Below are 72089 nucleotides of genomic sequence, written 5' to 3' on the forward strand. Positions count from 1 at the left end.
TCTCCATTTTCACAAATTCACTGAAAACGTTCAGTATTGATGGCTTCCAAACAAATACTAATGAACGTAGCATCTTCAAACTTGAAGCATATGCTTTATAGATTGCCTACTATCTAATACAGTGATATTTTTCAAACAATTACCACCATAACTAGGTCAGGCTGGGTACTTCTGGGACTTTGCATGTATAAGACACCATACACAAGACGGCATCATTCCTTCACTGAAGATGACTGCTTGGTAGTCGAAACGCTTTGTCAGCTTCTGGGCATATCCCTTTCCTTTTCCGAAGTGCGAGTCACAGGACTTACTTCGGAAGAGATTCCACGGTCTGAGTGAGCGAGTTTTCCAAGGGTTATGGCATTTACGCATACCCAAGCAAGTGAGTTATTGGTAGGCCACTGTTGCAGAGGGAAACCTCTCGCAAACCCTGGTTGTGTGAGTGCCTGTGACTAGCAAGGATCAAGACTACTTAGTAAATCCAAGCTAGAGAGTGCCTGATTTATTTGCATTAATTTTATTACCTGGGATTGGTGGGCCGCTGGCGCAGGGAGAAATCTCTTGTAAGCCTTGTCTGGGTGAGTGATTCATAAGGGCGAAGGTCAATGCTTTCTAGTATACCTTAGCCAGAGCGTTTCTGTTGAAGTTTGAGTGCTTGAGACTAGCAAGGATCAATACTATTAAGTACATCCAGGCTAGTGTGTGCCTGATTTATTTGCATTTATTTTATTACCTGTGATTGGTGGGCCACGGGTGCAGGGATAATTAATTCTCTCACAGAACCTGTCTGGATGATCGCTTGTTAAGTGCAAGGGTCAATGCCATCTAGTACACCTTAGCAAGCGTTTTTTGTTAACACATTTTGGTTTAATTGTTTTTCTATTCTAACCCCCCCTATATTATTTCATTTTATTTTTATTTAATTTGATTTATTTATTATTATTTTTTATTATTTTATCCTCTGTAATTTCTTTCACGATATCCTTTGCCCATTTGCTGGGGTTGATTCTTCCCATAATATACATACTCCGAATTTGGACTTAGGATTAGACATGATAAAAATTTCAATTATTTTCTCTTGAATGCCTCTTGTCATAAAAAATGTCAATAGTGATTGCTTTATTGCATAATTCCCTTTCCACGCTAATATTTCTAAAAATTGTTGATTTTTATGTCTACTTGAGTCGCTCAAAACCTCTTAGGAAAGCCAAGATATAGTGGCCGTCGTATCGGTAAAAGTTTGCTTTTAGCAAACTTCATCTCCCACTTGACTTCTGTGAAAGTTTCAACTTTATCCATCTGTGTTACTTTCATAGTTAATTTAAGCAACTTACTTTTGTTTATTTAGAAAGATGAAAGAATAAGTTTCGTGCAGTGATTTAGCACTTCTGTTTAAAAGGCTGATCACTGAAAAAGATCAATTCCGAGTTGGATGAAGTTCATGGTACATCTGCTATGGTGTTTCCGACTGCTTACAATTGGGTAAATGAATTTAAATGGGGGCGCACATCCACAAATGATAAAAGCTGGAATCCCTCTGAGAAGTTATTTCATCTGAAATTATTGACAAAATTCACCATATGCTGTTACGTGATCGAGTCAAAAAGTCTGAAGAGTTTTTCAGTGACGGAATGAAAAAACCTGCTACACATTAGGAGAAATGTGTTAGCCTTAACGATGGCAATGTTGAAAAATAATTATATGAATTTGAAACATAAGAATTGTACTTTTTGCCATATCTTGCAATTTGTTAGTGGTCAACAAGCAAGTGTGCATTATTTTTCAGCCTATCCTCATAAAATGGGGTGCAATTTTGAAGAGAGCGGTACAGGGGCTAAATTAGGAAGAATGAGGGAAGGGGAGAGGAAAGGATTAAGGATAATATGGAATGATACCACGTAGAAAGTATTTGAATTTGAAGAACAGCCCATTGAAGTTTTAGGGTTAGGCTGTCCACAGTTTGACTAAACTAAGAAATAAATCGATGATCGGTCTGTGTCTATCCATAATTAAAAAGAGTATACTGGTCTAAATACAACCTGGCTAAGAATGTAGATGTTACTGATTAGGGCCTAAGCTATTAGAAATCAGTTAGACCAGGATTTTTTCAGATTTCATGATTACAGGAATTATTTAGCTTATAAAAAATAGGATATCTAATTGCAAAGAGTTCTTCATACCTTGTGACATGTGAAGGTACTTCAAAAGATGCCCTTGTGAGTTCTCAGAAATCAATCATGTTATGCAGTAATTTATGAAGAAAAATTATGTAACAAATTTTTCTTATGTTTATGCAAGAAGGGAAGATTTAGTAGAGGTAATATTTCATGAAAAATATACAAATCTTTGTGAAGATTGAATTGAAATTTGAATGCAATTTTGCACAGGAATTTTCTTTGAACACATTTGATTGTATGAATATGGAGTTTGTAGTTAGGTCACCAAACAGTAGAGCAGTATTTACAGAGTGGTATAACTAATTAGATGAACAGAGCTTTAAATAGCTCTCTATGTTTTAAGTTTTTACAGTATAGATAGATAAATCCAATCAATTTGTATGCTTTAGATTGAACATAGTTATAATGTTGATTGAATGTTAACTGCGAGCCAAATATAGCTCTGAGATTTTTATACTTGTTGATTGGGTCATAGGATAATTACTCAGGCAATATTCATAATGCTGTGGGCTCCTTTTGCGGCTGAATGTTACAGAATAGCATTTTTTTAAATTGAAAGTTAGATAGTTATGCTCAAACCAGTTTTTAAGCCTATAACGACAGTTTTGCAGAGAAAGGTGATCATCAATTTTCAATCAAAAGTCATTGGCAAACAAAAGGAAAGGAATTGGGTCTTATGACATTACAATATCATTTATAAATAAGTTAAATAGCATTGGACCCAGATGGGATCCTTGTGGAACACCTGACAATGTATAGAAACATTTACTTTTAGATACATTAATTTTAACCACAACTTCTCTGTTGGTCACATAACTTTCCATCCAGTCAAGTAAGGTACCACTCATTCCCCATACGAGCAACATTCTAAGCAGAAGCTGATGACTAACAGTATCAAAGCCCTTATTAAAATCAGAATATATGACATCTGTTTGTAAGCTTGTTTACCTAACTCCTATAAGATACTTTTGAAAAACCAAAAGATTAATGAGAGTTGATCCTCCTTTATTGAAACCATGCTGCTCAAGGATAATGATACTATTAAAGGTAGGAGTTATCTTATATACAAACAATGATTCTAAGCTTTTTGCTATAACTCTGAGCTTGGCAATCGGATGACAGTTAATTAAGTTATTCCTGTTACCCTGCTTATGTATTAGTAACATATATGTGGATTTAATTGTGCTAGGAATAATACCAGCAGTGATGGATTTATTAAACAGTAAATACAAAGGATAAAGTAATGGCTCAAAACACATACTCAGAAGTAGGGCTGGGAGTTCATCAGACCCACAACCCTTTTAGAGATTGTTATATATGAGATAGAAATAGAGGTGTGATTATGAAAATAGAGCAGAGAAGTACTCTCATGTTTTACATACAAAGATGAGAAATGTATAGCAAAAAGGTTTGCTATGTCATCATATGAACAAGCTTAAAATAACATTACATTGGGTAGTCTGTCCATCTTCCTCACGCTGATCTTAAAAGATTTATACAGTCTCTTCTTACTTTTAACTATTCCACCTCTGGGCTATTTACTTTATCGTATAGTTCGCTGTAGTTAAATTTTTCCACAACTTACTTTTGATATCTTCAGCAGTGGTATCAATGTGGAAATTCCACGAATGCTTCAGTATTATCCATGAGATACCTCTGATTGAGGAATTATGACTGGCTGCTGCAACAATCGGAGGACATCTTCTTAACCTCCTGTTTTGAATAACCTTGAAGTTATCACTTCCATTGAGGTTAATCACTTCAGCTGAAGGTTTTCCTGCATCACAGTCTTTTACTACAGCGGCAGATTGTTTTTTTCAATCAATTTAGTAGCACTCAAACTCACCTTTTGCTTCACAGGTTGATTATTGGAAATGTTATGATAAACCGATCATCTTCATCACAACCATTTTTCCTTCTATATTCTCAGGATCCACGATGTGTTTTCCGTTGAACTAACTACTTTCTGGTCTTTTCATGTGTTAACGGAGCCATTTGTTGGATCTGTTTCATGCTTTGAATTGAAGGTCTGAATTATTGAATTCTGAGCCTTTATTAACTTCATACAGTTCTATAACCTAGCCTGCAATTAATTCGCCCAATTTAGGACTACTTCTTGTCCTTGTTCGAATGTTTTGATTAGTTGGGATGGCGAGTTCACACGGGATTTGCATCGGAAATATAGGTTCGCGCTAGAATTTACCGCGTTTATTACTGGTTTTGATAACCCTGGACAAGTATTGAGGAAAGCCGAGTGGCAACCTAAGTCACCTGTAATGAAAGCATGATTTTCCGTAATATTCTCGGAGCACATTGTGCATGTAAACTTAACATGAACCATCTTATATCGAACTTGAGCCCTCCGGGTAGTAGTCTAACTGAACTACTACATCCCCATTTACGAATGCACAATAAATACTTTTGAACGCCTGTATTCTATGGTCTCTAAATATTCCTCGAAATATTTAAACTTTTCGCAAGAATTTATCTCAAATGAAGCAGGGGTGTAGTTATTACATAATTCATGCATGGACCTGATGAAATATCATTCTATTTTCAGACTTAATGTTGGAACTGTAGTTGCAGACAGTTTGTTATTCCTGTGCCTTCAATTGTTGTATGATGACATAGTAGCAGCATGTTGGCATCTTATAACCACAGCAAAGATTTTGTCAAACGGGATTACAGGAAAACCGTTCGGCGTAACCCAAGTTTAATTTACCTGAATTAACTACATTGTTTTCTCCATTAAATCACAAGAAATGAAAATAATACGATATACTACATGGTGTTTGAGCAAGTTCATGACCATTATGTTTACTTGAATGAAAGACGAAGCCCACATATTTCGTAAAGATATTATCAACCTACCTAAGTGTCACGGGAATTTTCTTTCCGTGGGAAAGCTTCAACAATTGGGAACATTTTCATATGTAAGTAATAGATCGGAAAAAAGATGAAATATATTTTCAAAATAGAGATAATACATGGTTTTTAACTGAATATTATGGAGAACGTAAAGAATTCGATTACCAACATTCAGTCACGCGGGATTCAGATGTGTTCTGAGAGGTAACATTTTTTTATGTTCAAGATACTCTTACTCCTTTTTTGGTTCCTTGTTCCAGTTATTTATTCCAACAACTGAATATATGCTGGCATATTTTATAATTAGTCATTCATATGGCCTACGATTGCATTCAATAAAAATAAGGATAAAAGTAGACTTTTATTCCCAATAACATATTATATGAAGCCTTGAATTCAGACGTATAATTTACAACTCTTCGTAAACAATTTTAATGGGATATTTGTACGCATTCCACATAAAATTTAAAATTCAGCATAAGGGAGCCATTCTTCGACTCTTCACAGAGTTTCACTCGTGAACATTCATAATTTTAAACTCAGTGCAAGATTTAAACGATGATTGGCCCTGGTCACTGCTAGCGTAGAATGTGGTCATTGTTGATACTATTTACAGACCAATACCGTGAGTGTCACGTCAACCATTTTTCGTACGTCAGTTCGAAACAAACAAGTCATAATCGAAAATCGTCTGAAAGTTCTAGTAAGGAGGCAGTCGTTTAACTCTGGGAGTAGTTACGAATAATCGAAATATATCAATTTGGTTTTCACTTTGTCAACTTGAGAGCCTTAATTAGCTTTCCAGCTCTTTTTCAAGTCAGTTTGTTTACGTTGTTACTATTGGTAAGATTACAGTAACATTTCATCATTAATTGCGCATTGCGGTTACTTATAAAACGACTCCTAATGTTCCCTTTTTCAGTAGCAACTGCGTAGTCTTCATAGCAAGGACTTCGCTTAGTTCTTGCTCATCAACAGGAAGATGTATGCCGCTGTAAGAATTTGCCAAGTATCCGTTTTACCGGCATTAAGATCGTCTTCAGCTTTTAGAAATGGTGCGTCTAATAAAGGAAGATTAATCGTTCGAAGCTTTGCAAACGATGCTCGGGAAACCTTTACCTCTCGGGCTGCCCGACGGAGAACACTCCGCGAACAAGCAATGGCACCGGCCGGAGATACAGGTCTATCTTAATTTAGATATCGTCGCCATTATCTAATTGGTAATGTCCCATGTATTAACTAGCCATAAATGTGTCTTTCACAGCATTCAACATTGGTAAAGGAGCGCTTGTAGGAGGGTCAGCCCTCGGTCTGGGTGCTTTGTGCTTCTATGGACTTGGCCTATCCAACAAGGAAGGAGCAATAGATAGAGCAATGTAATTTCATCCTCATCTTGAATCTATATTATGTTAAAATTCAACGAATTATGCACATTCATGGATGTTATCTTACAGGTTATGGCCGGACTATGTCAAGCAGCGGATCAAAGATACTTACATGTACTTCGGTGGATCCATTGTTGTAACAGCTACTTCTGCAATGGCTGCGTTCAGATCCCCAACTTTAATTAATTTTATGTCTAGGAGTTCATTTTTGGTGAGATTTATTTTAGTTTTCCAATTTTATAGTCTTACATACTCTCACCCTGTGTATATTTATGAATCCGTTCTCAAGCATTTTGCCTTAAATTTCCAGTTGTTGCATGGCAGTTAAAACCTATTAAAGGTCGCCTCAGAAAATAGTTTTTGTTTTCAAAATTTTAGCGCATTTCTATGCGATATATAAAAGTAATTGAAACTAAGGGGTCATTCAGAACTGATGGCAGTTACGCAGCTACCCCCCTCAAGTGTTGATTAGTTAAATGCGAAGAATTAATGCGACATGGAATCCGAATATTTCTGTTAAATTTAACTGCTCAGGCCTTTCCTCTGGTGAAGAACAATAGCTTTTCTTCCTGCAATTTCATATGGCTACTTTAAAAGGGGAGTGTTAATGTATGTGCATAAACTTTTCTTTTCCTAATTATTGGCATTGTAATTTGTTTAAGGTGATAGGAAATTTCAAGGGTTATTTTATCCTGGGTAGTGTAAATTTAATGTCCTCCTAATGTGTTGTGGTGGCCAAAATGAACACATTTTCAGGTTAATAGAGGCCAACTGATTTTTTTCATACCCCTTTGTTTACCAAGAGTGTAAGTTTTAAATCACTCCTCTCGTTAGTGTATTCCAATGCTAAATGGTATCTTCATGATTTGTTTGTTTATTAAGGGCAATCTTAACCAAATACAAACCTTAGGAAATTTCAGTTCCTAATAAAAATAGGTCAAATTGCATGATAATCTTTTTTTTTTTTTGAGGTCCCAATAAAATTTATGAAATTGAAACCTCCTTTAGAGCTAATGAACAAAATAGTAAGGTATTATCTTACTGTGTATCAAATTTTTAAAGCCGTCAAATGACTGCCCCTGGTAATACTAGTATTTAATGGATGAATTTTCACCTATTAGGTTTGCATTTTATGGTAACACAGTGGAATGAAGCAAAATTTCACCAAATGCTGGTAATTTTTTGACTAAACAGTACTTGGCATTAAAATACATTTATTCTTTTCATTCCAGGCCATCGGAGCTTCAATTGCAGCCATGATAGGTTCAGGAATATTATGCCAAAGCATTCCATATCAGAAGGGCTTTGGTGCAAAGCAAATGGCTTGGTTACTTCATAGTGCTGTGGTAGGAGCTGTTGTAGCTCCCATCTGTTTCATTGGTGGGCCAGTTCTTCTTAGAGCAGCATGGTAAGTCATATCGTAAGATTGATTATTTTCTTATAAGTCAATAGGCTGTATGAGTAGGTATTGAAGATTCCAAAGTAAAAGTTGAAAGAACATGTAATTTGTTACAGAAATTATAAATGACCCTCTTTGCTGATTGCTTCTATTTATTGGGAATAAAATATTTTAAGGTCAATGTTCATACAATGGGTGTAAAAGATGATTATATAAAATTTTACCCTTAAGTGAAGGTGTTAGATTTCTAATATGTATTAATTCTCATTAATCACTGTCAAATGAATTGACTTGTAGGCAGATTCAAATGGCAAATATAGTGATAATTTTTACCTGTTTGTTCACCACGAGGATATGAGGGACCATTAAATTGTTGAAGGCAGCTGTTCTTGCAGAGGGTGTTGTAATTGTGGTAGGGCATAGTAGTTATTAGGGGAGCTAACTGATAGAGTAGAATTTTCAGGAAATGGGAGAAAAATGAAGGAAAGCTAGAGTTGGCTCTAGCTTACTCTTAACAAAAGGCATCAAAGGGGTCCACAAATGATTTCAATGGTCACCTTCAGACCTTATCCAAGCAGTAACAACAATCAACCCAATGGTTACAAAACCTTAAATATAATTGAATTGAATTAATGTAAAATAAATATGCAGCATCATCCCCTTTTTTGAGTTAACAGTAAAAAAGATCATATTGTACATTAACTTTACATTTAAAATAGATGCTGGTACAATATAACTATATTTTTCAGAGGTATCTCGATCCCTGCTTGAGGTGCTTTGTGGAGGGCACTTTGAGTGAGTACGCCGTCCGTCGGATGGGACGTTAAACTGCGGACCCCTTGGCGCATTTCGTTAAGAGTAGGCTAATGCTGACGCTGGGTTTCTCTCCACCCTTCAGCCTTTCCTGTCCATCCCCTATGGCACAAATGACCTCAGCTGTCGGTCGCCTCCCCTAAATACTACTACTACTACAATATAACTCTCATTCAAATAATCAATTTTGCTCGTTCACTGATTTGTTAAGGGAAATTTCTTTTGTGTTTCATTCATATTTCACTCATTTTGGCTTATTTAATAATGTAATATTCTAGGTCATATACATTTACATATTATTGCACTATTATTAGTAGTAATTATTTTTAAACCATACTGGTTGACCCATATTGAAATATATTTCTCTATTTTGGCATTCTTGTCCTGGCTCAATGTCATTATAATCTTGTTTTCTAACTCCACATTTCTATTCATCCATCTAATGTAACCTAATTCCAGCTTTTATATGATTAAAATGAAGAAGAATAGTGGGTATCAAGGACAATGAAAATAATTTGGTTTGTGGAATAATATTATCACTAGGGATGTCCCTCAATTCTAGTAGAACCTCATACAATACAGCCTTAATTCAGAATATAAAGTTTTTACATTTTGTAGTAAATAAAGAACAGCATTTTTAAATATTTATTTTAATAATACCGTCAACCATTTTTAGACCCTTATCAACCCTTTTCTTTGTGTCACTATCAAGTGGCTCCGTTAATCTTCCCTTTGCCTGTGAATATTTCTTCCCTCATTTTATGAATATCACTTCATATTTTTTTTCCATGCATACACGCTATTGCAATAATTTAAGAGTGTAAAAATCATTTGCCTTGACTGGGATTCGAACCCGGATCCCTCCATGTCCGGTCGAGTGCATTAGCCAGTTAAACTATCTTGGTGGCATATTGAACTCTGAAATTTTGGGGGCTTTAAAGGAATAAGATGTGACAAAATACCATATGTATAGTGTCACAGGCATTCATAGTCTTGCACGATGTGCCACAGTCCACGAGGTTAAAACAACCTAAATGTTTAAAGTTGGCTGTAACCTTGTGGACTGTGGCAGGTCGCAAACAACTACGAATGCCTGTGACGTCGTGTGTATGATATTTCGTCACTACATTTTGTCCCTTTAAAGCCCCCAAAATTTCAGAGTTTAAGAGGATGCCTCGATAGCTTAACTGGCTAAAGCATTCGGCCGGATATTGAGGGATCCCAGTCAAGGCAACTGATTTTTACACTTTGAAATTGTTGCATTTAAATGCATATTAGTGGATGACTCCATTTAAAGTTACTCTTCCAGCATCTCCCGCGGTTTCTTGGAATCATATGCACTAACAGGTATATACACACTAAAAATGTTTGCTGAAAAAGTGTGTGGAAAACGTACATATACCAAAAATATTAACATGATTTTAATGCATGGCTGATGTAGTAAGAAAGGACAAAGAACATTATTTGTGTGTATTCTATTTGCTAAGAAAACATTTTTCCATCAAATACAGAAAAGATACTTAATAAAAATGTAGGTTAAATTTAATGTTGAGTAATTGTATTACGGATTCATTCTTAAAGCATAAATGCAGAATGACATTTTTGTGACTTCAATAAATGTATAATACTGAAAGACAGAAAGCGTTGTATGGATAGCCAGAAGTATTTTGCCATAAAAGTTATGATTATTTCATAAATATCTTTTAGTACAGATGCTTAAATTATTGAGTTTTACCAATTGGTATAGCAATGATGCAAATGTTGAACACTCTCATCATCCAGTGTTTTGTGAAAGTAAAGAAATGGTTATTTGTTGCAGGTACACTGCTGGTGTAGTTGGTGGTTTGTCTGCTGTCGCTGCCTGTGCTCCAAGTGAACAGTTTTTACACATTGGTGGTCCCTTGGCCATTGGCTTTGGAGCTGTTTTTGCTGCATCTCTGGGTAAGTTTGCCCAGTTGGCTACGTTTTCAACAATTTCAATGAATTTGTGTTATATTTGTGGATCATGGAGGTTTTGAAATGGCAGAAAAATTGCCATCACATTCATATGGAGTTTGGATAATTAAAAAAAATAAAGTTAAATATAAGTTACTCAAGAAAATGTCGAGAGGTTTAATTAACCAGATTAGAGCAATCTGAATGGTTGGGCTCAAGTTTGCCAAAAAGTATTTTACCATCTCAGGTTTCATGCTTTTATGTTATAATTCTGTGGCAGCCTTGATGTCACTGTTTGGTATGATTTGGTGAAGTATCCACCGGGAGAAATAACTTTTCCTCTTGAAGATCCTGTTACATTGGGTATATAGCCAATAGGAGAAGTATTTTTAAAATCTTTTCCTTTGTTCGCCTAAAGCATTATAGAAATCTATTGACATGCAAGTGGTACACAAGAGAGGAAATGCACCAGTCATTAATTAGACATGGTGACGAGTAAAAAGAACAATCACCTTTTGTGAGATCACTATTTAAGTATATTCATGGTTCCTCAAATATATTTAATCTTTGTCCTGATTTTTCTGAGTTTCTGAAGGAATTAATTAATACCAGACATGCAGATATGCATCACTAACCCTACTTTTGCACTAAATTTATCTCTGTCTTTCATAAAATTTAATCTTTTGCTGGCATTCATTTACCACTATTATGATATGACCAAAAGAATTATAAATTGCTACCTATGATCATAATGTAATTAACATTTATTAAAAGCCATGGAGAATCCATCCCCCGATCAATCCACGGTTTACTGGTCAACTATGAAATTGACCCATTGATGGTTATGAAGGTTAATCAAACCTGTTTCCATTTGTAAATTAGCCATCTAGGCATCTTTTAAAAAAGTTTAGATGCAGCACAATTGGTCCTCATTTTCTGTAATAGTGGGCACTTCCCACTAATTATTGTCAATGTTGATCTTGCAGGAAGCATGTTCCTCCCCCCCACAACTGCACTTGGAGCTGGGCTGTACTCAATCAGTCTCTACGGTGGCCTCTTACTCTTCTCTGGGTTCTTGCTGTACGACACACAGAGAATCGTTAAGGCTGCAGAAAGGCATCCACCCTATGCCCCTGTTCCATATGACCCTGTTAATGCGTAAGTATATTTTCAACGCTTTGAAATGTCAGCTTAATTAATTGTGGGGAGTGATAGTAATTTTCAGTGATGGTTGTTCATCTGCTTCTATGTAGTTGGGATGTAAAACCTATCCTTCTGTTGTCAATAACTAATTATCGTATGAATCCTTTGATTTTTCAGGGCAATATCCATCTACCTTGACACAGTCAACATTTTCATCAGGATAGCAACCATTCTCTCAGGTGGTGGAAATCGACGAAAGTAAATTATTTGCTCAGTACCAAACAGCAATGAAACACCATTATATTACCATCAACTATTTATTTTGTGGATTTAAAGCCATGATAAAAATAGACAGTAACAAAACTTAAATGCAGTAGGATTTCCTTAAGAATGAATTCCTTACCCTACAACTAATAACACTTTTTAAAAAATTCTTCAAGTACAGCTCCATTGTGATGGAAAGTTAAATTTCCCTTCAGATTTTGCCAAGTTTTCATATTGTCCTAAATTTTCCCTAAAGCATAAGTGAAACAATCTATTATATTGGCCAAGATGTAAAGTGCAAATAGAAAATGTGTACTTTGTAAATGCTGTGAATAAATTAATTAATAAACAAAAACATTCACTGGAAATTTGAATGACATTTCACTTCACTTTGAAATGCACACGCTTTGAGCATGAAAGGTCATACAGGAGTCAAACAAAAAGAAATTCAAGTACATCTAAGAATCTACAGCAGCTAAACCCATTGTCGGGTATTTGCAGGAAGAATCAAATCACCATAATCTCAATATGTACAAGGACTTGTCATTTCAACAAGCAGGATGAACTCCGAATCAATATATATGATCAAAGTGCACTCCCATTCATTGCATTAAAAAATATTTACAAATAATTTTTATTCTATTTACACTTCAAAGTTTCAAAATATACACAAAGCAGAGAGAGAGAGATTGACAAGTTTAGGTGATACAGTTCCTACACATTGACCAAATAAAACCTGCTCTATAAAACATATTGTATATGCACTATACTTTGGTGTTCTCTTGTGGAAAGTATCAGCTTAAGTACAATGCCAAAGTTTACATCATGATGAAAACAACGTTCTATCACATGCACATGAATTAAAAACTCAACAACTTGGAGAATTAATCTAGATGCAATATTCGCACCCCTTGTTAAGTAAAATGCATTGCCACATAAAATCAATCACACACGCTCACCCCTCTCAAGTAAAATACAATCAACTCTTACCTGTATCAAGCAAAAGATAACTACTATGAACAGCCATATTATTGTCATTTAATGGCTAAATATTGTCCGCATATAACTATCACATGCAGGTTTCCCAAATAATTCTTATGGAGAAGATTACTGTTGTACACCACTTTAACTAGCCCATTTTGAGCACATGATTACTTGAAAACAAAATATTTCCCCACCAGATAAATCAAAATATTACATTCCAAACATTGATACCTGTTTCTGATAAGAACATGAAGCATTATTTGGAGAAACTGTTTTTACATAACATGTTGCTATAATATAGAAACTGTGTTAGTCACACAGATAAACATAATGATAGAGCATCCATAAAATAAATGAGTTCTACTCTGCACTAATAAGTTATCAAGTCTGAAGGTAGAAAGAAGAAAGTTTAAACTCTGCTTGCATAAGCACCATATTCTTTGGAATAACGATACCAATTTTTATATCAGTTTATTCATGAGAGATTGGTAAAAGTAAGATCACAAAAACGAGACCTCGGAATGATTAAAAAAAATCTTAACAAGGTTCCATTGGGAACTATCACCTATTAACACAAGGAAGACACTTTACCTCCTTACGTCGGCAGCTCGGAAGCACCTTCTGCAAAATGAGACGTGGGCGAGCAACCTTCTCCGCCCGATCGGACTCCGGAGCCGTCGCTGACGTCGCAAGGGGACGCCGCCGACGCAGCCGCCGAGTGATGGCGTAGATATGCAGCGAACATGTGCCTAGCACAGTTGAGTACCCTAGCAACGTCATGTCTCCTCACCATCTTGTCGAAGTGCATCGCGAGTTCATTGGCATCCATACCCGCGCGCATGACGTGGTCTCTTTGCTGCCTGAGCAGCGTCAGGCAGAGGAACATGAGGAATGGGTTCCCGCCGCCGAATTCGTGGGGCGGGGGCAGATCCATCACCCCGGGACCACGCGAATCCCCACCGTCCGCCACGCGGGCCTGCGGGCAGCCCCCTTCCGAATCCCCCAAGACCAGCAATCCAGTCATCTCGGTGACCTCCTCGCACGAGTTGGTCGTGAGGCAACCCTCTCCCGCCACCACCACCCCACTCGCACCGCCCCCCGCACTCGGACGCCTCTTCTCCGCAGAGTCCTCCGGCAAAATCTCACCGTCCGAACTGTCGCTCGAATCGGAGCTCGTCCTCCTTGCCCTCGGTCCGTTCCCATGGTCCCTCAGCAGTTTGATGGGCGTCACAGACTTGACGTGGACCCCTCCCCCACCCGGGCCCGCCCCGCTGCCGCCCTCTACCACCTCGATCACTTCCCCGTTGTAACTCCCCTGGTTACCGCTCTCCGAGTCGTCGCTACCGCCCGGCGTTCCCCCGTCCGACTCTAGGTCCGCCTGCTCGTCCGGCGTCGGGGGACACTGCAAGGGGTTCTCCCACACGAATATCTCCTCCCCGCTGCCTCCCCCGCCGCCGACCACTCGGTCGTACCTCTCTATGCGCTCTGCCCTCCGCAGCTGTTGCGTCTTGCAGGTTACCTCGGCGAAACAGTCCACGCCGTCGCCGTCCTCGCGCTTCCCGCCGCCGTTTCGGGTGTCGGCGGTCGCAGAGTCCCCGGCCGGGTCTCCCCGGGCTTCTCCCCGCGGCGAGGACCCCCCGTTCACCCCGGGGGACGGAGGATCGTCCCGGCTCGCCTCTTCGTCCTCGTCTTCCTCCTCGTCCTCGTCGTCCAGGGCTCTGACCTTCGCCTCGCCGAACACCTGACGGTCCAGGCTCTCCAGCTCCAGTCGGATCTCGCGCGTCATCGAGGTGGTCATGGGGAAGTATTCGGCGGAGTCGTCCTCGGTCGAACTTTCGTCCACCGAGGGCGAGCCCGCCTCCGGACTTCCGTTCTGCTGCTTCCCGTTCTGCTGCTTCGCGCCCTCCTCTGCCCCGTCCCCGCTGTGCCGCTTCTCGCACTCCCTCTTGCCCACTTCCTTCCGATTCCGCCCCAGAGAGAGGAACTCGTTCAGGTTCTTCACGACCTGATGCTGCCGGCGAATGGGCGCGGGTCGCACCCGGCCCTCGCGGCTGTTCTCTCCACCTCCCTGGATTTCTCCGCCCACCACTTCCATCTCGTCCGCCTCCGCCGGCGCGAGCGACTCATCTAGGCTGAAGAAGGGCCTCCGGGCCTGGTCCTCGGCCCTCTGCAGTCTCCGCCTCGCCCAGAGATTCTCGTCGAGGCTCTGGTTCTGTCGGTCGCTGAATCCCTTGCCAGAGGAGGTTCTCCTCCTCAGGGCGCATAGTCTTGTGTAAGGCGTCTCCCGGAGGGGGATCCTGACGCCGATGGGGGAGAGGGGAAGGGTTCCCAGGGCCGGTGGCAACTTCTCCTTGTCTTTGGGGGTGGGGCCCACCGCCGTTCCCTCCCCCTCGGTCCTCACCTCCCGGCATACCACCTTTGTCCCTGGCTCTTTGGAGGGCAAATCCACTTTGGATGAGGGTTTGCTATTATTGCTTATTGAGTCGAGGGGCATGTTGACACGCGCAGAATAAGGCACATCCTCGTAAAGCTGGAGGCCGGAGGGTTGTGGGGGATTGGGAGGGAGTGAGCTCCACAGGACTTCAAGCATCCTGAGGGCATCTTCGAAGGCAAACTCCCGTTTCATCTCCAGGAGGAGCCAACGATAGCAGAAGAGCAGGTCATCCGCCTGTTGCACAAAGAGAGGAATTGTAATGCACATCTAAGAAAAGTGGGTAATTTCCCCATTTTGGAGAAACTGCTCATAATAAGTTCTACCTCAGTAAACCCTTCATCTGGCAATGGCAGAGCAAGGTCACTGTTGAGATAAGTAAATGCCAAATTCACCTAGATATCATTTCCGGAGAGAAAATAAATGAAACCATTTATCACACCTCGTGACCATTTGATTGTACAATGAAAGATAATTCAAGAAAATATTTTATACATATTGTGTTGCATCTACTCAGGGGTTGATGGAATATTTTTAAAAAGTTTTGGTGGCCTAAGCACTAGTCGTTATTGAAAATCAAAGCTATAGATCTTGCAGTCATTCGCCTTGTTTTAATATGAGCACTGACAATGGTATTAACAAGGAATTTCCACTGCACTTCATAAACAACTGATGAACCATGTATTTGAAGTTTCGTCCTAAAAGAAAGTCTCACTCAAAAAGAGCGTAAATCAGATGTGAAACAAGCTACAAAGCAATTAAAATGAAAACAAACTAATAGAAATTCTTTGCATTTTCGTGAATCTTGCAAAATAAAGTCAAATACTACATGGCAGAGGTTCTCAGGGCACCTGCAGCTCCACCCAAGCTATATGATTTTTCGGGTACCATATCTTCCTGGGAAACCATAACAGGCACAGGGAAAGGAACTGAGCCCCCTACCCTGATGTGTGAATTTCACATGCCTTTGGGCTTAGTACTGGGTGAACTCTATCATCACCTACCAAACCGACTGCCGTTTGTAAGAATCAAAATTTTTCTGCTTACATGCGTGAAAAGTCATGTTACCTACTTGGGTAGCAGACATTTATTTGTTAGAATTAAAATTGATGATTTAGCTAATAAATATGAAAATTCCAATGAACAAGCTTCATAAGAATGAGCTGCCACTTTATCTACCACAATTTCATCCCCGATACTTGAATCATATTCAAATGTGATTAGTCAACTTCTTAAACACTTGGTGATTATTGCAGACCTTTACATCAATTTACTCAACTAGATTTCAACATTAACTATGTATGGAGCCTATCTGTGACTGAATATTTGCCGTACATTATTGTGAGGGGATTCTAGGGAAACACTAAGAGTCACAAAATGCTTCATAAGCACCCAAGATCTTAAGCTAAATCAAAAAAAGCTTGATTTGATAGTATGCATTGATATTTACATAATTAACCGCTTTGGCCCTAGCATACTCTAAACTAATGTAAGTTTAATGGATGAATAAAATGCATTACTTTGGTGGAACTTGCAAATAATCACATTAAAGGCATAAATATATGGAGACCACTTCATACAATCCTTCATTGTTTCTCTATCATTTGACTGGAAATCATTTCTTGTCATCAATAAATTATTTAACTCATTATGGTAATATTTATCATATGGTAATACCTATGTCCTCACTAACATCCATATTGATTATTTAATACATTAGGATACGGAATGCCAAAAATTAAATTCCCCAGTCATGATGAAGACCAACACTAGTATGACAAATTAACTAGCCTTGAACTTGAAGCAAAGTTGCAAATGAAGCTTAAATAACATGATGTCATGTTATAGTCAATACTTTACACAGAATTACACATACATTTGTTTTAAATCATTAATTTACTTCGTAAGGTACCAATTGTATGGCCAATATTGATTTTTTGTAGAACACTATAGTGATATTTGGTGAGCTACGTGACCATCAAGAGGAATGAAAGTGTGATAGCGGGCAAGACAACAGTAACAAGATACTGCCCATGGTCAAGTGAGTGTGTTCAAGTAGGCAGCAAGGGACTGGTTTCTTAGGCCTAGGATAGGCAAGACTAGGAGTGAGGGAGATGTGTTTTCTATCACATTACATTGTATGTATACTTTTGAACTCCAGAACTAATTCAAAAGAGATGATTCCCAGTTCTTTGTTAAAAACTTCACAGTCTCTAATTTGAATTGGTTCCAGAGTTTAAAAGTACACATCCAACGCAAAACATAAACGTATCTCCCTCACTTTCCCTCCCCACACCAAGTAACTCGTTCCCCCCTATCTACCCCAACTCCTCTCACTTGACCATGGGCAGTACTTTGCTACTGTTGTCTTGCCCGCTGTCAAACTTTCACTCATGTTGATTGTCAACTAACTGACCCAAAAATCAGAATAGAGTTCCATAAAAATCAATATTGGTTATAGGATTGGCACCTTACATACTATACTCAGCCAATAGTTCACACCCTCTTCATTTCATTAATTTTATGTATCCCAATTAAGCAATCATTTAATAGATTTCTTAATTATTTCTGATGAAAATTCAACTAATATTTGCACTACATTCTCATGTCCATACTTTAATACATAAATAATTTTATTGTAACATATTTCTTAGTACCTGTATGCCATTGTAAGATACATGAAAAATCCCTATGATTAAAAAATAGGTGTTGCTGATGGTAAAGTTCACTATTTAATTTGTGAAATTTATACGATGGCATTCAAACTGAGATCAAATCAGAAAACATTTGTAGCTCTCTTGAATGAAACGGGGCCTAAATGGGGAATAATAAATATGTGATTTCAAGGTAGTTACCTGCACAGCCTTAAGGTATGCATGAAATTCAGGATCGGTGTGAGCCAGGCCATCTCCCAAGTGCCGAAACTTGGCACCCATTGCCAGTCCATCCAGGGTGAAGTTGGGCCTTAAGCGCCGCATCAGAGCCACAAATGTGATGTAAGCGTGTGCCTCATCCCCCATAGTGACCAACAAGGGAGATGCTAGATCGCTCATCCCCTGGCAGTAACTCACACCCGGATGGTTCAGGGCATACCTGCAATAAATTTGTCAATTATCCTCATATCCTATTAAAAAGATTGCCTAGAGTACTACAGAATCCTCTAGTTTATTTGATAAATTGGCGAGTTTGAAACTGTCAGTCATTCTTTACAACTAATATGTGTTTTATTTTCTGCTGCCCATTTTACATGGGAACGGCCATCAACAATTTTATATTAATTAATTTTTTTATCCTAAAGCAGTCATAAAATTGTAGTGTTTTACCGACAACTCTGTATCCTCAATGATTAATAACATTATGAATTAAAAAACTGGATTCAAAGAATTTTAAGTGAAGTCTGCTTCATTTAAAAGACAAGTGAGTGAAAAGGGCAAAAATACTACAGCAAAATATAACCACAAAAACAGGCTTTAGGCACACAGTATTATGTTCATGACCCTCCATCAGAAATTAAATCCCATAGAATTGGAAAATTAGCAATATTGGTCAAATTCATGGCACTCAATGACAAATTTACATTCAGTTAGCTTAAGCAGATTACAATTAGTGGAGCAGCTACATATTTGGCTGAACATCCTATCTGTAACAATGTCATCCACTAAAATACATTACATTAGGAATCACTCTGCTCATTTAATCAATTAAAAAGGAATAATTACAATCAATAGATATTAATAATGAGATATATATATATATATATCAGAACAGCACCCAACCCTTCAAAATTAATTATCAACCACTACCTGCAATATAGCAAAATGGATAAAGGAAAAAATTACAGACACTTATTGCATTTCAAATGTTTGCACAGAATATTTAACTTTATAAACTCATCTTGACTTTTCTGGTAAATTTTCCATTGCATTCAATTTGAAATTCACCAAATTTTTCATTTGCATAATAATACACATAACACCTTTACCAAATTATTTTTCTTCCGGAATGCCCCAACTGAAATATGGGTGCATCTCATACATTAAAATGTAGGCACATCTTGCGGAGTTGAAAACACAACATGCTGTTCTCACTTAAATATACATGGAGTCCACTGAGAATTGCCCACAACAAAGTATCACATTAGAATTTACTTTCCATAAACTACCTTTTATAGCGAGTGTGCCGATCTATCAGCTCTTTAAAATTATATTCATTGCTGCTTTAAAGGAATATAATGTAAATTACTATCAAAATATTTTTTTATATTTCCTCCATATTGATATAATGTTAAGTCTATAATTAATGTAAAAAATATAACAATACTAAAATCAATTTATTCTAAATATAGGGTTTTTCTCAAAATTGTGCATGGCATTCTTTCCATACAATATGTTAATTGAGATAGCACTAATATATACAAGAATAAAAGATATCCTATAGGTGCTTTTGTTATTTCCCCAATTCTCCTTTACCCCCTCGTTAACCCCCACACCAAATTGAACAACAATCCATGCCAAAATATAACTGCTTGATAAGCAAAATTTTATGAGAAATGAGTAAATTCATGCAACAAAGGATTCACATACGTGGTGAGAACATTGAACAGGGAGGCGATATTTTGATTGTCGTCACTGCCGGCGTAGAACTTGTGGTGTCTATCTGTGCGAAGGACATCTTTCCTCACCATGCTGGTTACATAGGCCAATTCTTCTGACATCTAAGAAAAGAATTAGTAGGTGGAAATCATGCATTATACTTGGGTAAGGTGACATAAGGAATGAACCCTTCATATGGGCTGATTAACCACAGGGGAATAACTGTTAATGAGGTTGGATGCAGCACACAATGATCAAAGGTAACATTGCTCCCATAAATAATTCCAAACCCAAATAAATACCTCAACCAATACCTTATCAATATTGTCTTGAGTTTTCCTCTATTTAGAGTAGAAAAGTTTTGTACAACTTCAAAGAGTTGAGAAGGAAAAAATATTATAAAATTTCAAATATGCATTGCACAATGTTGGTTCACTACATCATACACTACATACTTTTCCTATTCAATTAAAAAAACTATCAAGCACAGTTTATAAACACATCCTAAGTTAAGAAGATCCCAGCACATTGTGTGTCCTGTCATTTTCATGGGATGTAATATTAATGAATGTATTTGGCTGGAAATAACACAAAATGGTTATTACACTTAAGATGAACTACATACAAAAAGCTTCAATCACAATATGACAGTTTACAAATGCAAAAGAATTAGCACACTAGGCACTGTAATACTCATTTTAACTCTTCATGGGCTGTTCACGGTAGTTGGTCATAGCCAAAAGCCAGCATAGTCATGGAAAAACCATTAGGATTATTCATGAATAACAACTATCAGCATGCTAAAACATCAGGTACAATGCTGAGTGTATTTTCACACAATGAGTGGCCTTCAGAAGCACTATCATGCAAATTACAAAATTGGCAGAGAAGGGAATGAAAATATTCAGGCCAGAAGGAAAAATTGAGATATGAAAATGTGATTGCAACACTTCACAACAACGCAATATCCTTTAAATACATTCATAATAAGTGGAAGATAAATATAATCACTGATTCAGAAAATGTACACATCAAGACTCAATATTGGTTAATGCCTCCTACATATTCCTATTTCAAAGTAATGCATTTATGGAAAGATCTGGTACTATTAAGTCTGAGGATTGCTCAAATACCTCTGGATTTTATGAGATAGAGAGGAAGATTAGAAGGGAAATGATAATGCAGGTAACATAAATAGTGCAAAAAATTAGAATAAGCATTATTTGGGTATTAGATGAGAAACAGAATTCAGTCACATGCTAGCAAACATTATTAAAATACCAGGGCATGTAAAAGTAATTCCAAATCTTAAAGGCAAAACAAAAAATTCTAATGACAGACAGCAATGTATTTCAGAACATGGTTATCCTATAACACCCACCTGTTTTGTTCGTTCAGTATTTAGTTGTAGGTCAAATTTATTTCAATTAAGCATATTATTGTAGAAAACCTGCTGAAATATGTTGGATAAGTGCATACGAGGTCTGTTCAAAGGTTATCGTGACTTTTGTGTTTTTTTCAAAAATTATTTATTTATTCATGAATATCTATTTTGTCCCCTTCCAAGTAATTCCCATTAGATATTATACACTTGTGCCAACGTTTTTTCTAATCCTCAAAGCACTTTAAAAAATCATTGTTAGTGATCTTGCTCAGCTTCTCCTTCGATGCAGCCTTTTTCTCTCCAATCGTAGCAGAGCATCATCCTTTCATGGGCCTCTTCAGTTTCAGGAACAAGAAAAAGTCACTGGGGGCCAGATCTGGGGAATAAGGTGTCTGCGGCATCATTGGTGTGTTGTTTTTGGCCAAAAATTTGCGCACAAGTAATGATGTGGGACCAGGGGCGTTGTCATGGTACAAAAGCCAATTTTTGTTTTTCCACAAATCCCGGCGTTTGTGGCGCATTGCTTCATGCAAATTGCGCATAACTTGCCAGTAATATTCCTTTTTTACCATTCTACCATGTGGCAAGAACTCATGATGCACCAAGCCCCTGCAATCGAAGAAAACTGCAAGCAAAACTTTCACATTTGACGGACACTTTTTTCGGTCTTGGCTCGTGCTGCAGCTTCCATTGGGATGATTGAGCTTTAGTTTCCACATCATAACCATAAACCATCACTGGTTATGTATTGGTCACCAGTTAAGACCCTCGGAAGCAAACCCTTTGGTTGTCGCAGACAGAGCCCAAAACCTCATTAGCAATGTTAATGCTTTTGTTTTTGGTCGAAATTGAGCAATTTTGGTACATTTTTCGCGGTGGCCCGAGTCATACCCAAATCATTGGTAAAAATCGAATGGCATGAGCCAATCAATATGTTTGGGTCCTCAGCAATTTCCCTAACAGTGATTTGACGATTCGCCTGTACTATTTTCTTCACTTCATCAATTTTTTTGCCAGTTGACGTGCTCGGTCATCCAGCTCTCTCTTCGTCTTTCACATCTTCTCGGCCCTTTGAGAACATTTTGTACCACCAAGTTGCTTTGGTCCAAGGTAGCTTCTCCATATGCCACGGTCAACATTCAGAATGTGTTCACGCACTTAATTTCGTTTTTCAGACAAAATTTGATACAGATTCTTTGATCCATTTTCTGCAACAGGTATAAATCAAAGACAAGCACAAACACATCCAGACAAAACAGCTGTCAACAATTAACTTAAAATTCAAAATGGCCGAACTTTTCAGCATAAGTGACAGACATATGTACCAACATAACGCCACAAAAAAATCGAAAATCAAATATACGGAACCCGCGAAAATTCAAAATTCCCCATACTTTTTGAACAGATCTCGTATAATACCTTCTGTAAGAATGATGCTTACACTTAAAAGAATGCGACAACATTCCCAGCATAACAATAACATGATGTTTTTCCAACAAATTATAAAGAATCAGAATAACACTATCTGATCACTCTAGGGGGGATAATTATTTTCATTTGTCCATTCTTTGCAGCCTAGTATGTGGTATGTATCATATCTAGCTTTAGTTATTGTCCATGTTACCATCAGGTCTTCTCACATGCATAGTGAAGTGTATCTCACTTAGATATCATAATGCATGTAACTATAATTATCATGATCTTCCTTATTTAACTTATTTTACAGAAATATATAGTAACTAAAAATTAAGAAAAACTTAATTGTTGACATTGCATGCTTGCTTTGTAATCACCTCCTGCCACATACCCTAGCAGTGGCTTACAGGGTATCACGTAGGATATAATAAAGATATTTGTGGCTATAAACAAAAGTGATGACAAAATATATCAATTTGTATAAAAATTAAAAATACTATAGTTTAAAGATTCTCAAAACTTTCTCTTTTGCTGGAGGCAAAACAGTTTGATTTCAGCCATACCTGTCCTTTCTTAATCATATCTTTCCAATAATCCCTCAGTTCTTCATATTCATAGCTCTTTTTCTTCATGTAATCCATTCTTTCTTTTCCTGTCATGCCATCAGGATATACATTGAGGATGTGCTTCCATACCACTTTCCTGGAAATAAAGCATCTTTCATAACATTTATCATGAAATTATGCATTGGTTAAGTGCCTCAAAGATAAATACATCGGTGAAAATGGTGGACACTTATTTCAATAGTATGATTTCATCAGTATAGGAGTACATCATTGAGACAGCAACAAGTTAAGCACTCTTGGCTCAGTAAAATGAATAATGCTTCATTAAGTATTGAAATGTGGCTTTGAAAGAAGATAATTATTTTTTACTTCCTAAAAATGAAAGTAAAATACATTAAGAAATTAGGATAACTGTGGCAGAAGAGAAATAGCATTACGATATCCAGCGATATTTCATTTTAATGTAACTAATACTAATTGATGGAAAACCTAGAGCACAACAACAACAAATAGTTTGATTTTATATTTACTACCACTGGCATAGTATATTTATATGATAATAAATCAGGAACCAATTTAGTCTACCGAGGTTTCCAGCAAAAGTACTTAAATTTTCCCATGCATATCTCGCATATTTCCCGTCAATTGAAAAAAAAATCCTGTAGTGTTCGCAACAAATTTATAATCGATATAAATTCATGTTTACTGTGGCTCTATATTCACAAAGTAATTGCTGTAATGTACACGTTTATAGGACCCTGGAATATTATTGCATAAATCATTTGAGTATGAACGGCCCTTTAAAAATATACCATCACATTGAACTGGCAAATATGAGAGAATATTTTCATAGAGAGAATGAAGAGCAACATTTTAACTGTAGGAGGAGCTTTGTGTTTGCCAAATTTCCTTAAAATATTCCACGATAACACCATGATTATGCCAGCACATATTTTTCACCTTTCTTATGCATAACTGGACAGCACTCATTCCACTAATACCACAAAAAATGAGAAACAACTATTTCATGAGGTGGACGGATAGTGAGTGTTAACTGATACAATGAAAGATCAAGCCTTCGCAAGCAGGTTGTAATGTTAACGCCAATTCAGCAGGAATGAGAATATGGCTGATTCAGTACACAGTTACAGAGCATAGACATCAACCTTACTTTAAATTCACGTTCATTCAACAATTATTGTACAAATACGAGGTGTGTTCAATACATGGTGGGAATTCCAGTTATTAGAAAGAATTTTATTCATTTGTCTATATCACAGCTATCCCCTTCGAAGCAGTCTCCCATTACATATTATAAACTAATGCCAGTGCTTTTTCTAATCCTTGAAACACCTCTGGAACTTGATCTTAGGTATAGATTTAAGATCTCTCAGGGCTGCGTTTTTAATCTCATCTATGCTCAAAAAACAATGGCCTTTTAAGGTTCTCTTTAATTTGGGGAACAGAAAAAACTACACGAGATGGGCAAAAACCAACTGTGTCTGGTGAACATGGAGTTGGAACATCATTACAGGGCTGTTTTGAGCCAAAAATTCATTAATAAGCAGTGAGCAGGTGCATTATCTCGTAATGGAAAAGTAATGAAATGTTTTGCCACAAATACAGGAGTTTCCTTTCATATTGCTTCACACAAACAGTGTTGAACTTGTAAGTAGTACTCTTTGTTGATTGTTTGACCTTGTGGCAAGAACTCATGGTGCACCATACAATATGCAAAATTACAAAATCCCCATTACTTTTTTAACACACTTAGTAAGCTTTTGACACATGGCTGATTATAATTCAAGAGAGAAGATGTCTTTAAAATTCTTGGTTTTTTTATAAATACTGGGAGAAATCTTGGTTTTTCCTGAATAAAATGAAATCGCCATAAAATTCCAAGATATTCCTGAAAACTATACACACTGTATATGCATACTTGGTACTGTTCACAAAAACCAGATATTCCAAAAACCCCTATGGTTATTATGGGTTTGACCTGGGATTTTCAACAGACATTTGCATGAGAGTACCTTAGCACAGAGATGGGCAAAGAGTATTTACTTCTGAATACTCATATAGGCTTGGGCATTTTATATGCTTGCCTGGATTTTAAGAGCACTAATATTTCCTCATCACCAAACCCCCTCCCACTGACTTGAAAGACGTCTCCAAACTGACTGATGTAAACCAGCGAGTGTACTTCAACAGATGCGACAGTCTTAGAGAGCACGAACCTCAGGCTTGGCTCCATCCCGCCAAGATGGACGACAGCTCGAAGTTCTCTCCCACGAGTAAGCTGTCCCAGAGGTCCAAGGAAATTCCTGAATTCTGCATCAGTGAGTGGTGGGCGTGGAGGCAGAGAAGTCTGCGAGCAGCAAGGTGTGGAGTACACAGGGTTGGGAGAGGGAGTCATTGCTGACTGGTTTGGTTCTTCCACAAGGTTCAAGGCTCTCTGCACCATGGTGAATGTTCTCTCAACCTGGAGCATTAGATACAGGCAGTTGAATGAGTAAGCATTCACAGACACAAGAATTTTCCACATTTAACAAAACAATAACAACTTAGCGCTTTCATTTGATTGCAGCATTACGACCTGCAGGGTAAAAAACATGAATTTTAAAGCAAGCAAGACAACTTTTGAGGCTTCTCATCACATATGAAATCTGCCATTACTGCAAAATTTAAACATGAGCACAGTTGATGAGTTATTAAATTCAAAAGACATAATGATGGTCTACATCATGGGATTTAAAAGATTGCAGAAAAAGTAAAAGGCATCAATTAAAATAGATATTGTAACTTCCTATCTTAGCATGGGCAATGGTCATTTCATGAAAAGGCATTGAAACAGAATTCAAAGCATTTTTCTATTCATGTTCAGCTATATTAACTAGAATATAATCTTAACATTTGTTAGTCACTGGCTGAGAGGGTGCTTTGGAATTTTGTGATATGCCCAAAAATTCATGTAAAGATAGTAATGACAGAAGTTTAAAAATCTGCTGCCGTTTCTGCCTTTGATAAAAGTTTAAAGCATATCCTTCACCTCTCCTCATAGTTTCCAACATACTTTCAGTCTATTAACAAGCACCACAACATGCATTAATCAAAGTAGTCATTGACAGTCAATTTGTGTGCTGAAATGATAATGCTTTTGATGTGTATCAGTTCAATACCAACATTCACATTATGCTGAGATCATCTTATATTATGCATAATGATATAGATAGGGCTTTCACATAGTTTCCACAATCCTTTTTCATAACTACAGTAACTGTTCACATAGCAATATTTAAAAAGCAACGGTGAGCACAGGCACTGCTGATGAAGGATGTTATGAATGAAAGTTGCTTTCATTACTGAATGTTACACATGAGCTTAACATCAGCATACATGTACAGACAGTTTTTGAAGGACAAGGGCTTTCAGTAAGATGAACACAAGATATACTAGACAGGAATGACTGGCTCAGAAAGAGAATGGAGAAAATAATGGCACTTAACGAAGCTGTGGCATATCCAGAGGCACATATTAGCACCATCACAACTAGAAGATAATTGGCTTGGACTGTGGCATTTCCATAGCAGCCCATACTCCAGTTAAAGGAAATCATTTTGCTGTTCTTATTGTTCACTTTATTTGTTACAGTTGATTATTCATGTCAGCATTGCTTAAATTTTTACTATCTGGCCAATCATAAATTTTGGCCCCAACTTTTAGTTATTTTCCCTACCCACTAATGGATTTTTATTCCTGTATTTACAATATACTTGATTTCATTTTCCATGCCATATTTACTGAAGTAACAATGGTACTAACAGCAAATAATATGCCAATCCATGCAATTGAAGAGACCAACTGCTACCCCAATCATCACTCATTTAACTCTTGCCTAAGGGATGAATGCTATTCAAAGCCAAGCACGTGAAACGGTCATGAAAGTTTTGGGATATTTGTTTAATGAAAACAAGAACGGACAGCCCCTATATTTCGACTCAAGATCACACGCTGCACAGGGTAGATTTTTTTTTCACGAGAGAGGCTATTGATATTATTTTGCCCAAAGGAAGCTTCAGAAAAGTTCCAAAAGACAAGAGAGATGTACTGATTGCAACCAAGTCTATTCAATTTGCATGGGACATCAAGAAAGTCCAAGAGGTTGGAATTAAACATCTGTAGTATACAACAAGAACATCTTTATGACCTACACCTGAGGGGAATGCTTCCTTTATTTGAATGAATCATTGTATTGACCAAGTGACCTGGACCATTATGATGACCTAGAAAAGGATTATGATGAGCTAAAAAAAAACTGAGATGCACACTACCAAGGATATTTAGCCTAACTGCATGTTGACATGATAATCATGAAAAGTCAATGTTTACTGTTAAGTAAAATATTTCATTTCAGTCTTTTAAATTCAGCAGCATTAAAACTGATTTACCAGTTATGCATGGTCAAAATTCATGCAATCCCTCATAGTCATTCATATCCATGTGTCAACCAATGATTCACCATAGATAGTTTGCTTCACTGCTGTCTGCATATGACTTTCCTGCGAGTAAATCAGGTGATTTTTCCTGAGTAAACAATGTCGAGTGAAGCTGAGTGGAGTAGAGTTTTAAATATCCTCAAGCCATGTGCTTAAGTGATGAATGAAAATGAAACAAACAGTAAAATATACACGAGGCAAAAAATATTTAACACAAAAAATTCAATTGCGGAAAAATTCAAAGATGGAAAAAGCCAAAAGTTTTCATCCACTAAATGAAAAAAATTGAAGAAAAGCAGGAATTGATAATAATAAAAATTGAACAGAAAATCAATAAAAATAAAGTAGAATGACAACAAACAAAATGTAGCCCTTAAGAAGGATTCAAAGCATTGATAATATGGCTGACGGAGTGAAATATTATTGACCGGCCATACAGACCTAAATTACATATTCAAATTTGATGGTACCAATACAAATAGTATTAAGTACCTGGGGTAGTCAATTATGATTATTATATGATTTTACAGCATTACAAAATGACACTCTCATGAATTTCAGTGATGATAAGTTCTTGGAAATGTGATTGCCATTTTTAGGTATATTGCATCACATGTTAACTTGGTCCTTCCCGCAAATATGCCATGATACCAAATATTATAATGAAAATTAATAAATGCTGTCTTACATCATAACATTAAAGCAATTTAAAAAAATAAAAATTGGTTCAATATCTTCAATGAATATTTTTAATCTTTGCCCTGAAATTTCATCATGGAAAGACATAAAGAGGTATTGTAACAAAGGAATCATATGGCCTATATTGAGCAAGGCTTCTGATAAGTAAACAAAGATGATATGAATGTAGATAAAAGAGAGTAGAAAGGAATTTTTAATCAGTGATGAATCTGAAGATCTTCCAAAGTATTTTGCAGAAGACATAGATGATTCCAATAATTTAGGGTCAATTTTAAAATGACCCTTCATACCATTTCAGGAGTCAGGAAAAGTTCAATGAATTATCTTGATTTTTAAAGCAAAAAGTCACATATCATATCCATTGCAGATTGCTCAGGAAATTACAACTTATGTAACAGTTGAATTACATCAGGATTGTGACACAGAATCTCATGTGAGTCAAGGAAAGTTTATGATATAATGGAATATAATACGAGGTGTGTTCAAAAAGTAAGGTAACTTTTCATATTTTGCAGGCAACATACATTCGATTTTTCATTTTTTTGTTTTGTTGGTACACATGCCCCAAACATTTATTTACAGTTTTAAAAATATAGCATATTTAGTTTGTTATTGACAGGTACAAATGTTAGATATGTTTCGGTGTGGCCAGCAATTTTCTGCTACATAAAAAAATGGATCAAAGAATTTGCATAAAATTTTGTGCAAAAAATTGAATTAAGTGCTCCAAACACTTGAAATGTTGACAACGGTACACAATGAGTCTGCCCTGAGCAAAAATTAATATTAATGAGTGGTACAAGCTCTTACAAGATGGGCGAGCAGACACCTATTACGAACCTCACTCTGGATGCCCCAGCACATTAACAACAGATGAAAACGTTGAAGCAGTGAAGAATATTGTTTTGAAAAATCATCAAATCACTATTAGAGAAGTTGCTGAGGATGTTAGCATATCGATTCGCTTGTGCCCATGCAATGTTTTTGGATTTTTTGGGTATGAGACGTGGGTCAGTGAAGTTCGTTCCGAAACTGCTTAATTTTGACCAGAAAAACCATTGCATGAGCTTTGCTCAGGAGCTGTTGAATGACGTCAATCATGATCCTGATTTGCTCAAAAGGATCATAACCGGTGATGAATCAAGTGTATATAGTTGTGACATAGATACCAAAGCCCAATCGTCCCAATGGAAGAACCCAAGAGAACCAAGACCGTAAAAGCACACAGAGTTCGATCACGTGCCAAGGTTTTGCTCACTGTTCTCTTCGATTACTGCGGCATAGTGCATCAGGAGTTCTTACCACAAGGTTATACAGTCAATAAGGAGTATTACCTTGAAGTTATTTGCCATTTGCCAGAAGCAATACGAAAAAAATGTGCAAAATTGTGGAAAAACAATTCATAACTTTTGCATCATGATAATGGACCTGCTCACTCATCGTTGCTTGTGAGAGAATTTTTGGCCAAAAACAACTCCACAATAATGCCTAAGCCACCATATTTACCAGATTTGGCCCCCTGCAACTTTTTCCTGTTCCCAAAACTGAAGAGACCTATGAAAGGATGGACATTTGTAGTGATTGAGGAGATAAAGACTGCATTGCTAGAAGAGGTCAAGGCTATGCCAAGAAGTGCTTATCAGAATTGCTTCAAGGATTGGATAAGGGGTTGGTGCAAGTGCATTATATCTGGGTGGGGATGACTTTGAAGGGGACAACTTGAATATTGAAGAATAAATAAATATTGTTTTCATAAAACTATAAAGTCCCCTTAATTATTGAACACCCCTCGTATAATATGACTTATCAAGGGAGCCTAGTGAATAGAGCATTGGGCCTGGCTAAAACTCAGGTTTGTCATGTCCAAATATTGGACAACACATCAGGTTACGAAATCCATTGTCTCCAAGGTTTCAAGCTAGTTTAGATTAAAGGGTCAGTTACATGGTACCAAGCAGAACGAGGGATGAGAGTCTCAGAAATAAAGAGGAACTGAAATCAAATTTTCTCAGGAAAAGACTGAAACTACAACAAAGGTCACATTTTAGATTGGCGTCACCTTCATAACAATTTCATTCCCACTTTTCCTATACCATTCCAAATTTCACTCAGCCAACTTACAACACTTTACCGAGGAAGAGGGATAGCCTTATAAACGGAGGTCATCAGTGCGGACAAGTCAGGAGCCACATGGTTTACGCCATAATAATAACAGTATTTTATCTTTACCTATTTTATCAGCAGAATTTCAGTCACAACTTTACAAAATGGTACATATTTATTACTTAGCAAAATATATGCAGTTCATTTCAATTCCTTTGTGGAGAAAGACTAAGATTAATAAAGAACTCGATTAAATGTTTTCACACCAAAAATATATCACTTGGAGGTTATTAAAAACACTAATAATTGCGTGTGGGGGGATCACTGGGGACCATTACACATTATTTCACCACGGAGATATTCATTAAAGATTGAAATTGAATCAACAGTATATGTTATCTCAACCTCGCAGGTGGAGAAGCATATTCTTGCTTATGGCATCCCATATTGAAAAATAAAACTAGAATTTTTTTAAAAATATTGCCCCTCAACTAATTTTCTTCTGGTATAACAAGGTTTGAGAACAAGCCAAGTTGTACTTTTCAGCAAAATAATGACTCAAATCCTTGGCTTTGTTTAGATATAGTGGTGATTTTACGAATACTCCTGCACAAGCCTGTTTTCATCACTATATAGTACATTAAAACTTGCTCTGATAGACAACTGACGTCTCTTTTGATGAGTCTCTTCTCAAGACCTTGGAATTATAATGCTCTCTGAACATTGTCGGATGCCAATCTCAAATGCTCTCTAAGTTCTTGAAGCTGCTACAGTTTGCACAGATTCCTTCTACATCCTTGCATCGGTGGTCATGGAAGTAAGAGCGGCTTCCCATGCATAATTTTTCCACTATCAGGGATATGTCCTCGTTGCAATTCCTTCAGCAATATGTGATGCATTTGCAAAGCACTTACTTTATTCCAAATAATCTCATGCCATGCCAGCAACATTTAACTTATGAAAAAAGATTATTTATTTGCAAGAACCATATCTTCCTTGCTTTTGAGGTAGCATTAACTGCATTTTAGGAGCCATTTTTCACCGAATTACTTCACACATTACATATAAGGAGTGAATTAAATGCAGGGCAAACAATGTGAGTTCAAACGATGCAGTGATAGGTTTAACAAGGGCACAGTGTGGTGTAAATATACTTTTACTTCAATCACTTAGCTTCGGCAAAACCCTCAGCAACTGACAAATCATGGTTTGCTCATAGGAATTTTCTCAGTCAGTATATTTGTAAGATATTATAATCTCCAACCAACTCTGTCTGTATAGTGAGACTGCCATCGATGAAGAAGGTTACGAAATATGATGTCACTCTAAAGTATACGAAAATGGAGCAAATTATAAAATTACCAATATTGACAATAAAATGAATAAAAATATTGCTATGTACTAACACAATTTATAGTTACATATATATTCTGTGTTTTAACTATACTGAAATCGCAACTCATATTATTCCATCAACTCCGGAAAGAAATGGAGTAAATGGTTATAATTAAATTAAAAATTATTGATTGAAAAGATTTATTTGAGAATAACTACATAATTTCAGAGATTTGCAGAAAACCGTGTGAGCAGGGAGTGTAATTCACTCATCTGGAGTTTAAATGCGAAAGAAATGTCCAACCCATCACAAATGAATCCTGATCCAATAAAGAACAGAAACCTCTTGAGTACTAGTAGTATTTAGGGAAGGCGATCGACAGCTAAGGTCATTTGCGCCATTAGGGATGGACAGGAAAGGATGAAGGTTGAAGTGAAACCCGGCATTGGCATTATCCTACTCCTAAGGAAACACACCCAAGAGGTTCACAGCTTCATTTCCCACCTGACGTATGGCCTACTCACTCAAAGTGCCCTCCACAAAGCACCTCAAGTAGGGATCGGGATACCAGGGAAAAATATCTGCCGCCTCCGTGCCGTCTGGGTGGAAAGCCATTATGTTAGCCACCTAACCATCCCAATCCCCACAGAAACCTCTAAATATCCAGAACTAAGACAATTTTCAACTCTATCCGGTCCCCTACCTAAATTCATCATCAGTATCCACTCCACTATACCTATTCCTTGTTATGATGAGCCCAATGTTTCATTATAAACAATTAGCAGCTCACCTGGTTCAGTATTAATCCTGGTAATCTGTTCTGAGGTTTTGTTTCTGTTGCAACAACCGGCATCCTTGGGATATGGTGATGATGGTGGTGGTGGATTTCATGAGAGACAGGTGTACTCATTTCCCAGTCATCAAGGGCAAGACCTTCTTCAAACTTTTTCATGTCAACTCGTAAACAAAGGCATGGTTCTGATGCACTGCAATATCGCAAAAAATATTGATACAAATTTTAATACATGAAAGCATTAGGCACATGAAATTGACAGATAAAATCATAACAATAATTGACTGACTAAATGAAACACCATCAGGTGAAGTCATATACATGCATTGCAAATAAAACTGATGTAATTATTATATGGAGAACTTGCAATAGACTGCATGGCATTTCTGACATTGAACTGTGAATAATTGCATGTTAATCACACAAAAAAACTGTCTTAACCCATAAAATAAACATATGTGCCAATAAAATTCACAATGACATCTCAAACAACAGTCGAATTATCCAGCAAATTAAAACATGCAACAGGCTTTCTTCCACCATACCTAATAAGAGAATAATGTCAAAGCCGCCAATATACATACTGCTACCTCTAACAAGAGAAATAAAATTTATCTTCCTCCAAAAAGTTTCAGCATATTCTCACAATATATACACATGCCTAACTATCATAAAATCAGTTGGCACACCAACGCCACATTATGGAATATACGACTGCAATATTTCTGGGAGTGTTGTAGTCATTTAGGGGCAGAATGGTCAGGCAACAAAACAGAAGCTTCACCGCAATAGATTTCAACATATGAAATTCAGAAACATTAAAAAAAAACTGCTATTTCGGAACGCCAACAACATAAAGAACGATTTTTCTTAGCAGAGTAAAAATTATATGAAATGGGAAAACATACATTGATTATACATTCATATAAATGGTAATAGAACCACTTGCTATATTAGCTGAAAGGTATCCAGCCAAAGTTACCGACCTTGATTAAATATATACTTCAGTTATGTAAAATAGTAATTACATATACTAAGAAACTTAGGCAGCACACATTTGCTTAAGTGTTCAAAACAGAATTCACAGGAGAATAAATGATTCATACGATGCAAAAAACATGGCAACATGATAATTTTACAGTCAACTAGATTGATTACGTAAGAGAACACATACATACCTAAGGAAAGCTGCATCTAGGTCCCAATCTGATAAAAGTGAGAGGTATGTTTCTTGTCCATAATCGTCTACCACGCGATAACTAACAGTGAATTCTCTGAGAAAGAATGATGGGATATAACATTATATTACGGTACGATTAATATATAATGGCATTCTCTAGGCCACTGACAGAGTGCTTACCCTTTAATATCAAATGCTTTAGCCAGTATACTGAGTAGTACCTCAAACGAAGTTATTTGAGGATCGACGCTAAATTTTCTGTCTTCAGGCTGAAGATGTCCTTCACACTTCTGAAATTCAGAATAATGATCGTTAAAAACAATCAGAGACTTTTATCTGTCAATAATGTCACAGTATGTTCATCATCTACCTTGACTTTAACTCGCACAGCCTCTCTACCGTAACCTAACATTGCTGCCATAACAATATAAAAAATACAACTAAATTAACAAATTCATGGATATTTCCAAAGGTGTGTCTCAAAATTTACGCATCCCCCTCATTATTTTCATGTCAGGGCCTCTTACTTAGAGCCTCTTTGCAGAAAGGTATGAGATATCGCCGAGGTTGACATGATGCAGACATACCAACCTCTAAATGTAACAGAACTAAATTAGGGCACTTGAATTAGCCATCTTTAATGGGTATTTTTCTTGCTAACAAAGTTCTATTTTCCCAATTTCATCAGTAATAAACCAATTGTTTAGCAATTTTAATTTGTGTCACAACACTGGTATGTGTAGAGTATTTACATGTTGGTAATAAATGCAATCACAGCTGTTACTTTTGCAAAGACGAAAGCAACTTTTCCTTGATACATATACACTGTCATTTTTCTCGTCGTGTAATACCTTACGTCTTTAACTATGCCACTCAGAACCTCAATGCGTAATGAATTAATCTCTTTATTTAATTAATTTTAGTGTTGCACATACTTTATAGTACAAAACAAATGCAACGTGTATAAGCGCAATGACTTCAGTTTGAATCAGTTCGAAAAAGGTGCATTCTATGTTATAATTCAATTTTCCGCTTATAACTATAAATTTAGAGCTTTATCACCGCTCAGCTAAGTTTTTCAATAAATCTGACATAATCAAAAGGGTTTACATCTGAATAGTGTAATAATAATTTATATTAAAACCTTGAAATATAGAAATACGCTCAATCCTTTACGCATACTACTCCCACACGTATGTAATTTCATGTTAGGTGGTACCACTGACATACCCTTTCCCATATGGATAATCTGCGTCATCTTAAAGGATCTCACCCATTGCGGGCATGATAACCACCTACCGGCGCGCATTGTGTATTCACGCAGCAGGGTAGGCGCGTGATCCGGCTTTGGGAGTTGAGCGCTTGATTCCATCGGAACATCACGCACCGAGATGACCAGGCACCTCCTCCTTTTTTTCTACCTTACTGTCCACATAGCAGCCTATAAAAATACTTCTTTCAATGAATTCTACGTTGACAGCATTTCAGAAACTATTACAGATTACAAGGCCCTATTTAATTTTGTCCAAGGAGCTCTAAAATGTTGCCCAATTATAAATCAAACGTACCCTTACTCATACAATCCCATAGAAAGGGCCTGCTTAAATTCGAGCGAGGGCATCGATTCGGAATGGAAAGTTCTGCTTTTTAATCAGTCATCAATGACGTGTGACAGGGATAAAGTTTTGGTGGACATTGAAATACTTGTGTCGTTCGCGTTGGAAGACGGAGAATCGGGGACGACAGAAGAAATCGACACGTCCACGAGTGAATCTTCGATCGACTGTGATAACATTGGGTGCGATGGATTCAACAGCAGCAACCAAACCCTGGGAAGAACAGATACTTATGGTCTCTCCCTGGAGGATTCTCACGATCTCTCCGCCGGCTCGCGGACAAAGGCGGAGAGGACGAAGAGGATCGAATCCGCGAGGGCGCGAAGCGTGATATCGTCGCGAGGGACGCCTTCCGAACTGCCCGTCTCATTTCTCCCTGGCGGGAGGCTGAGGATAGGCGACGAGATTCACGACCCTGACGGGTTCTGCATCGACGCCCGTCGCCAGTCAGAGGATGGCACCCTCTACTTGACGGCACGTGTGTGCGAGGAAGCGCATCGGTGGTGCGTCGGAGGCCGGGCCTGCGTCCGGAATTGTTGCCCGGACGGCGAGAGCATGGTGGCGAAGTCGATAGTCCTACAGAACGACGAGAAGGGAAGGATGTGTCACCCTTATTTCCTGGGGTTCTCTGTTTCGAAGGTAGGTCAATCAACATGGCTACATCTCCGGAGGATTGAATGACTACATACATGTGATGAATTTCACATTTTCAGATCTCAAGTGACGGAAAGAATCCGTATTCGAGAATTAAAAACACCCTCCCACTTTGCCCCTGAGTGAGAAGTGCAAATATCATATATCCTGTTTTCTGGCATTATCAGGTGGCATTTCTGGCATTACCCTCTAACGAATTAATTAATACCAGTGTGAAAATAAAAACATTTTTGAGATTGACTATGTTCACTGAAATTCACTAACACTCAAATACTTCTTCTCATTGCTGCCACACTTTTAATGTTTAAATCCTCGTTGTAATAATTCTCTGAAGGATTCTTGCGCAAAATAACGGAATAAAAATCGTTTTATTTTTTTACTTTCACGCACATTTGAATTACAGCAACGCCCACGTTGATTCCCACAGTTGCGAATTTACATTTAGGTGGATGAAAAGAATGCGTCCTGATTTATTTAAATAAGTGAATAAATTGATAAAGTATCTGGTAGCCGGAGAACACTTCCGCCTGTAAGAAAATATTTCTCGCTCCTGCCTTATTTACTATCGTAATTTATCTCATTCAAATTATCGTCAACATTTACCAGCTATAAATAAAAAAAACAATATTTTTGCAGTTCATAAGCTCTAATAGCTATTTATATTCACGCTACACATGCTTGATTCTATATTTTATGGATTCATTAGAGATTTCACAGAGGAATCGTGAACTATGCCCTAATTAATTTACATAAGCAAATAAAATACCGTAAGATATCCAGAGAGGGTATTAAATGTCTTCAAATTATTCCATTGAATATAAATGTCTTTTCTTAGCACCCACCATATGGTTATGTTGCTTTGTCCCGCGCAAATTACTCAAAGGTATCTATCGAGTTAAGAAATTAAAAAAATATTTTTGAGACTCATTTGTAAGTTCATTAATAGTCGCGTGATAGTGACCAAGGTAACTCTACATTGAATTAAATGAAACTGACAACGGAGCGAGCAATCAACGGGTGTAAATCCTGCTTAGAAGGTCATGCGATCCATCTCGCCGTGTAGTTTTTTCACGACAGGGAACGCATACTGAATTTTCCGACGCAAACGATGATGAAAATGCTATGATATTAGTCAAATGTCATGGTCTAGACAGCCGTCGCCAACATACAGAGGTCACAAACATTGTCAGAAAAGAACACTATCCAGATAAATGAGTACGTACGTATAAATTAAGGCAAACTGGGATTCAAGCTTTATTCGAGACAGAATTGTTTGACATTAGGTCAATTCATATGATCTCGAGTGAAAAATTTAACTGGTGGGCTGTGTTTTTGCTTCTGATGTTCCCGTTGCGCCCGGGATATTTTAAAATCTATTTATTTATGCACTTATTACCGTCGTACCACCCTGCGTATTTATCTTAAATTCTTTGGTAAAATATCTGTTCTTCGAGTATACAATGAAAAACCTCTGATGATCGAGAAACAACTTCGAAATTCCTTATGCCTGGAAGTCTCTCCTCTCCACAAACTGTCAGATCGCTAAGATCTCTCCTTATTGCCTTCGACCGTTCGTTCAAGATTGGACCTTAACGGGAGTTTTCTTTATAACCTCTTTACCAATAATATCTCTTACTCATCGTATTAAGAATTATCTTAAGTTCACACAAAAAGGAAAATAAAACAAAATACAAATTACTTCAATGATCAGAAAAGAATTCCAATAAAAACAACATGAGGGATATTATTATTACGAGAGCTTTTCAATTCAGACTGATTATACATATTACATTCACCTTATGTATTGTGCAAAAATGTATTGCAATGAATAATATGCGGTTTAATGTTGTATGGTCAAATCACACTTAATATATTCGGGGTAGTAGTAGTAGTTTTAAGGGGAGGCGACCGACAGCTAAGGTCATTTGCGCCATAGGGGATGGACAGGAAAGGATGAAGGGTGGAGAGAAACCCGGCGTCGGCATTAGCCTACTCTTTACGAAAGGCGCCAAGGGGTCCGCAGTTTAACGTCCCATCCGACGGACGGCGTACTCACTCAAAGTGCCCTCCACAAAGCACCTCAAGTACGGATCGAGATACCACTGAAAAATATTCAACACCGCCGGGATTTGAACCCGCACCCTCAGGGTGGGAAGCCAGTACGTTAGCCACCGCACCATCTCGATCCCCATATATTTGGGGTACAAGTTTAATTGATTTGACTAATGTACGTATTACGTCCGTAGCAGTCGCTGAAAGTTCAGTTCACTTTTGACTGCTTCTAATGATGAAAAATGCTTTCCTCAAAGATCTTTCTTCACATTGGGGAGCATAATACAGTTATATAGTGATGCTTCTGGAATTTAGGGAGGAGTACGTTGATTTTCACGAGATAATTTCCATTTCAAAGAACCCACTGCGCACAAACAAGTCTCACGAGTATTTTTCTGTTACTAATGTATGGAAATTTTCAAAATATCCGATAGTTCTCATAATATTATTGATATCTTCTTTCTCAATGGCAACAATGGCGTTAATTTTTACTTCCGTAAGGGACTGGAGCTCCAGAGCTACCCTCCAGATAAATTTATTGTCTCCCCTCCTTAAAACTTTAAAAACCATCTTCTAGCTGTGCTACAGAGAATAAGAAAACTGCTAATAACCTTCCTGTAGCATTACCTTGGGTTTGGCTGACGATTTGTTCTGGCGAAAGCAAAGTTTCATTGCAGCGTCGCGTGTTACCTCAATCTTTACCTCCGAAGGGGAAATGAAAATGGTTCAACTTGCAACGGCTAAAGCTGAAGCAATACTGTAATCAAAACAATGAATCTTGTGACACATGCAAATTTATCATAAATTGAAAGAAATAGCATGTATTTTAAACTTAATTCTGCATTAAGAATGATTTTTTAGATTAAATTATTGGAATTAAACTTCATGATGACTCTTTGTTGGACAAACTTCGCAATAAAACCTTTTCTCTCAGTAAATGAATAAATGCGGAAGAGGCAGATGTGCTTATGTAAACACATTGCTATGGATTCCTCAAGATGAATAAAACAAGCTCAGTAAAGTTCACAAAACAATTTTATTTCCCTATACAGGAAATTCAACTTCCAAAATTCATTTTCAAGGTCAATTTTGACTTTTTTAACCGGAACACTCTCAAGTTGCGACCGAGGTCGCGAAATAAAAAAATTGTGAACTTAGGTTTATTTTACTGATAAAATGAAGCATCACAGTGACGCCTGAAAGCATCTGATTCCTCAACCTTTAATTCAATAAACATTTAAAAATAAAATTATAATCTGTTATGCACATAATGCATTCAATGCAGAAAATTTTCTGGGTGGTCAGTGAAATTCAACCAAAAAATTACCCAACTTTCCAGGTTTGGCAAAATATATTTCTAGACTTCGAGAGTTGTCCCGAGATACCCACAAATGCTCTTTGCTTTCACTGAATCTACTTTCCATCACACATCATAATAGAAGCACCTGAGTTAAAGGCGTTTAGATGTTTTTTAAGTAGTGCTGCCTTACTTCTCCACGCTTTTGTCGACCGTTATTCTGAAGTGTTTCAGTAAAAAAGATAACACCCTTGGAACAAGGAATTCTCAGAAGAAAGTACACCCCTTTTGAGGATTATATTCCTTTACTCACTGTTTAAACAAATATTTGAACGTCATTGAAAATTAATTTAGCATCGCAACGTAGAGAAAAATAATACATAATATTTTCATTAAATAACGCTTTACTTTGTCCAGTTCAAAGTGTTTGCTGGGCAATTCTACCTCAAAATAGTCTCATTTGAAAGTGTTCTTTATTCGGATAAAATAAACTTGAAATGTATCTACAAATAATTTTTTTTATTCCTTGAAAAAAATCCTGAAATCCTCGGATATTTCCCTCATCTTCCGCGGTATTTCGAACGACTAATTAGTGGTATGACCTGCGTGATGCGGGTCATACCGCTAAATACTTGTCCGAAGCAGATTCATCCGATGGTGACGATGTAGACGGTGCTAGTAGAGGAATGCGGTCGGTTTGGAAATGACCAACAAAGGCATCTCTGGCTCCTGTTGGCCTCTGCTTTCGTATTATACCCTTTTTTCACACCGCCTTCAATTGTGGCAGGCTGCCAGTTTGTCCCTGGTGAAGGAGAACCTTCTTCTCCGACCGTTCTCTTTTGCCTTAGGGCTACGTGTAGTTTTGATTCAGGGAGGTATTTTCTACTCCGCGGTAAATTTGGAGCAGTAGGCAGGCAGATGTGTAGACGCCCTCCTTTGGGGAAAATCTTGCTGATAACTTCACAGCACGCAATGAACCATCTGTCAACGGCATTCATCTACCCTATTCACCGAATTCACTTGTAAAATGAAGGAATACCACGATACAATAAACAAAATTAGGTCCCTTCCAATAAAAATTTTAAAAACTATTACTACCAGCATTCCGGCTCCCAGGACTATCGCCATGTTTAATGTTATCATACCTTGATCAAAAAAAAGATGTTTTTTAGTATTGAGAGAAAAATAGTTAATTTGATCTGTCTTTTGGCGTCTTCAAAAAATGAAATAATCGTTGAACGCGATTCAGTCGCTCTTTTTTAAACTTTTATTGATTATAAAAGCAGATCTCTGCAGTTTTTGCTGCCTATTCACTTCTAGTTTTCGTCTATCTTGGCAGTCTTCAACATTCAAATCACTTGCTGCTCTTGTCCGTCCATTCCCTTGCGCTCTAAGTCTCTCTCTTCTAATCTCTTCTCCAGAATGGCCAAGACTCCTCCCTCGCCTTCTCCTCCAAAATGGCACACAGGCACTTTATTCCGTCTACGTCCCTCCAACTCAACCTAGTGACCCGGCCGAACCACTGCCAAATGCCTCCTCTGAACGCCGCCCAGAATATCTCCGTCCATCTCCATTCTTCCACTCTCTCCCCTATTTCCCAATCTAGTCTTTTGTGCACTGTGCCGAAAAAAATCATTTCCATTTCCTTAAAGTGATTTTTTCGTCTTTTGTTTATGTGCGTGCCATACCCCTCTTTGTGTTATCGACTTTTAATCTTTCCTCTTCTTTTTGTCGCTCTTCCGTGTCTTGAAACCGAAAGAAATACTCTGACGATGTTCTTGGCTTTATTTATTCTTGCAGTAACTTCATTACAGTTTTCACCCTTGTTACAAACCACACACCTGAATGACATGTCTCCTCTACTAAAGATATCTTCTCCTGCTATCTAGCCGGAGATAAACACGACTTCAACCACGAGGTATATAAAATTGCACATATTCTACATCCACACAATACCATCAAGGGTATGTGGCGGAGGGTGTTAGGGCACCAGCCATACAAGTATAAATATTAGTTCACACATGCATTTGAATAAGTATTATCTATTATGCAAAAACAATCGTCTACATATATTTCCATATACATCGTGCAATAATTTGTGTGTACAAGTATTACCCCAATCAATGGATTTTAGACTTTCAGTTTATATATTCGGGGTTTTGAGTTTGATTGCGTTATGCCTATGTATTGTGCGAGGGAAGGAGTATTTGGAACCTGTACAAGAAGGCGTCTATCTATCTCTCTTAACTTCTCCGGCTGGCCGATTCTGCAAATATTATCAGGTATCACAATTAGTTTAGGTGTAAGTTCCCTTAGTAAAAGTAAGTACTTATTTAAATTGTATTATTCTGCGGCTATCACAATATGGTCATATATAGAGTGCCAAGTAAATATTTTTCCATCATTAAATGGAAATCCCATGTTTCTACATTTCCTCCGTCATATCTCCAGCTCCGCTACAAATGATTACATAAAAAGTGTCTCAGATTATTCACATCCTTGCCGTAGCCTTTTCATAGATATGAAACGTGCATGTTAGTCTGCTCCCTCCTCTAGGACTTGCCACATAAGTGTATACATTCCTTACTACATTAAATAAAGCCGAGTTAGTATCCATTATTTCCAACTGATCAAAAATGTAATCCAAAGAATTATTATCAGGTGCATTGCATAAACCAATCAGGGTAACATGTAACTCTAATGAAAGCTTGTACACGCTTTTCTAGTAGAATCTCCAAAGTAAAAACATTATCTACCGTGGGCTTTTCTGCTCTAAATCCCGCTTCATCTTATTTTTCTGTTAATTATTTCTCTCAAAACGATTGCCAGAGTACAGCCTTCCAATGAAAGGCATGGCGGCAAATCCCTAGTTATTCCTTGGATAATCTTTGGGCATTTTTTTAATAAATAGGCATAATGCAGCAATGTCTCCATCCTCTTGGATGGAGATCTGATTTTTTTCGAAATTCCTATTCATGCACCCCCCAAACAAACTTTTCAGCATCTATGACAGCTTAGAGCGTCCATTTTTCACCAATGGGTACACTGAACCATCTGATGACTCCCTTACTCGCATTCTTAATCTCATTCCTTACATCCTGTACCTACATACGGAGTCACTGCACATCGATGGTCTCCTTATCCCAGCCACTATCAAATTCCTTCCTCCTGCAACAGTTTTCCATAGCATTCCTTCCGCTTATGTTCCACAACTATTTACTCTCAGCACTTTCCGCTAGGTGCTCTTGTAACTGACAGCAGGGTATTTCAAACTTTTAGGTTTCATGATAATCGGATCGTTCCCCCAATACCCTCACATCTACTCTACGAATTTTCCTCCTTTCTCTTCTCTTTTGGACTCTTTATTCAGGCCATATTCCCTAATCGATGTCACATAATCTATATTTTCACAGTTCCATGATGACCTATTGTAATCATAACTCAGGGAACAATAATCTATGATCTTTAAACAAATTGAATAATATATTATCAGATCTAATGAACGATCAAGTTTAACTTCGGTTTTGGTTTAGTTGAATCAGTTAATAAGTTAAGGTAGTTTTACTACGCTGAGTAGCTCTATAAAAGTAAGAAATGATAATAATCTTTAAGTGATCTTTCTCACAACCAAATTTATGATAAATTCATTTGAAATAAAATATTCCTTAAAATCTGCAAACAAAAGTAAACTGATCGATCAGTCACCTTTGCTTCGTTATTTTAATGTCCATTTTTCCTAGATTTAATTAGTGTTATAGAATTCTGGCTTAATAATCATGTTCTTTGGAAATAACACAGCCAATTATAATTTCTGGGACAATAAATTTAAAACAAACGGCCACTTTTTAATCAGCAAAGCCCGGTGTTCAAGGTTTGAATAGAAATATTGTAATAACATGAAACAAAACAGTAATATTGTAATCAAATAAAACGTTTGTAGATCTCAAAATAAAAATATAGTTTAATACTTTGTGGAACAAGTAATCCTCTCATATTAGGAATATGCCGTACGTATTTGGGATCCTTGGAAGAAAATTTGGCAAAAAGAGTTAGATAAAGTCCAGAGAAAATCTGCCAAATTCTTTAAAAATTGCTATAATAAGAACACAAGTGTGACATGTCTTTGAGGGGATTTTGGCTGGGAGCTACCTGAAACACGAAGAGAACAAGTGAGGCTTAGACTTTTAGAAAAGTTCAGAACAAACGAGTTTAACGATGACACTGAAGGAATTATTATGGCCCCACGCTACTTAGATGGATCAGATCACAAAGATAAAATAAGGGAGATAGATTCCAGTACAGATAGTTAAAAATACTCATTCTTTCCCCAGACAATCAGAAATCAAAAGAGTAAGAAACCGAAGTCACATTAGAAATATTAAAAACATTGAATTCACAAGTCGGAGCAATATTAAACACTGCAAAGATGCTAGGTATATTTGTAGGTGCATGTGTATGTTAGTTTGTAGTTTGAGTGTTTGCATATGTGTGGGGTGTAAGTGTTCTTGCATGAATGTACATCATGTTTTGTTCGAGGATAGTATAAATTTGTGTCTTTTGCATGCGGTTTTTGTTCTTTCTTGATTGCGGGTGGTGTTTTAACACCACACGCCACACACCCTTGCGGCAGCTTGCGGGGTATTGAGTAGATGTGGATTAGTATTACCAGCAGAAGGCAATAACTATCCCTAACGTATGCTTGAAAATACGATACGAACTAAGGAATTCCTCTTCATCACAAACACAATCCGATTACCTCTATCCCGAACCCTTGGCAAATACAACAATGCCTCACTATCGTCAATGAAATAAAAATTTGTCCACGTAATTCATTTATTCAGGAATATACGCCATTTTCAACATCTTTTTAGCATGTTTCGCTTATCTAGAAAACGAAGAGGTATCACTGACATATAGAGAATGAGTTTTTCAAAACACCAACCCGTCTCATTAAGACGTATCAGAGGAGGTCAACATCAATTTCTTGGGAAGAATTTTATGAAATACGGCCCACGCACTTTTCCTTCCTGGCATCATTCTTAGCATTCAGATATTTTAAAAATGTCAGTTTTTTCCCTGTATTGTGGCAGCGATCCCATTAAACCACCACTCAGGCTTCTCACTTACTTCATGTACTCCCAAAGCCTCAACAACTGCCTCACCAAGTCATTCTAGTCTTGACATGGTCGTACTTCTATTCCCTTATCTCCCAAGTCATTTCCAAAATCTCTTACAGGCTTCTTAGATATAACTGCCTTGCACTTCCGTCATAAAATCCTTCCAGATTATCGCTTACGATTTCCGGTGTAACCTCCTGCTTCATCCGCCTTCTGTTGATGTTAGGCGCCGCCGGTGAGAGCAAAAAAGCTTCGAGGACCCGCCTCTTCACCCTCTTCCATCCTGCTAAATGACGACAGCCCTCTCATATCCTGCACTGCTCTGTAGGGTCTGGTCAGGGACTCAAGGTAGTAGGCTTTACTGATAGAATTGACTAAATGCATATGTAGGTGGCCATGACCCATTCGACAGTATCAGCAAACATAACTGGCATTTATTGGCGGAACCTGTCTGACATCAGTTCCCCCGCCAGAGCCTTTTGAACCTCCTTAAACTTCAAGAAGCAAAATAGAAATCCATGGAGGGGAATTTAATGCTGGGAGAAGGAACCTGCTATGTCTCGAGTCCTTCCCCCCTACGAACGCGGTGACCCGTGACCGCATTTTTCAACCCTTTGGGGAAAATTTGCATACATGCACCTAAAGAGAGTTGCACGAAGGTGATCAGATCGAACGCAGCGTCGAGTATCCAGAGACGCACATTACAGTGTATCACGCAACCACGCAGAGACGAGGTTACGTACTTAAATGAGTATTCATGTCACATGCATTCGGTATACAGGTTGTTTCCGTTCTACAATAGTATATAATAAGAATACGACGACAGATCAGTACTACATGTATCCTAACTGAATATGTACGAGTGCGTACTGGTTACTAACGCAACGTCCGAAGTAGGCATATTGTAACCAAATAAAAACGTTTAAAAATCTCAAAATTAAGAAGAAATGTTTCATTGAATAACAACTAGCTTCAATGAAATAATTGCACGTCTCGTAGAAATGCTTAGAAAATATTTTTTTTTTCTTACCTCCTCTACCTCTCTGCCGATTGTGTAGGTAGCAAATCAGCAGAGGTTACGTGACTTTTCTTAATGATTTAAAAATTAAAAGGCGCCTGTAAGAAATTCATTTCTTTATTTTGCAAAATTTCGTATTCAATTAGTAAAGATAGGGTTAGCAACATTTTTGTTAGTATATATAAACAATTCAATAATTCAGACGCATAAGTCTGTAAACAGCACCGCGTCAAAATGATTTGACACAATGAAATGATCATGCTCCGGTTCGCAGATGACATCGCAGTACTTGAGCAAGGCGAAAGAACCTAAAAGTAATTCTGAATTTTACAGATGAAGTGCTTAGGGGTGATATTTTTACCATCAAAAAGAAGAAAACTAAAATCCTTGTATGTATCTGTGTGTGTGAAAGAGAGAAGCTGAAGGCAGATATCAGAATCTAGGAGAGAAACTGGCAGCTGGAAGAGCAATGGGAGAGGAATCCTTCACCTACTTGGGCAGCAGTATAACTTGAGATGGAAAAAGTTCGATTGACATCAAGTGAATAATAGCTAATAGTATGCCGTACATGAAGAAGAGGTAACTGCTGTGTCCAAAGGACCTGAGGTTGCATACAAGGAAGCAGCTCGTCCACACGTTCGTACTCTACGTATCAGAAATATGAAACATTGGAAAAGAAGACCAGCCAAAAAGATATGCCGCTGAAAGTTGGTGTTGGAAGATAATTCCGAAGATTAAACGGGCAGGAAAAGTGAGAAACAAGGAAGCATACTACCTTGATCAAAAAGTTCCCGGAATAACCACCGTGTGGCGCTCCCATCGTTCCGATTTGAGTTCTGTTTTTTTGTTAAATTGGTACATCTGTTGCTGATATTCCCTTTAAATCTTAGTGTCATAACTTGACATTTGCAAAAGTTACGTAGCCAAGAGTACATCTATCTCTGTGTGTGTTGGCGATTTTTTACAATTTCTGAAATAGATTTAAATTTGCAACAACGAACTTGTATTAAATTTTGCGTAAAAAACGGATTTAGTGGCGCACGGACGTTGGAAATGTTGGAAAAGTGTTTCGGCAACGATTCTCTAAAAAAACGGTCGTTTACCAGTGGCACGAGCGGTTCAGAAGTGGTCGTGAGTCAATCGAAGATGATGAACGCAGTGGCAGACCATCGACATCGAAAGTTGATAAAGTAAAAGAAATGTTGGTCAATAACCGCAAATTAACCATCAGAGAAATAGCGGAGGACTTGAACATTGCCTATGGATCCGCCCAAGACATTGTGGTTAATGATTTGGGTTTCCGTAGTGTAGCAGCAAAGTTGGTGCCAAAAGACCTCAATTTCATGCAAAAAAGAGACCGTGTTGACGTCGCAAAAGACATGATTTGCGAGGCTGAATCCGACCCCACATTCATCAAAAGGATCATTACTGGAGACGAGACGTGGGTTTATGAGTACGACACGCAATCCAGACATCAGGCAAGTGAATGGCGTTCACCAAATGAGCCGAGACCAAAAAAACCACGTCGTTTTCAGTCAAAAAAGAAGGCAATGCTGACGGTTTTCATGGATTACAACGGTGTAGTGCATCATGAATTTTTGCCAGAAGGCCAGACAGTAAACAAAGAGTATTATTTGGGCGTTATGAGACGTTTGCGTGAAGCAATTCGCCGAAAGAGACCAGAAATGTGGGCAGAAAACTCGTGGATTTTGCACCATGATAACGCACCGTCGCACAGTGCTATCATTATTCGTAATTTTTTGACGAAAAATGCAACAAATACCATCCAACAGCCACCGAATTCACCTGATTTGGCTCCCTGTGACTTCTTTCTGTTCAATCGAGTTAAAAAAACCATTACGGGGAACGCGTTTTAGCAGCCGAGAGGAAGTAATGGAAAAATCGCAGGAAGCACTGATGGACATACCGAAAACCGAATATAAAAAATGTTTCGAGGATTGGATCAAGCGCTGGCATAAGTGTGTTGCAGTCGATGGGGATTACTTTGAAGGGGACAATATAGATTTAGATGAATAAACTTGTATTTTTAATTTTCTGAATAAATTCCGGGAGATTTTTGATCAAGGTAGTATAGAAGGTTAGAAGAGGAAAAGACCAAATGGCAAAAACTCTACTGTAAAGAAAAACAAGATGAATTGAACAAGCCTTGAGATACAACGGATTATTTAGAAACATTTAAAGATTAGAAGGTAAAATGCAGCGAGGAAGACCACGAGGCTATCACAATTTAGCAGATTAAAGACTTAAAACAGAGAAGATAACAGGGGGTGAGTGAATCAATTTTGAATAGAAAAAATTGGTGGACTGCTCTAAACCAATCTTAGAATTGCAATTCTGATGTTGGTAAGTATATTAAGGAGCGTGCTTAGCATATCAAGGATTGTTTAGATAGTCAAGTTAGTTAAGGCAGCTAGAACTCAGTTGACGGTCGAAATAATTGCAATATCCCACTACGATACCAATCAGTCAAAGAACGCCATATAAATATGCCCGGAGAGGTATTTCATTTCCAATACTCACTCTTTTTTAGAAATTATACGGATATGATTAAGATACAGACTGGGTATATTGAGAGATATCATCAAGATCTGTTTCCTTCATACCTATGTTGATAAAGTCCTTCAATAGACGGAGGAGGGAGCTTAAAATTAACGATCGCACGACACCAAAGTAAAATTGCGATGCCACTCGTTTGAAACACAACTCAAAAATACTCATATTTCACCAACCAGGGAAGAACCCTCCATTATGCGCGATATTTGAGCCAGGCCGGTGAAGAAGGCTATAAGGAAGGTTTAAGTAAGAAGTGCTCTGAATAAAAATTTCATTCAATCAACTTGAAACACAAATGTCGTCACAAGGAAATGTGGAAATTTGATCTTAACTGTTTATTTGTGTAACGAGTTTAGCTAGTCAGCTAACTAAATCTCATCAGTCGGTTTCTGTCGTTTTAAATATCAGTTAAACTACAACTCCTTTATATTAATATAAAGGCTATGTTAAACAACCCTAATTAATTTTACTTCATTTGCAAATGTTTCAATGACATATATAAATAATAATTCAAGATATCTGCTGACAAATATCAAAACTATTTATAATTAATGGCACTACTGAACACATTGAGCACATTGGAATTGGTTGGATATTTAAAACTGTACGATTTATGCGATCGTATAATCCTTGCTAAATCTTCGTAGGCACCAGTTACACCGCAATTACTTCGTGCCTTGCATATTTTCTGCATTTTGGTGCAAATTAAAACTAGGATACATCAGTTAATGCTTTGTGGATTTTGAGAAGGCGACTGTCAGAGTAAACTGGACACAATCATAGAAAACTTTGCAGTAGATGCCTGTAGGAGTAGACTGGAGTGATAGACGACTAAACCAACACCTGTACAGGTCTCAGACTGCAAAGGTGGGGATAGCAATTGTAGATTTGGGGTGGGAAGTTCCAGGCAGGGGAGTAAGGCAGAGATATCCTTCATCACCTGCTCTTTTGCGGAGGAGATGGCATAGTAGGCATGGGAGGGGCTGGAGTCAGGAGTTTGAAAGTTAATGGGGGACACTTAAAATCAGTTAGATCGGTGGAAAATCAAACATTAGTTAGCCAGTCGGTCAAAGGGCTACAACCATTACAGATTGCATTCCCGAATCAGTGTAACAGGTATCGAATAAGAATTAATCACAATAAAATGAAGGCATTGAAATTATCAAGAAGCAGGAAGTCTAAGGTAATGAATTAATCAAATTTGGGGGACACAAACTTAAATGAAAGACAAGTAAGATACCTATTTTCAAGCTAGCACAAGTTCACCTACGTATTTGGGAACTGATTTTGAGGAGATTGGGTAGAAGGGTGAGGAAGAGAAGAATCGCGTTAGTTAAGGAAGCATTTGTAAAGAGGCGAGAGTTGATGATAAAGCGCCCTAAGTAAATATGTAAATAAAGGGATTGCGAAAACTTTAATATAGAACGTGATGTCATAATGCACAAAAACTTGGTCGTTGAGACAGAAAGATAAGCGTGGCCTTTTGGAGGCCTTAAAGATGGGGTTGTGGAGAAGAATGTAGAAAATACTCGTAAAATTAACCAAAAAGGAAAGAAAAAGTCCTAATTATGTCGGTGAAGAGAGACGACTTTTGAGAGAAATTTGAAGAAGGAAGAACAAGTTAATGTAGGAGATACTGAGAGGAAACGGAATGATATAGGGAATGCGAAGGGGAAGAATGTTTGTGAGGTGAAGGGAGGAAAAGAATATCACTTTTGATGTAATTTAGGGAGGGAGGAGGTAGAGGCTATGGAGAACTAAAAATGTGGTATTTTAATTCGTATTTTAGGGTCTAAGGATATGTTTTGTCATACCAGTCAGAGCCTAGGAATATGGGAGTGTGTAGTGCCTGGATTCATCAAAAACCTGTCCTAAGCCAGATGACTACTGCTAATAATAATAACCATCATCGGGCAATGAGTCTCGCTGCTGTGTACATTCCTTAAGGAGGAAATAATAGCTCCGAAAAACCTTGAGAACATTTTTTTTTCCATATTTCCAAGCAGTCAAAAATATTGTCTCAGGCGGAGCTTGGTGTTTACGTACATTTTGATAAATTGAAATCAGCAGGTAAATATTCATAACTATCAATTGAAATATGGTCGGCGGTTTAAAGTGAGTGGAAAAACAAAAGACTAATAAATTAGGCTTTGACTTTTTTTGATAAATTCCCAAAAAATCTCACCCTTCTCTCTGAATTTTTTCAATTCGAAAGTTCGACTTCAATCCACTTACGACTTAGCCACAGGGGGCACTGACGTAAAAATGTAATGTAAACTGTAGGTTTTGGTTTTAATGTTTTGTTTACGCAGCTCTAATAGTGAAAAATACTACCGTAGAATAAGATAGGTGGCAGATATTTCATGATTATAAACAAAATACGCGCCTCTGTGGTAGTCAAGTAGATCTTCGCTTCCCTGTTTGAAAATAATAAACAAACACAATCGAATAGGTTTTCTTTAAATGCGGAGTAGGCAATCGATGACCGGCATTATCTTGGCACCGGTTCACCATTCAGCCAATCTGTAAGCTTAAGTCCGAAAAGAGAAAGGAAAAAAGTGACCACGTGACGGGGACTAAATCTGGGTAGAGGGTGGGTGTTGTATTTATTTATTAAGGGGCGAGATCGAGAATTTATAGTCCCTTCTTCCACCTAACCTTTACATATTACATTAAAGACGATTGCCAACACCCAAGCTCTAGTTGAAGGAAAACCCACCTAGGCGGGAATCCAACCCACGACCTCTGAATTGGCAGGCGAGGACGTTACCCCGCCGTCACCGAGGTCGACTGGGTGTCGAGGAGGAGGAAGGAGTTACGATAAAAGGAGGGAGTCAGTTGCCATTTTAGGAAACCTATTTCCGATACCTTTCCCCAAAATTAGGGATCGGAAGAAAATGTAATAAAAAAGGGATGGCAGAGAAGAAAACACGTGTCGGCTCCCGTTGGATACGGCCGCTTGACATGCGAGTCCCGTCCACCAGCTCATTTCTCTATAGCGAAAATTAATCACTCTTTTAATTTGCCTAAGTGCTTCACTGGATCTTCCCCGCTCACCCTCCCCCCTCCATTGGGCCAAGGTGACGTGGGGCGCGAAATGGCGAGGAGGCGAAATCGGAGGCGGACGTCGTTTCGTCTTCCAGTGGGCCGAAATGACGAAATAAAATAAAGAGTTCCGAGATCGTTTTTTTAGTCCACGCATCGCCTAAAAATGAAGGGATTTTCAATTCAGAAAAAAAACCTGTTTCCGATCTTCCTAGGATTTCGATCTTTCCTAGGAAAGAGGATTTTCATAATCTTCCTAATTGTTTATTCCGAACCTTACGAAGACATTGAATCATTATGCATGCAGGGGTCCAAAAATATGGGATGAAAACACTCTTGTATTTAATTTTCACTGAGAGTAGAGCAAATTTGTCAGAGATTTTTCACATACCTGGTCTTATTACTTGATAGCCGCTACGTATGAGTCGACTAGCAAAATTTGTCACCAATATTTCTCGATGTATGTAAGTTGTTTACATTTATCTAAATTAAAATGCCTGTTTCTACATAGAGTAAAGCCAAATTTTAACATTTGATAATAACAAATATATTACTGTCAAGTGTCTATTCGATCATTTTATGACTACGGTAAAAATGAAGACACCTAAAATCCATGCGCGGAATTACTCACGAACTTCAGCAAGAAATGGATGCTGGCATATTTTCGCAATTATTAACTGTAAGGAAATATAATTTTTCGGCCATCCTAGAGTTTTTTCCCGAAATTAGCTTCGCTATAGCATCGCGCTACGTGCCATCGTCGGGGTAGGTCTTGGCGAGCTTGATGGAATTTCTTCTGGACACAGAAATGGAATATGATCTGCTATTTACTAAGAAAAGAGTGAAACCACTCATGATTGTAAGTTTTATATCTGTTTACAAAAGAGGAGATTTTTCATCCTCTCCAATCGTGAATATGTTTGACTCGTTAGCCAAAATATAATTTATCATTTTAAGATTAATGAAACTGAACACAGATCTCCATAAAATATTTCGTTGTGGATTTATTTAGGTGCTCAATATTAAGGGGGGATGAGTGGTTAGAGGTCGGTTACTGGACTAAGGGAATAGGGTTCGAATCCTGGCGATTCCTCTATACTCCTAAGCTCCTCATAAGCTCCGTTATTTTAAGAGAACAAGATCCTTCTTAGAAATTATAGGTAATCCAAGGAAAGGAATTGCCCGCTTAATTTTTTAATTGAGGGCATCCGTAGCTTGATGTAAGGCGAACTCTGCCATCACCATTCAAATTTAATCATCGGGTTGATTGCTGTGATGACAAAAATGTAATGGCTATTGAACCACTAAAATTAGTTATTTAGAAGATTTTACAAAAAATTAAGCAACGACCTTCGGTAACACCTTCTAGACTAATGAAATGTTTAAACTAATTTTTATTTCACCACTCCCAGATAGTTATTTCTAAAACCGATGGCTATCTCAGATACATTTCGTAAACATATCTCAAGTTTACCTCAAAATTAAGCTGCAAACCTTGTAGATCAAAATGCATGAGTTCCGTGGTGAAAGAAGGAAAATTATTCTCAACAGTAGGTCAGATGAGTTTTGACGGCGCTTTGAGTATAATATCCGGGTGATTTGGTTCAATTTGATTGCGTATTTGCAAATTGTTACCCATTATACCTTCGCGTAGATACATATCCTGTAAAATTCATTTAATCATGGTGATTTCGTTGTTTCCCTTCGAGTCCATAATTGGCGAAGGGTAACAATTTATGCAGAGGTCTTTGGACTAAATTAACTCATATGATAGCCCAAAAAAACAATTATGCCCATTTTCACTCGCGAATTTAAAAACTTTTTCAAAATTTCCGAATGGATATAAATTAGCTTGTTGTCTTTTCGTTATTGACGTATTGGGCACGTATAGCCACGCTGCTCTCAGTAAAGGTAATATAAAATATTTATTAGTTAATAAAGAACACTAACAAAATAAATAAACTTCCGGAACATTAGAAAATTGGTGTTTTTCATAGATTTTCCATTTCAGATCTTTAAAAAGCGGTATTTCATCAATTGAATTCATTGAATGCGGGGCGTCTGCCCACACTTGTTGCATACCACTAATTATCACGCTCTAATTGAGCCTTATCCATCTTAAATATTGTCTCAATCACAAGTCATCTTGTTTAGACAGGTACATGATCTGGAAAAAAAGTTATGTTTGACCTAAAGCATCAATAGCAGTTGTTCTATGGAATCAGTTAAATTCGTGTGTGCCTTCTACCGCCGATATTCCAGATTCTCCAGGTACCCGGAAAATCTCACCGCTGAGATTTTAGTCGGAGATACCCACAGGTACCACTCAAATTTGAAGCCGGAACACTTTGGTCATTAACTAAGACTACCCACTTTTATTAATTACTCCTACGGGTAACTCGCCGCCTATCCATCATTCAGAGCGTAAAATCACTGGGACAACATCGCTCGCGTGCAGACAGTGTCTCCGAGGAAATCGCCCCCTTATAGTATCTCAGCACCGTTTTTTGTTGAAGGAAACGTGAGAAAAAAAATTCTCATTGCCATGATAAAATTTCGTCAGCGACTATAACTGCCCCCGCGGTGTTTCAATTGCGATACAATTCGTTACTTTCTTTTATGTTCGTACATCTACATTCAAACATGCGTGGAACTCTACGAACCAAAGCTAAGGTGTTAGGCTGAAGGAGATTAAACATTAGTCATGCAGCATCAAATATTAAATTTCCTTAATTGCGGGTTACATGAAATATGTAATTTAACTCAAATAAGGTGGATACTAACTACATGTACGTGGACTGCGGTAGCTACGTGTGAAATACTTCTCTATGCCTGATCTGCTAATAACAAAAAGGGCGATATACTAAAGGTTATATGAAATAATGAAAGCACATTATACAGCATGAAATCTAAAGAACAAAATGCTTTTACTCCCTATGGTGGCCACTTAAAGTTCTCCAGCTCTTACTTTTAAGGTGCTTGGACCCTGCTTCATTGGCTGATTTCGGTTTGTCAATCTACCAGCGTGTACGACTGGGTAGAAGAACTGATGTGTGAGGGTGATTAGGTGTTCATTTTGCAATATCTACCGTCGATGTAAATTAAATTCTGAGGTGGCGTAGGTAATTAATTGTGGGGTATATAGATTATATTAATCATAAAGTGAGAATCGATCAATGTCGGTTATATCGATTATTATCAAATATATTCAACCAATCGAGTACTCATAATTTTTACAGCATTACCTTCGTCGTCAATTTGACTATATGGAAAAAATCCACTCTACACGATAGTGCCATGAAGATATTGCATGAATTTAACTTCATTGTCATCACATGGGACATAATCATAACTTTATTTTCAATACATATCGCACAGCCAGTAAAATCACCCAAACTCTCTACTGAGTTCACATCATCAATAACTGCCATATTGGCGATAGGTATCGACTCTCGATACATTGGTACTCATATTTATTCATACGGACTCGATTGACAATGTGGCGTCAGAATATTATCAGATGGCATTGTTTATATTATCTGCCCAAATTGTGAGAGAGAGAGGTATGGGATTAAATTTGGCCGAGAGATTTAATCATCTTGGTCAGAGTTTCTCAACCAAATCAGACCCAATCCTGCAGGTTTATTCTCACTCTCTAAGTCTCTTTCTCACTCTCTAATTCAGGTTATTGAAAATATTTTCATTGATTAATTGAAAATAAATAATACTATTATATGATTTATGCATGAAATTCATAACCATACTTGCGAGACCATATTACCAGTAAATTATGCATAATAATACTTGCATGAAATTATGATGTGGTCAGCATTTAAACTAGGAAAGATCTGTGAAGAACGTTATGATAAAAAAGGAAAAAAACAAAAATGCTGGATTTACACGGAATTAAACCAGCAAAAAAATATCACTAACAACAAAATGATACTTTAATTCACCAACTGGTCTCAAATAAAACGCTGCCATCGTCAATTTTAAAAGTTTCTTGTATTTATTAAAAATTGGCAATTTTCCACAAAATTATTTTGTGGAAAATCGCAAATTTTTAATGAATCATGATATTCCACCTTATCACGTCTGAAATGTTTCTTTTTTTAGTGTCTTGTATGGTAATGCTTTATCGGGACCTGCTGGTGAAATAAAAAAGTTATCATTGAAGATAATTAAAAAATCAATTTGAAATTAAATGAAATTGACTTTGTAATTCCAAACACTTTATTTAGAACCCGCCCCAGGTTTTGACGTTGAACATCATTTATCAGAACGTTCATTATCTGACGATGACGTTCAACGTCGAAACCTGGGTCGTGTTCTGAATGCGTTTGTGGAATTACAAAGTCAATGATTTCATTTCATTTCAATATGTTATGTAGATTCCATAAATTTCCGCCGGAGAGAACAAAAAAAATCAATTTCATAAAATATTTATATGTTCCACCAAGTGTTGGCCAAGATGTTTGATATCAAGGGCGAAGACAATTTCAGCATACTTCATCAATAACAGATGATACGTATGCGGTACGATTGATGAGATTTTGAAAATTAAAGTAAGGAAAAGAACGAAGTTTAAGCTTCACTTAAACTTAAACTAAAGAGAACATTTTATTATTTACCACAACAACAACTGTATAGTGCGAGATTATTGAGGGAATTCGATGTCACCATTTGCAAGGTGTGCATAAATATCATTCGCCGGAAGACATGGTGGAGGGTAAGGTCAGAGGAATAGATAGACCGAGAAAAATATGGCTGGAAAACTCTTTGAAAACGAAACAAGCAAGAAGCTTGATTCATGGAGTGAAGATGATGACATTTAAAATGATTAAGTATCAAAAACAATTCTGTCTTTCGTCAACAATCGCTCCTTTTCAGAATTGCTTGACTGTTTCTTCTCACACATACCGCTTCCTGTTCAGTGTTCTTCTTTTCAATGCCTTCATTCCACTTCCCTTGTAGCCTTCGTAACCATTCCATCCTCAAGATATTTGTCCCTTCAGTAAGAAATTCAGGGATTTTGCGGTACAAAAAACATTCCACTTGTCCGGGATGCGAAATCCCCAAACCTTACAATTTCAATACACATTGGCGGATGACTCCGTAAAAATAACTGTGGTGGCATATCCCTTAATTTTTTAAATACACACAGATGAGGAAATTACTGTCGTACCCTACCCTGTAGGAGCGTATTTAATACAGATTACGTGTAAAACTATTCAACCTCTGAGATCCTCACTGTCCGAATTCCCATCAAATTCCTATCCTCTCTGGTTGCGTTGCAACAAGTTAACTATGTGAAAACTTAAAAATAATATAGAACTTTTGTGGGGAATAAGTATTTGACTATATCATCAATATTTAGCTAATATTTCGGAGACCTCTGATTTTTTCTGGTGGCTGGAGAAAATTTACTACCGCACATTTTACAGACTGCCTACATTTATATATATATATATATATATATATATATATATACACACAGGGTTCGTCCGGAAAAAAAGTGTACTGAGCTCAGGAAAAAAAATTATTACACTTTTACATATCTTAAGCTAATATTCCTCAAAATAGGACCCTTGTGAGTCGATACACTTGTTCCAGCGGCGTTCCCATTCCTGGAACGCTCCCGCGAAGGCATCATCGGGAACCTCTCGAAGACACGTCGTCACGGCCTCTTTGACGGCGTCCAAAGTCCCGTATCGCGTTCCTTTCAAACTCCTCTTTATCTTCGGGAACAGAAAGAAGTCCGGTGGTGCCAAGTCCGGGCTGTAGGGCGGGTGCGGCAGCGTTGCCACGCCGTGCTTGGCCAAGAAGTCCGACACGACAAGGTGAGACGGCGCATTGTCGTGATGCAGCCGCCAAATGTTTTTGATCGCTGGCCGGACGCGGGCAACTCGTTTTCGAAGCCTGTCGACCACTTGGACGTAAAATGCAGCATTTACAGTTTGTCGTTCAGGTACAAATTCGTAGTGGACGACTCCCCTTTTGTCAAAAAAGACAATGAGCATCGCCTTGATCCGAGATTTGCTCATGCGAGCTTTCTTTTGACGGGGTGATGATGGGGTGTGCCACTCCGCACTTTGTCTCTTCGACTCCGGGTCGTACTCAAAGATCCACGTCTCGTCACCCGAAACAACGTTCTCTAAAAAATGCGGATCATTTTTGCAGTGATCCGCAAGTTGTGTCGCGATTTCCAAACGATTGAGTCTTTGATCATCACTGAGCACTTTCGGCACCAACTTTGCACAAATTTTTCGCATCTGTAATTGCTCCCTAATAATCTCGTGCACTATTGTTTTTGGCACATTACACTGCTCTGCTATCATCCGAACACTAAGACGACGATCAGAGTTCAGTACGCGAACTCTGATCGCGAACTTTTCGCACATTTTCGTCGGTGAGTTTCGTTGATGGGCGTCCAGGCCGTGGTTCGTCGTCGACCTCTTCTCTGCCCTCCACGAACATCTTGTGCCACCGAAAGATCATGTTTCTGGACATGGCTGACTCCCCGTAAGCCTGGTTAATCATACCGACAGTTTCGGTAGACGATTTCCCAAGCTTTACCGCAAATTTGATGGAATAACGCTGCTCCAAAAACTTCGGCATCGCGTTCCGTGACGTGGGTCGAGCGTGGAGGTTCGCGTTAACAGAGCTCCTCACTACACCACAGCTCAGAGCCGACTGCCTTTTTCAGCGTCGCTTGCCAACATACCCCCCTCCAATCGCAGCCCGTCAGATCGGTGCTGGGCGCGCCTGGAGTGGCGGGAAAAAATCAGTACACTTATTTTCCGGACGAACCCTGTATATATATATATGTATATATATATATGTATATATATATATATATATATATATATATATATATATATATATATATATATATATATATATATATACATTCAAACACGAAATCCCGCCAAACGGCGAATAAATACTCATATAGTATACAGAAACAGATATAAGGAAAAGGGATAGGAACACATATAAAGGACGAACACAATAGAGGTGGGGAAGGCGGAATCGAACGGATCACAAGAGTAAAAATATTTCCTCAACCGGGACTCGAACACCGGATCTTTCCACTTGCCGGGCGGATGCTCTTAACCTGAAAGAATCGGGGCGCTTGGCGACATATTAGACCCACGGATCTCAGGGTAAATTGACTATCCTCGATAGCTCAAGTGGTTAAGAGCATCCGCCCGGCAAGTGGAAAGATCCGGTGTTCGAGTCCCGGTTGAGGAAATATTTTTACTCTTGTGATCCGTTCGATTCCGCCTTCCCCACCTCTATTGTGTTCGTCCTTTATATGTGTTCCTATCCCTTTTCCTTATATCTGTTTCTGTATACTATATGAGTATTTATTCGCCGTTTGGCGGGATTTCGTGTTTGAATGTGTATTTGGCCAATGTGGCTCATCTCTTTCTTCTGGCTATGCGTGCCACGAAACGCACTGTTCCTTTCCTGTATGATGCTGTATGAATTCTAACCCACTGTCCTTTCCTTTCCTTGTGTATTGTCTATTTCTCCTTTGGTGGGTGAAACAGCCCCCTGACGCCATCTCTTGGCTGAAAGAATCGGGGCGCTTGGCGACATATTAGACCCACGGATCTCAGGGTAAATTGACTATCCTCGATAGCTCAAGTGGTTAAGAGCATCCGCCCGGCAAGTGGAAAGATCCGGTGTTCGAGTCCCGGTTGAGGAAATATTTTTACTCTTGTAATCCGTTCGATTCCGCCTTCCCCACCTCTGTTGTGTTCGTCCTTTATATGTGTTCCTATCCCTTTTCCTTATATCTGTTTCTGTATACTATATGAGTATATATATATATATATATATATATATATATATATATATACAGGGTATATGTATATATGTGTGTGTGTGTGTATATATATTTGAATATATATATATATATATATATATATATATATATATATATATATATATATATATATATATACATCGTATATATATTCAAACACGAAATCCCGCCAAACGGCGAATAAATACTCATTTATATAGAAACAGATATAAGGAAACCTCCTGTGCAGGTTTTGGTTTCCAAGGAAGACCTGGTACCTGAAAAATCACTTTAGCTTGGGTGGATCTGTAGGCGCCCAGAGTGCCTCACCCGAGAATCGAACCCGGAACCCTCCGGTCAGCAGTCCAACGCTCTACCCCCTGGACTACCGCGACCCACATATATGTATATATATATATGTAATTATATATATAATATATATAATGTATAACACTTAGCACTAGTGGAACAGACAAAAACACAGAAGTCCCTCTCTTTCTTGATAAAGGTGGCCACGACCAGCGAAAATTCGAAAAATAGTGAGTCTCTTGTGCGTTTCTGTTGTTTTGTCTGTGTCCACTAGTGCTAAGTGCTATACATTATTATTCACGTCCGTGAGACTTTCAAAAAGAGTCAAAACATTTTTTTAATTAACAGTAAGATTATCAATCAAAATAAAATGAAGGTTCAGAGATTATCATGGAATAGGAAGGCTAAATTAAATATTAAAGTCAGGGCACAAACAGGAGTGCGTCGGAAAGTTCACCTATTAGGGAAATATTTTAAGCGAATACTTAAAAAGTAGTAATGTCAATAAAAATAAGAGCTTCGCATGATAAGGATGAGTTTTACACGGAAGATGGTGATGAGAATGTTGAGCTTTAAGTGGGGAGTACATTTTTTTATCACGCAAACTTGGTCGTTGAGGCAAGAGACGTGAAGCGTAAGCATAGGCTGGAGACTTTAGAGCTGTTGATTTGGAGAAGAACGAAAAAAAACTAAAGTGAGCGGTAAGGAAAACAAACGAAGGTGTGCTGCGTATGGCCAGGGAAGGGCGAGAGTTGTTGGGAGAAACTCGAAGAAGACAGGGAATGATGACGTAGGCCAAACTGAGAGGGGACATAATACTAAAGGCTGCGACATAGGAGGGAGAATGTTGGACAAGCGAGGTAGAGAGGAGAAAGTATTAGTCAGGATGGATGAGATAAAGGGAGAAGGAAATAATATGAAGATAATATGATCTATCAGGTCATCGGGTTAGGGTAAGTATCGTACTAGGAGAGGATTACCTTACTTATCAGCGGTGATTCCAGAACTAGAGTAAGTGTTTTAAAAATTCTAAATTACTGATACCAAGCAAGATTGGTATTTTTGTGATGAACAATACCTACGGAAATTTCATTAATATTTTTTTTATATTATTTCATTGAATCCGTGAGTGATTATTCGGTTGAAATAATTCCGTTTTGCTCATTTTCGGGAAAATGGCTAAACAAATCACCGGTTTTGGGGGTAGAAATCAATCATTGAAACTAAAACTTTGAGCTTGGTAGGAATACGAGGTAAAAATTTCACATAAGAATATTTGCAAACTTGAAAAACATATCGAAATTTTCCAAACCGAAAATAAGGTAGCAAATGAAAATACGTTATAATAAAAAGAATAAGAGCACATGAAACCAATTTTATACACATAAATATGTATAAAAATGAGATTCTATTCAAAAAGCTCCCGAACGTTTCGGTCATACCTGCTACCAAGCGATCCTCATAACCTTCGAGGGTAGCATGGGCTAGAAGTAAAAGTCAGAAATTCAATGGATTGCAGTCATTGCTGGAATTGGTTTAAATGTACAACGCGAGGGATATGGGAGGAGGATTAACCAAAAGAAAATAAAATTAATGTGAACCTCGATAATTAGGAAAGTGACCCTCAAACATTAAAGTAAAATAGGGTAAACTATAGCAGGAAGAGCAATTCATGTTATTGAGTATTTATTTGGAAAAAAGGGGCGTACGTAGTGTATTAGCAAAAGCGGTATTAACTAGAATAAGAAATGATGATTGGTACATTGAGTAAATATGTGAAAAAAAGATAAGCATTGAGTATAATATGGACGGTAGACCAAGTCTTTGAGGCAAGCGGATCGTAGATTGGAGACTTTTGTAAACTGGATGTGACGGAGAATGAAGAAAATAAGAAAGGGAAATACAGACGCAGTGGTTTCAAATAGAGTGGGTGAAGAGAAGAAGTTGCGGAGGGGAAATCCGACAGAGGCAGAGAAAGTGAATGGAGGAAATATTAAAAGGCATTGGTAAATTGATAATGCCGCGATATAGAAGGGAGAGCATCGGGAAAGAGGGGTAAAGGAAGAGAGAGAGAGAGGTTTTCTAGACAAAATGAAGGCAGGCAGAAATTACGAAGAAATGAAGAATTGAGTAATAAAAGACAAAGAAAGAGGAAGGTCTCGTAGCACTTGGAAGCAAATAGTTGTTAGAGATGGACTAGCTTGAATAATCAAACAAGTGTTTCATAAGCAGTGACTCTAACTTCTTACATGGTCGAAGGCGCTAACAACGCCGAAACCAAGCAGCAGATATAGGATCCAATTCCATTAGGGATAAGAGATGGTCGATTCAGATTTGATTCACTAAAAAATCAATCATTTTAAAACTATTCCCGGTTTTAAACCGATATCTTCGACTCAATTGTGAATTGATTGGACGAGATGACGAACCAACCAAGTGACATTCGAAATGGATCCTCCTTTGTCTTAGTTCACACACAAATCTAGAAAAATCTAGAAATTCGCAGATATTTCTTTCAGAAAACCAATAAATTTCCACATCAATCCTCTAGTAGCATAATTTATTTGATATTTAACCCGTTAGTGTGATTATATTTACTCATAGTATATAAAATTAATTGATTTTTGTTTCTTGAATATGCACGAATCAATTAAATGGTTTATCTTTCAATTGGTGATACCTAAAGAGGGATCAGTGAACTCGGATATGTTGCTAGTGAAGCGGGGAGCTTCAATTTCAAAGATACATGCATAACCAATATTGAAAGCGTGTTAACAGACCTAGGAAAGAATTTTCAGGACCCGATACCATTAGTTTAATTAGGTGATTTCTAATTCAAACAAGGCTGCCCAAGAAAATGACTGGAGGAAGGAGAATCAAGATGTGCAGTGATGGGCAGGAGAATAAGTATTGGTTGCATGTTACTGCCGGTGTTATTTGGCATGCACTCTGAGGAAATGGTAAGATGGATGTGAACAAAGGCAAACAATGAGTGAGTTAATTAGGTCAGTCAGATTTGCGGATGATAATGCTTCGGCTGGCCATCCTGCCAGGCGTTGTCGAGGGCGTTGCTAAGTCGGTGTGAGAGGCGTGTGTTGATGATAAATCATAACAGAACGAAAGTAATGAGATTTTCAAAGAGCAGGAAGATTAATTTGAGGATTAAAGCAGCAAAACACTCATCAGATAAAGTCTAATATTTAAATTATTTTGACAGCATTTCGGAAGAAAATTCGCATGAAATTTGCAAATTACGGTTACATTTTAATATTTCTGCATCCAATTAACAACAAGAAAATATTTTTTTAATGCAATAAAAGAGTTATTACTGGAAAACGAAAAAATCTCCCGCACTATTTTCTTGGATATTTGAAAGTTTCAAATTCTTTTTAACTTATCTGACAAAACTGAATTTTCACATATTTCCGCGCGTCAATTGAACAAATTCATGTTAAAAAAATCTTAATTCTATCCCCCTGCTTGTTTGCTTCCTGCCATTTACGATATTGATCCTTCTACCGAATGATAAGGTAAAATTTCCCATCGATTAAAGTCTTCTCTCATTTTTAAAAATCACTTAAAATTTAGACGAACTAGCGTAATAAACAGGTATGAAATAAAATGAACGTGAAATATAATGAACGCGCAAATAAAATAAACTTACATTAATCAATTCCCAATCATCTGTTTCCCTTCTTTTATATTCATTCCTTGCCAATCCGTTCATCATAATTGTATTCTTATTTTTTTATAATGCTCCGTTAGAAGCTGAATTGCTCGTATGCATGCAAAGAAAAATTCCACGGGGAAAATGCGATTCGTCATGTCGTACCTATACCTACTCTAATAATTTCCTCCGCGGAACCCTATGTAAATCAATAGCCCTAGAGATTTCCAAAATTCTTAGCATCGCTTGCTTTCTTTGTGCCTCAAGATGTCATCCTGAATTATTCAATCACCCCCTCACGTCTAATTTCTTCTCGCAAAAATTCTTCGTAAATTAAGATGCCCATTTCATTAAATAAATAAACGAATGATATTTTTGTGGCCAATATTATGACATCTAATCTTAAGGACAGTTTCCCGCAACTGAAATATGTTCATCGAGGTTAAAAAGTGTGGCTGTTGGAACAACCTTGTATCCCTAAAACATCAGGTTGTAGGTTCTAAGCACACGACTTGGGATGACCACTCCACTAGTCATGTTGTGGTAAGTATTCATTTTAGGGAATAGTTGTAATATAATTCGTCTGACTGAACGATTCATTTGAATGGTTCAACTCAGTGGTGTGAACTGCATACACACAAGGATACTAATAAATTTAATTTTTGGGAATATGTTCGTGCAAGCAATATTGTTCCTTATGTTATATACTTTGAAGGTGAGGGAAACTACATAAAATTACGTATATGACGCCTTGCTTGGTTATTTTAGTTCATTCCAAAAGCTCAACACTTTAGTAATAATATTAGCGCAATTCTACAAATGTAATGCACAATGAGTCCAAAGAATAGAAAAGTGGATATTCACTATTTATTAAATATAGTAATAATATTAATTCGTAAAAATGAGCGAAAATAATTGCGAAACATCGGTCAGGAGTCTCCTTTTTCCGCATGGTATGTGCAGTATTGCATACCTCCTGCGTTAATTACTCTAAGCACAAATAAGGTATCCATAGAATTAATTACTATACTGTGATATTATTTTCTAAATCGTGGTTTAGTATAAGAATTATTATTTGAAGAAAAATTTAATTTTCTGGGAATAGTTCAATGGAAATGGTAAACTGGGTACAATACATATTACAACTTAATTTTTCCAATTCTACTATTCCCAACGAACAATTGCCTACAAACTATTTCGAACAAACGTTACCCAACAATCTAGTTTTCCCCCACGAACTACCTGTTTCAAGTAAACTAGTAGAGGTAACATGCAGCGGTGAATCAGAAGTTGGGAGGAATCGTTCCTGAAGTATTCGCTGCGAACTGAAGAGTTTAATTCACCGTACACTGCCTACGGAAAAGAGTAATTCACTTAGTTCACTGGGGAGAATAGTTCATGTTGAAATGTTCACTCTTGTACGTACCTCCCTCTTTCACATAACCAATCCGACCCGCTGGTGACTAATAGATGATCTTGAATCTATACGCGCACTCCGCGGCGGTTCTATTTTTCTTTTTATTGGGAGGTAAACGAAAAGTAAAGAGCACTGCTACTAATCGAACGCCTCACCATGTAGGAGGAGGGAAAGGGAAGTTTTTAGTCGGGAAGAAGGCAAACGAAGAAGGGTTTTAATTTGATGGAAGATAGAACAGGATATTCGGAGGGGAGGAGCTGAATAATGCGGAGAGGATATGCGAGGAGGCGTGTGCCACGGGGATATTGATTGGTACGGATACGCCGATGCCATTGACAGAAGGGATGGATAATTTTGGTTAAGCGAGAAAGGAGCGGGAGAGAAATATTTAGGCTGTAAGCAGGGAAGAAGATATCTGGAATCAGAAAGAGGAGCTCTTCCTGTGCGTCACAAAAGACCCTTGGTGAAATTCGGTGATCGAGAATTTTAGATGAAAAAAACGAAAACGGTAAAAGTCTGCGAAAAATTACATATTATAAATGAAAATGATTTATTTGCATTGGATTATAATATCCCTTTTTTCTCGTGAACACCAGAATTTTCAAGTGACAAACAAATTATTTTTATTTCCAATGATCTAAAATTTGTTATATTCCCCAGCATTTTGTTATAATCCGGGAGATCCTTTTTTAACAAAAATACTGGCACAATTCTAAATATTTTATCTAACAAAACAAATTAGGCAAAAATATTTCTGCAAATCCAATTTTAGTTACAGAGATTGACAGCTATGCGTCCTGTCTATTAAACTTCTAAGTGGCGGCTGATATTTTCCAAAGTGTACCTCGGTATATCATGTTCAATAACCTTGCGCAAACTCTAAATATTATTCAATAGAGTCAATACTTTAATATGAGTGTTTATACAAGCATTGCCAACTTTAAGAGGGCTATTTCAAAATAATCAAGCACATGCAAAATGAACAAAAATGGTGTACCATAAAGGATGCCTACTTCGGAGCCACCACCACGGCACGCTGATGCCAATCCCCGACAGGCGTTTCTCCGATTATTCACTAATATTAAGATTTATTAAGAAGACTGAAGGTAATTTTGGGCTGATTATTTGCAAATTCTAATCGTTTACTGATTACATGATTACTCTACATTACAGTAAATAGTCATCGATTTCATGTTTATTTAACAAATATGTAATCTAGAGCATGATACAGTCGGAAGGCATGTACGTATAGAAAGTAATCTGAAAAAAATACTTTTGGAACATATCAGTTATAATTCCAATGAGCCGGAATAACAGGATGCATTCATAAATAAACATAGACAGAATACAAATATTCACTCAAACCATTAGTTATTTATTCAATAAAATATTAAAATCTGATGAAGAGGGTTACGAAATAGGTCACCGCCCGGATCTGCCGCTGAGAGCGTATATTAATTTCAGAAAACGAAAACGTTTTCTCAATTCTAGTAGAACTTAAGAGCGAAGTAAAAAAACCAATGACCTGATTAAATTATTGACTTAATCAATTCAACTGTTGAATTTTATTTTCAATATAATGCAAGATCTACAATTAATTAACCGTGAGGGTTAGATTTAAAAAGATGCTTTCTCATTCCTAAAATAATTCCACATTTTCGGAAGTATGGTGCACAATTTGTGTGTATTTACGTCATTAATACCTGAGGAAAGTTTTACAGTCAACAGATACGGGTTTGAATGTTTCGCAAACTGCAAAATGACGTTTATTATTAATTTGTCTGCAAAATTATGCGAATTTCAAAGATTTTCACCAAAAACAAAGTTTTTCAACATTTTCCCAAGCCTTTCATTCTCTCTCCTCGTCTAAATTTATAGTTTCGAAAACAAGGATGCGTTCCAATTTTAGTTTGAAACAAGTTTGAGACGCTTTTTTTCAACGCCCTGATTCTCTCGTCAACGAGCTATGTATATATTATATGCTATCGCGGTGCGGCCTTGAAGCGAGCGTGCATCCATGAATCTATCGCACGGAACGTTCCAGGCGTAGGTGTTGATGGAAACTGAACGCCGCTCGGGATCGGCGAAAGAGAAACGGGACCATCGTCTGAAGGGTGTTGGCTCTCCGAAACAGTCGAACCATTGGGTGGCCACTCTTATTGCCTGGCTCACACTTTCGACATTTCCCTGACAAACGCCATCTTTTCTCCAATTTCTCTCCCAATTGCTTGAAACCTTATCAGCTGGGTACTTTATGTGAATCATACCTTGTCACACGCTGAGCGTTACACCGGTATCACCGAGGTTTTGGTTTTTTTCCAGAGCCTGAAACGTCCTTCATTGCCAAACACATACTGGTCTCTAATCCTTGAGGTATATCATTCTTATCAAGTATTTCCGATTAGCACATGAGTTATTTCGTCTCTGTTCGACAAACATTGAAACAAAATTTTCATTTATCCCTCTGATTTCACTCAAAATCATTGTTCTCCGAGTCTTTTACCTGAAACAAAATATCCTTAAGAAGTTTTCCAAAAAATATATATTTTTATTTTTTTAATATTCCACATTGTGCTAAAAATCATTCAATATTTTTTTTATTTTCCTTAGTAATCCACATGAATAGTATATTAAAAGCATTGATTTCCGGCAAAATGTAATCGTATATTTTTATTTAGTCATTCACTAAATAGGTTACTTGATTCCTGTATAAAGGTCAAGGGCAAGAATATTCTCTCATTGGAATCCATTTATTCATCTTATTCATCCGTATTTTTTACAGTCGGTTTCTTCGTTCACGTTGACGTTGCCAAACGCATTATCAGAGTCCGCAAATGCCACTCAACTCAGGTTGTTGACGTTTTTAATATATAGGTGGTAGAATATGTACCTATGTCATAAGTATTTTGAACAAAATGGTCAAGGCAGAAGAAACAGAAGAAGAAGAATTGCGTGAGGCAAAGAAACTTTCGCGAGGGGGGTGGAATCGATGGCATGGACGTTGAGTAGGGATGTTAAGATAGGACTCGTCAAAACTTAGATTTGGAGCGAGGACAATTGGTCGCTGTAGCAAGAAAATACGCTTAGAGTGGAGGCTTCTGAAATGTGGGTCTGAAAAAGAATAGATCAGGTGGAATAGACAGAAAGGAAAAAACTAAGGAGTATTAGGCTAAGAGTGGGAGGAGAGAGGATTATTTAGAAAAGTCTAAAAGAGGTAGGAAACTTAGATGCAGAGAATTTTGTTAGGAAAGGAATATTGAATACCGCGATAGAAAGGGGAAGGTCAGACGGAAGAGTTTGGAGGAGGAATATCATGGGAATACTGGTCGGAATGAAGGGAGGAAGTATGTGTAAGGAATTTGAAACGGGATTATAAGGTTTGCATAAAAAGTATCGGTAACAATCTTTTCCTGGCGTGACTGACAACGCAGCGCGCTCGCACCTTGCAGCGGCTTGGTAAAGGGGCGTCTGACGAATTCTATGGTCTCGGGCTCAACTTTGTGGAGGTTCATGTTCGTTTAAATGAATATATTTTGTAACTTCCACACAATTTTTATTCGTACTACCGGTTTCAACGCAACGGCGTCATCATCAGGTACAAACGTTTGTACCTGATGATGACGCCGTTGCGTTGAAACCGGTAGTACGAATAAAAATTGTGTGGAAGTTACAAAGTATATTCATTTAAACTGGGCGTCTGACCTTTAAAATGCGCCAAGCGCCAATCGCCTGCAAGCGTTCGTTCAGTCTAGATCGTGTTTCAGTGGTCCCCTGTCGAGTGATTCGGCACAAATGCAGCGAACGATGGTACAGCGGTAGGGCATCAAATTTTGCGTTGGACTGGGGAAAGCGGGGACGGAGACGTTGGCCATGATTCGAAAAGTGTATAAGAATTAAAGAATGTCAAAAACTGCAGTTTTAAAGAGGTGCAAGATCTTCAAAGATGGCCGAGAGAGTGTGGAAGATTAGCCCCACGCTGGACGGTCGTCGGCCTCAACAACCGACGACAACGTGTGCGCGAAGTGCTAAATTCAGACCATCAGTAAAGTATGAGCATGATTGCAGATCGTATTGGCATTTATAAGATGACAGTGAACACCATTATTACTGAAAATATAGTGATGTGAAAGATATTCGCTAAACTCGTTCCGAAGGTCTTAACGGACGAACAAGAGCAGAGTCGAGTCGAGAGCAGAGTCGAGATAAAGTCCTTCTGGAACGGCATCGCGGCGATTCTCCAACCTCCTTACAGTCCCAACTTGGCACGAGCAAACTATTTCCTATTCCCAAAGTTAAATTCTCCCTCAAAGGACCCTTAGAGCCGTCAAAGAAGTTTGCACGCTTACCCTTAAGGACCTTCCGGAATCCGCCTACCAGGGAGTCTTCTAGTCGGGACAAAACCCCTGGCAAAAGTTTGTCCACATTCAAGGCACTCATAATTAGAAAAATTTTGAGATATTGTCACAATATCTGAAATAAAGCAATTTTGCCTAAATTTTTCCCAATATTTTTTAACTGACCTTGTATTCAATTGTTATATATCAGGTCGTTTTTCGATAGGAGATGCAAAGAAATGTATTCATCAAAAACCTCTACCATAAATTCTACTTATAATTTACGCAGAACAATGAATTACAGATCATATCCAAGATTAGTCTATTTGAGATGACAGACATTGTTATAAACGACTATCATCATGTTTAATTTTTTATTAATGTTGATATTATGAGTCATTAATATACATTGGCATAACTTTCATACAACCGTTACATCAATGACATAGATTTTAACCCTATATCGTGATTACGCCCTGGGGCCATCATTGTTATAAATCATACCATTTTATGGTAATAAATAAGTTGTTGAATATAAATTTTAAATTACGTTTCACAAATGCTCCTAATCGAATCAGCCGAAAACTTTTCAGAATAAATATGTATTTATTATTATATTGATAAAAAATCTCAAGGAAATATAATTTAAAGGTGTAACATTAATAATTAATAAAATCAATTAATCTCTCAAAATATATCAATCAATCAAAATCTCTTTGAATTCATTTTATGCATTCAAACAAATGTTTATTTATTTTATTATTATTATTATTAAAAATACACATGTGCTGATAGACAGTGTCAGGTGGCACACAAGTCCCAAAAAATCGTAAAAGATAATAGCTAAAATCAGACTTCAAAACACAAATCTCTTTAACAAAACAAGCGAATCCCCATCCCATTTACAACCATTAATCAGCAAGAAAAACGATAAATTAAAAAAAATTAAGCTATTACATATAATACAATACACCACACATCAATCAAATTATTACATATATATCTTACATCTATTCTTAAAAGTATACGCTCTGTTAGGAAAGGGCTCGAATATTTTTGCAGGAAAGGTGTTCCAATCAACAATTGTTCTATTTAGATTAGAAAAATTTTTTATTTTTTCTCTGTGCCCGGCATTTTACCTTAAATTTGTGATCATTTCTGCCTATAAAATTTGGGTTCCCTGCCTCTTTCCTAAGATCTGCCCAAGCTTTCTCCCCCTTCAGAATGCGGAACATTCCACAAAGTCTGCTTACTTTCCTTCTAGTTTGTAGAGGTTCCCAGCCCAGCGTTTCTAGCCTGTCAGACACTCTCCATCCTCTTATGCTTCCCCAGTACATATCGGGCAGCCTTTCTTTGCACCTTTTCCAGTTTTTTAATATGTCCTTCTTCATGAGGGTCCTATACAAGAGAAGCGTACTCTAAAATTGGACTTACTAGGGTCTGATAAGCCTTCTCCTTGGTTGCTCTAACGCTCCCTTTGAGGTTTCTCATCACCCAATGAAGAGTTTTGAAAGCTTTCTTAAAGATGTACTCCACATTTAGCCCCCACCCTAAGTCCTTAGTTAAATATACACCTAAGTATTTGCAAGTATCACTTCTAGGAATGACATTTTCTGAGAATTTATATTCCCTATTGTTTCCATTTACTTTGTTGCTAAAAGTGATGGATTTGCATTTGCTAACATTATTTTCCATCCCATTTTTTGTCACCCAATCCGTCATTTTATTAATGTCCCTTTGAAGTTTTTCACGGTATGTCTAATTCAACGCATTAAAATGAACCCGTTATTGGTCAAGCTGAAAAGTAAGAAGTATTCATAATGAACAACCAAAAATGAACTTTAGTTCCCCAAAAATTCATATGAAAAGCGAAGAGTTACTGCAGTTCAATTCGTAAATGGTGAACTAAAACGAACAAAGGAGTTGTTGGTGACAGGGTATGGAATGGTATCACAAAGAAGGGTATCTTACGACGGCTCTATGCAGAAAAAATATCATTGATCTCTTGCACAATCGCAACAATTTAAGAAAGGGTTTGGAGTCCTTCAGCACATGGTGCATAAAATGAAAGAGTTCGTGAAGGGGTGGCGTACAATTTGTACGACAAATCCCACGAAAGAAAATACACTTCGTCAGGAAGCGGTGGATTGAGCAATTTTGTCTTATCGTGAGTTCGATGCAAGCAGAAACATACCTGGTTTGAAGAAAGCACCGTTTTTATAAACGAAGATGAATTTAAGGGTCACATGATTAAAGAGAGTTAGTTAAGCTAATCCAATAGGACGCTATTTATTAAAAAGGCTTTCGCTCTTTGATAATGATCTAAGATTAAAATCTCGATTAAATACGAGTATATTAGACGAAGATCATCCCCCAGACCGCAGCCGTCAAAACATAGTAAGAAAAAACGTTGAGTAATAATTCGTAGAAATAAATAACTCATTCTAAGCTCCAACGACGAGCAAAATTTAGCAAAGGTGCTCATAAATTTACCCTATTAGCTTGAAAGCCAACCCATAATATAAGTAAATATTATATTTATACCGTAATATGCTTGTTGGGCAAAAATATTCATTCACAATCTTTTTATGATTATTCATTTTATATTATCCACGTTAATCCAAGTTTCTGGAAGTAATTACAGTTTTTATATATCATTAAATAATATTTCATCACGTTTTCCACAATAAGCTAGGATACACAATATTTTCCGGCACCCGCATGCGTGTGCTGGCTGAGCACGCGAACGGGAAAATGATAGAATTTCTTGAATAAAAATGAAATATGAATAACTGAGTGATATTTGTCAACATAATTGGGCACATATATTCAATTTGTGTGAAACTCTTTGGCCTATTTGAAGATGAAGCATTTGAGAAACATTATTTAACCTTAGCATAAGATGTTAGTTTTAAATGCAATTCTAAAGATGTTATAAATAGTTCATAACAGCTTCTAAAACCTTGAATAGGGTGATAAATATGGGTGATAAATCATGACTTTGTGCCAAATAGTATTAGAGTAATATTTAAAAACACGATTACCTCATTATGACGCCTCGAATTGCGACAAAACGGGGAAAATAAAAAAACGCATTGATTATAAAATATTATTTTCAAACTAACAATTTTCGGAGAGGAATTTATTTTGAGCAACTTTGAACGAAGTCGGAGAGGTCCAAGGAAAGTATTTTGTTGAAAATGAGGAGCATA

The 72089-nt window shown here is 37.6% G+C and overlaps 2 protein-coding genes across 4 annotated transcripts; one reads left to right on the top strand and one right to left on the bottom strand.

Annotated features, from left to right (window-relative positions):
• Window positions 1–5726: 5726 nt before the first annotated feature.
• LOC139699090 (growth hormone-inducible transmembrane protein-like) lies at window positions 5727–12352 on the top strand. Of its 3 annotated transcripts, none has more exons than XM_071598098.1 (8): window positions 5727–5888; window positions 5968–6226; window positions 6310–6421; window positions 6500–6641; window positions 7663–7838; window positions 10462–10583; window positions 11564–11735; window positions 11898–12352. In XM_071598098.1, exons 2-8 carry the CDS (start codon window positions 6028–6030, stop codon window positions 11980–11982), a joined length of 1008 nt encoding a protein of 335 aa, XP_071454199.1. In that variant the 5' UTR covers window positions 5727–5888; window positions 5968–6027; the 3' UTR covers window positions 11983–12352. The 3 variants fall into 3 exon arrangements, with proteins under 3 accessions (XP_071454199.1, XP_071454201.1, XP_071454200.1); XM_071598100.1 differs by having other exon boundaries at window positions 5971–6226; XM_071598099.1 differs by having other exon boundaries at window positions 5727–5861.
• Window positions 12334–34491, bottom strand: LOC139699092 (uncharacterized). The gene is made up of 9 exons (XM_071598101.1): window positions 34335–34491; window positions 34145–34254; window positions 33963–34058; window positions 32782–32977; window positions 25595–25839; window positions 23355–23493; window positions 19983–20113; window positions 18255–18492; window positions 12334–15636 (listed from the first exon to the last, which is right to left on the bottom strand). Exons 1-9 carry the CDS (start codon window positions 34383–34385, stop codon window positions 13564–13566), a joined length of 3279 nt encoding a protein of 1092 aa, XP_071454202.1. The 5' UTR covers window positions 34386–34491; the 3' UTR covers window positions 12334–13563.
• Window positions 34492–72089: the final 37598 nt, after the last annotated feature.

This window comes from Hetaerina americana, unplaced genomic scaffold, assembly GCF_022747635.1.
Source record: "Hetaerina americana unplaced genomic scaffold, ioHetAmer1.1.p SCAF_9, whole genome shotgun sequence".
Classification (NCBI taxonomy): Eukaryota; Metazoa; Arthropoda; class Insecta; order Odonata; family Calopterygidae; genus Hetaerina; species Hetaerina americana.

Coding starts and splice junctions, on each gene's coding strand:
- LOC139699090 (XM_071598098.1), top strand. CDS start 6,028: ATGTATGCCGCTGTAAGAATTTGCCAAGTATCCGTTTTACCGGCATTA. Junction 7,839..10,461: donor GTTCTTCTTAGAGCAGCATG/GTAAGTCATATC, acceptor TATTTGTTGCAG/GTACACTGCTGGTGTAGTTG. Junction 11,736..11,897: donor CCATATGACCCTGTTAATGC/GTAAGTATATTT, acceptor TTGATTTTTCAG/GGCAATATCCATCTACCTTG.
- LOC139699092 (XM_071598101.1), bottom strand. CDS start 34,385: ATGGCAGCAATGTTAGGTTACGGTAGAGAGGCTGTGCGAGTTAAAGTC. Junction 32,978..33,962: donor CTAGATGCAGCTTTCCTTAG/GTATGTATGTGT, acceptor GCGATATTGCAG/TGCATCAGAACCATGCCTTT. Junction 18,493..19,982: donor CTGTTCAATGTTCTCACCAC/GTATGTGAATCC, acceptor AATTTATTGCAG/GTATGCCCTGAACCATCCGG.